We start from the raw sequence: 71505 nt of genomic DNA, 5'->3' as shown, positions 1-71505 counted from the left end.
GGTTCGGCTCACCTCGCGTTCCAGCGCTGGTGTGTTGATTCTGCTGCTGGTGTCCCGAACTTGGGCTCCCACGCTCTCCACGCAGGTCCACTATGAATCACTAGTACCAGAAGAGTTTCCTCTGCTGTTTCTTCTCCTACTCTTCCCTGAACCTGCAGTATCTCCACTTTTATTAAACTGTCTCTTCCTGACTATCAGTGTGCTCCCTTCCTATTCCGCCATCTTGCCGCCACCCCCCCTCCTATGAAAGGTCTTTATTTTACGTTATTCACAATTGAGAGCCTTGCAGGATATAATATTCTGGGCTGGCAGTTTTTCTCTCCTAGTACCTGGGCTATGTCTTGCCATTCCCCCTCCTAGCCTGTAGGGTTTCTGATGAGAAGTCTGTTGTGAGTCTAATGGGAGATCCTCTGAGAGTAATCTGACGTTTCTCTCTTGCACATTTTAGAATCTTTTCTTTATGTTTCGCTGTGGTGAGTTTGATTACAACATGTCGTGGTGAGGACCTCTTTTGGTCATGTTTACTAGGGTTTCTATGAGCTTCCTGTACTAGGATGCCTCTGTCCTTCTCCAAACCCAGGAAGTTCTCTGCTAGTATTTCACTAAAAAGGCCTTCTAATCTATTCTCTCCATGCCTTCAGGAACTCCGAGAACCCGAATGTTGTTTTTTTTTTTAATAGTATCCTGTAGATTCCCAACAATATTTTTTAGATTTCTAATTTCCTCTTCTTTTCTTTGGTTTGACTGTGTGCTTTCCTGTGCTCTGTCTTCTAAGTCTGATATTCTCTCTTCTGTTTCACTGATTGTGTTTTTAAGGTTCTCTAATGTGTTTGTCATTTGATCTATTGAGTTCTACATTTCATTTTGATTCCTCCTTAAGATTTCATTTTCTCGAAGGAGATTTTCTATCCTGTCCAGTAAGGATTTCTGTAGTTCAATAATTTGTTTTTGAAAACTTCTAAATGTTCTTTTCATAAATTTTTTGAAATCCGTATCTTGCATTTCTTCTATCTCATCATCTTTATAATCTTGGCTTGGGGTGTCTTGTTCATTTGGGGGCATCAAAATGTCTTCCTTGTTCTTGTTTCCTTGGTTTCTGTGTTTGTTGTTTGGCATTGTGGAGATATTCTTTGGATTCTTCTTCCCTCGCTGTGGTGTTTTTTCTTGTTATACCATGACTGTATTAAGTGGACTGTGTGCTTTTGATGGAGCCTTAGAGGTTTGAGATGGGTGTGGCCGGAGAGCTCTGTTTGGTTCTTCAGGGTTAAGGGTGTGCCAAATGTGACACACTCAGGTTAGGCATGGTAAATCAATCAATCTCTCTCTCTCTCTCTCTCTCTCTCTCTTATTCAGAGGGGAAGTAATACTGCACAGCTGAGCGGAATTGAAGGTGGTCAGCTTCTAATCTCTGGCTCCTATGGGTATGTCGTTCGTCTGCTCTTTCCCAAGGACCACACAAAGAATCTGTGCTGCCATCAGTGTGGGCGCAAATTCTCTTGCAGTCTCCCACCAGGTTGCCAAGGTTATCAAATTATAGCATCTCTGGAGAGTACTCATGTGAACTCCGTGAGTTCTCTCACCCACCATCTCTTTTTTCACCATCTCAATTCATTAGCTCCACACAGTCACTAGGTCCTAATCTCCTGTTATTTCACCTCCCCCCCAGAGTCAGGTTTTTCTGTTTGACTGAGGACGGGTGCAGCTCTGAGGTTGCGCGCAGCCCTGAGGTCGCGCAGCTATTATGTATGTCCAAAAATGGCGCCTGTTCTTTGTCTTGCTCACCTTTGCGAGGTGGGCAGAGTGAGAAACTCGCCCGTACCAGTCCCCCTTTTTTTTTTCCCTCTCTCCTGTGGATAGCCTGGTGAACTTTCCCCAGCAGGGCTTCAAGCCTCATTCCCTCAGGGCTCTATCTGCCGTTTCCCCGCCAATATCTCGGGTTACTGAGGGTTTGCCTCACCTCCCCTTCCAGCGCAGATGTGTAGACTCCATGGTTGGACTCTGGAGCTGTGGGCATCCTTGCTCTCCCCATAGATCATCCGTGTCACATCCACTAGATCCAGAAGAGTTTCCTCTGCAATTTTTTCCCCGAGCCTTTGCCTCCGAGGCCTTGACAAGACTGCACGTAGAGGTGAGGAAGAGGGTATAGAGGTCCCGGACTGGGCTGAAACGTGGTCGAGGAAGTTTGGTTGGGTCATGGATTTGGTTCAGGAGCGGCAGGCGGTGGCCTTCATTCATCATTTGTAAGGCTGAATGAGTGATGACAAATTCTTTTATTTTCTGTTATGGGAGGCCGTTATTTCAACTTTATTCATAAATGAGAGCTTTGCAGGCTACAGTATTCTGGTTGAAAGTTTTTTCTCTTAAAACTTGAACTATGTCTCTCCATTCTCTCCTACCCTGTAGGATTTCTGATGAGAATCAACTGTGAGTCTAATTGGAGAGCCTCTCAAATTAATCTGGCATTTCTTTCCTGCACATTTTAGAATCTTTTCCTTTTTTTCACTGTTGAAAGCTTGACTACAATGTGTCATGGTGAGGAGCTTTTCTGGTCATGCCTATTAGGAGATCTATGTGCCTCATGTACTTGAATGTTTTCTTTCTCCAAATTGGGGAATTTTTCTGTAATTATTTCACTAAAACGGCCTTCTAATACATTCTCTCTTTTCACACCCTCAGGAGCTCCTATGACCTCTATATTAGGTTGTTTAATAGTATCCCATAAGTCTCCAACACTGTTTTTAATTTTTCTAATTTCTTTTCCCCCTTCCCTTTGATCTGACTGAAAAATTTCCAATGATTTGTCTTCTAGCTTGGATATTCTTTCTTCTGCTTCACCAAGTCTGCTGTTAAGGCTTTCCACTATATTTTTATTTCACATATTGAACTCTTCATTCCTAATATTGCATTGTGATTTCCCTTCAAAATCTGTTTCATGGGAAAATTTTTCATTCATGTCATGTATAGTTTTTTTGATTCATGAATTTGTTTTCATTGCTTCTGAGTAATCCATAATCTTTTGAATTCTGTTTCAGGCATTTCATCAATATCTTCATCTTTACATTCTAATATTTAAGTGTTGTTGTATGTTCCTTTTGGGGGAGTCATGTTGTCTTTCTTATACTTGTTTCTTGAATACTGTGCTTATTTTTAGGCATTTGTGGAGATATTTGTTGGTTTTCTCTTCTGATGCCTTTTATGTTTGAACTATGTCTCTGTGGCTTAGTGGTGTGTCAGCTTTTGCAGTGAATGCCCAGAGTTATGCAGGGTATGGTTAGGGAGCTCTGGTCAGTGCTCCAGGGTAGGGTGAATATATAGGGTAACACCCAAGAGGGTCATGGTGGTTCTCTTCTTTTTAGCAGAAAGAAGGGTATGATTACCTGATTTGGCATAATCACCCCCTCACCTCCTAGCTTTCACAGTGATCAGTGCCCGGGTGTCAGCCTACGTGGGTGCAATACTCATCCGCACTGCTGTATTAACCACAGAAAGGATTTGTGCGGTCCTCAGTGTCAGCATGGGTTTGTTGCAATAACCTACTCCAGGCAGTCAGGGAGCTCTGAATATGTGGAGCTGTTCACACTGATTGCCCAGAGGCTCAGCTACCTGGTGCACAGAGTTCTCACAGAATCAGTACACAAGGCTCCCACAGTCACAACATGCAGAGGATCTGCTCCGCCCCACTATTCTGCCAGTCTACAGAGAGGCAGAGATGTTCCCAGAGCCAGCTGCTGGTGTGTGTTCTGCCTAGATGGTTTGAGCCCTGGAGCCTATTATATGTTGAGAGTCTGGGGAAATCTCACAGTCGAACATGGGTGCCCAGCTCCCTGTCAATCCTCTCAGCCAGACTGTCAGTGCAGAATGGCAATTTTTCTCTCTGGTTAAAAAAACCTGGATCACACACGTGCACAGAGCTGCCTGCCGCAGCCTCTGCTCATTTCACAATGTTGCTTTTCCCTGCCAGTTGTGGGGTGTGCACACCTGAGTTGCTGCCTTGCTATTGTTGACGAGATGGCATCTTGTCCTGGCCAGTTGCTGGGCATGCGCACGAGAGCTTCCACAGATGCTGCTTATGCCCCAAATGGTGCCCACCCTCTCTCACCCAGTTGCCAGGTGCCATTGTGGAGGGGTAGGGAGAGAAAAAGTTACTCCTTTTTTTAGAGGGCCAGTGGGTACCCTTTCCCCCTTGGGGCTCCAGGCCAGACTCATGCCAAGCTCTCCCTCCAGCTATGTCACCAGTGGCACAGGCTGCTGCATTCTGACCCCACCTCACTTTCCAAAGCTGGAACTCTCTCCAGTTCTCTGCTGCTGGGATTGTGTGTTGTGTCCATGCTCATGCTGCACGACCACACCTTCCACTCTGATCCATGGTGTTCCTCCTCTGTCTGTAGAATTTCTGTCACAGTTTTCTCTCTAACTCTCCCCTGAGAATGTACCTTTTTTATTTTTTACTCTTCACCCTTAGCCTAGAGCAGTATACCCTTCCCTACTCGGCCATCTTGGACTTTCCCAAGCATGGCCTCTTTCAGGATGTTTCCCCTCTCTGTGTGTGTTCCTGAGCAGTATTCAGGGGTGGTTCCCATTACATAAACACACACCCTTTGATGGTGAGGGGACCCTGCAGAGCAAAGACTGTGTCTGTTACAGAGCTGGCTGCAGAGGTGAAGCATCTAACATGCTTGTGCAATGAGTAGATGAAAGGATGATGCCAAGCTGATTCTGCTGCAAGAACCCCAGTCTTCAGCCTCCCAAGAACAGGGTCCATCTCTCACCATGTTTGGGAGCACAGGCTTTGGCATTCAAATTCTACTTCCCTCCCTTAAAAACTGACTTGAAGTGGCCGGCGCCGCGGCTCACTAGGCTAATCCTCCGCCTTGCGGCGCCGGCACACTGGGTTCTAGTCCCGGTCGGGGCACCGATCCTGTCCCGGTTGTCCCTCTTCCAGGCCAGCTCTCTGCTGTGGCCAGGGAGTGCAGTGGAGAATGGCCCAAGTGCTTGGGCCCTGCACCCCATGGGAGACCAGGAGAAGCACCTGGCTCCTGCCATCGGATCAGCGTGGTGCGCCGGCCGCAGCACGCTACCACGGCGGCCATTGGAGGGTGAACCAACGGCAAAAAGGAAGACCTTTCTCTCTTTCTCTCACTGTCCATTCTGCCTGTCAAAAAAAAAAACTGACTTGAAGTGTATTAATCTCTTTAAGCTTTATTTGCCACATCTGTGCAATTGGAGTTGGCAGTATCTATCTCACACAGGGGTTATGGCTATTGACTGAATGTGTAGAAAACATGTGCCAGTTGTGGTTGGCCATCCTTACTTGGAAAGGGGCCAAATGGTCAGAAATAGCCTTTTTGTGGAGGGAGTCACTTTATTGGTCATCTTCATCAGTCTGGGCTGCAGTAGCAAAAACCATAGACTGCGTGGCTTAAACAACATTTATTCCCCACAGTTCTGAAGGTTGATTGTGCCTGACATGTAATAAACCCCCAACATCCACAGCCCCTGCCAAATGGTCTGATCTAAGCCATACACATTACAGATGTTTTTTGCTTTATTTCTTGGTATACCTTTAAAATTCTCCCCTGTGGGTGCAAGTTACTAATCTAGCCAGGGGAACATGTATATACCCGCCACTAAGCCCTGCCTCTCGTGGACTTGGATTCTAGATCATCAGAAGCCAAAGTTCACAAGGCTCCTTTTGGGGACTGTAAACTCGATGGATTCCTATATGAAGTGACCACTGAAAGAAGCTGAAAATGCCATAAAGGATTACTGCTTGAGCGTTAAATTCTAAGGCAAACACAAAAAATTCCAATAAAGTTACAAGAATTAATGTTAGCCTCGTGTGTGCCAGTTACTATAGCTCTTTACCTGGGTGCCCTAACTGAACCCTCCCACCATCTCCTGAAGTGATACCATCCCTGTTTTTAGCTGAATATTGAGAGGATACTGCGTCCTGAATGAGGAGTTGCAGAACATCCTCTGTAACTCCACTTGAAAAAGAATTCCTCTGAAACCAGAAACACTTGACTGAAATGTCCTATCTTCACAGAGAAATGTACTTAATATGTGCTAGCAAACTATGAGACCCTTTCCTTGCTGGAACAATTCCGACCTAAAATCACGCACTGGGCAAACGAGGCAGGTGTCTAGCCAAGGCCAAGTTTAATGTGGGGAGTGGACACATGAGTGTGCAGATAACCCCTGAGCTATAACAGCACCCAGAGTGGGCAGCAAGACTGGGCTAGGAAGAGGCAGTAAAGAATGATTTACTCTTATTTCTCTTTTTTTAAAGATTTGTTTTAGTTATTTGAAAGACAGTTAAAGAGAGAGGTGGAGACAGAGAGAGAGAGAAGACTTCCATCCACTGGTTCACTCCCCAAATGGTTGCAATGGTTGGAGCTGGGCTGATCCAAAGTCAGGAGCCAGAAGCTTCTTCCAGTTCTCACACATGGGTGCAGGGGCCCAAGGACTTGGGCCATCTTGTGCTACTTTCCTAGGCACATCAGTAGGGAGCTGGATTGGAAGTGGGGCAACTACGACTTGAACTGGCACCCGTATGGGATGCCGACACTGCAGGCTGTGGCTTTTAACGTGCTGCACCACAGTTCCAGCCCCTCTACTTATTGTAGGATCTGATTTTTTTCTTTATACAGAGAGTATGCAATCATGAATAGCTTGCCTTAAAACTAAAATTAATAAATGAGAAAAGAGAAAGGAGGAATAGAAACCGAGAGGTGCAGGAGCCTGTTTGGGGGATTCACCAATTGTTGCCCCTGTTAGGCTGGGAAGAATGAGTTGGTGCTCCTGTCTGAGGTACAGGCATGCTGATAGAGTGTGTGTGAGTCTCCATGGTGCCTGTGCTGCCTTGTGCAAGGGCCCTGAGGGCTGGAGTTCCCCAGGTAGCTTCTCTAGCATCCACTCCAAATGCTCGAGAGCTTGATGCCCACAGGGGCCATCTGGCTCATCTTGGGACTGTCTGAGTCAAAGATATTCCTAAATAGTTTTAAAAATACCCAAGTTGCTCTCACAGCTCTGCCAGATCTTTGCTGCTACTCATTCTGGTCCAAATGACAAAACAGGATTAAGGGCAAGTGACTGCTCTTGGAGAGGCAGGGGTTTTCTTATCTTAGGAATGCCCTTTCCAAGATCCTCCCCCCAGCCGAATTCCTCACCAGGAGGTCTATGAAGAAAATCTAAAGTAAGGAGTTCTCTGGCTAAGCTGTTACCAGTGTTCCTATTCCAAAAATAGCTACTCTTTTTGAACTCCTATTGAGTGCCAGGTGCACTATCTTATTGAGTCTTCATAACAGCCCTCAAAGGTAGACACTGATGCAGAAAAAGCACTGGAAATGATTCCCAGGGCCACCACTTGTAAGTATTAAAGCTAAGACTTCAAACAAAATTGAGCCTTTTCAGTATGCCCAACTGCCTTTCAGTTATGCTCCAATATGTTGGGATTTTTCTGCTTTTCAAATATGGTTGGCAAAATGCTAGTAGACTTGAAAGAGGGGCCGGTACTGTGCGTAGTTGGTAAAGCTGCTGCCTGTGAAGCCAGCATCCCATATGGGCGCTGGTTCCAGTCCTTGCTACTCCACTTCCATTCCAGCTCCCTGCTAATACACCTGGGAAAGCAGCAGAAGATGGCCCAAGTACTTGGGCCCCTGTACCCACAAGGAACACCCAGAGGAGGCTCCAGGCTCCTGACTTCTGATTGGTCCAGGTCCAGCCATTGTGGCCATTTGGGGAGTGAACGACCATATGGAAGGAAGATCTCTTCGCTCACTCTCACTCTTACTCTCACTCTATCTTTCAAATAAATAAATCTTTTAAAAAATAGAATGTTTCCCATGCTGTGGCAGTATGCAAACATTAACCTTTATTTAACCTACTTTAATTCTCATCTGAACCTAGGACTTCCGTAGAGATAAGGAAATGAAAACCCAGGTGTAGCAGAGTCAGGAACTGTGGTCACTCAGTGGTCAATGAGCAGCCTGGGACCAGAACTCAGGCAGCTTCTCTTGGGACCCCTTCTCTTGATGTTCTGCACCCCTAAACTAAGGAACATCTTTCATGCCTTGTGAAGATTTAGTGAATTAATGCTCATTTTTAAATGCCTGGCACATAGCAGCTCAACAAATATTACTTTCCTTTCTTCTTTCCATGTGGGTTCCAGGGATTTTGTGTGTGACATTACAGGTAAAAATGTAGGTCCCAGAAGCACAGACCAGCACAGCCTCTCATTGGACAAATGGCTGAGAGAGGTGAAATTATGGGTGGAAAGGATGCTTTCCTATTTCTTGGCCTCTCCACCAACATTCCTAGGAAATTCCATGAAGCCGGTGGCCTGCTGGTTATTCATGTGCTCACCATCAGGGCACAATAGGTATTTGGGGAAACTTCATGACAGCTTGCTATCTAGGGGAAACCTAAGTACCTTTGGCTCCTTGCCCCAACTTGATCAGGGCTCAGGGATGACTCACCAGCTCAGTAAGGAGCCCGATCTCCTAGCTGACGTTCTGCAGGAAGACTTCCTAGGACCCCTTGGAAGATTTACCAGCTGGCTTAGACCCCCAGGGCAGTACAGTGGAGAGAGCACAGAGCTGGGAGCCAGCAACCTGGGCCTTGTCCTGTACGGCACTTCCCTTCTCTGGGCTTTAACGCCCTTAGCTCTAAAGGGCGAGGAAGGGATGAGAAGAGCTCCAACCACCAGGCTTTTCAGGGAAGAAACAGAAACAAGGTGGGGTGGGAATCCATGAGCAGTGGAAGTTGCTGTCCAGACTGGGGTCTGTCTGCAACAAGAGCTCAGAACAGCCCGCCAGGAAAGAACTAAGCTCTGCTGAGCAGTGTGCCAGGGAACTGCCTTTATGTCGTCATGTCAGAGCCCCAGAACACTCTTCAGCAATCAGGAACTGCTACTGATGCACGCTTGAATGGACCACAAGGGCACTCTGCTAGGGAGAGCAGGCGAGCTCATGAAGTTACCAACTGCATGACTCCATTAGTGACAAAATCAGAGAGAAGCAGACCAGATTAGGAGTTGCCAGCGGTGAGAGAAAGAGTGTGGGTGTGGGCAGGGCTAGGATGCATCCTGGTTGTCAGGGGAGTAGCTCCCCCTGGTCCACAGACTTGATGCTCAGCATAGAAACAAAGAGAATATTCGGAAATACAGTGCAAGAGCTGAGGTGAGTTTATTTGCAAGAAGCAGCAAAAACACCTCCATGCAGGTGAGGGGCCCCAGAGCTAGGAATCTGGTGTCTCCGCAGGCCTGTTTTTTCTCTCTCTCCTCCCTTATTTGTGATGTACTGGCCCCTCACCTAGTACATGCAGTAGGGGTTGTATTTGGATTGGCTTCCAGGCACAGAAGTGGTTGGTAATTGGATCTCCACTCACCTCTGTGAGAAGGGTCATGGCTGGTTAATATTTTTCCATACCACCTATCCTTGTCTTAGGTGCCATTTTTTAAAAAGATTTTATTTATTTATTTGAGAGGTAGAGTTACAGAGAAGGAGTGAGAGAAAGATCTTCCATCCCCTGGTTCACTCCCCAAATGGCCACAACGGCCAGAGCTGAGCTGATCCGAAGCCAGGAGTTTCTTTTAGGTCTCCCACACTGGTACAAGGGCCCAAGCACTTAGGCCATTTTCTACTGCTTTCCCAGGCCGCAAGCCGAGAGCTAGATTGGAAAAGGAGCAGCCAGGACACGAACCAGCACCCATATGGCATGCTGGCACCGCGAGTGGAGGCTTAGTATTCTACACCATAGTGCTCACCCCTTAGGTGCCACATTGTAGTGGATTTATGAGAGACAATACACCAAGGCCTTTTAATAGGAAGTAGTCATTTATTATTTATGCCAACATAAGGCCCAGATGGAATTTCTTATCCAAGAGCCTGAGCCCAGAACAAAGAGGCATATTTTCTTATATATAGTTTTAGCTTCTTTGTCTCCCTTATATGGCTGCATGCATACATCTGATTGGATATACTAATGCTACATGGCAGCCACAGGAATTGATATAATACTGTGCATGCATACATAGTTACTGATGATGTTTTTTTCCACACACATATTGAGTTGTCTGCTGTCTGGCAAGGGTTAACACCATTGCTCCGTACCAGCAAGCGAAATCTGATGTGATTACATATAAGCAGATAATACCTACAGCTGAAACATTCATATAGGCAAGATAACAACCACATTTCATTCCCAGGACAAATTCCTCCCTTTTTCTTCTTCTGACCTTGGGAAGGCTTTTACCGCAATTTTAATCTTGTCAGTTAGAAATAAGTTTAGTTAAAAGACAAAGGCTTCTACCACAATATCATCCCACTTCCAGCCTTGAGTCTATTCTGAATTATGTTTTTGTACATTTTGTTTTTCCCCAGAAGGGTGGAATTCGCTTGGAATTGGCCCATCATCCACTCTTCTCAAACCCTGCCTTGGGGACCCTCTTTCCCTACAGCTGTACAAAGGTAGCAGGATGGAATTTGTGCATGTGAGCAGTGCTTTATCTTGATTGTGGTGGTCACTCAAATCTATACGTGAGATGAAATTGCACAGAACTGTACCCACACACGAATCACAACGTAGAAAACCGGCCAAATCTGAAACCAACCGTATGTTGCACTGATGGTTTTGCTATTGTACTATAATTATGGAAGATGTTAGTGTTGTGGAACACTGTTCCCATTGAGGTTAGAGGTGGCCTCTCTCTCCAGGTTATACTATTTTTGCACCTTTCTATGTCCATAACTTTTCAAAATTAAAAGTAGGGAAGGAAAGCCTGTGAAATGCTACTCTCCTATTCTACAGATGAAAGACTTGGGGTGCATCAAGATCACACAGCTGTGAATAGGAAATTACGGATTTGATTCCACTTCTCTTAGCCTGAATTTATGAACAGCCCTCCCCATCACAGGGCCTTGAGTGTGGCCGGCCTACACAGTCCCAAACTCCTATCTGCTTCCAGTTTCAAAGACTTCTCTTAAGGGTGGTCTAGTGTCCACTCCAGCCAAGAAAGCACATGGGGAAGGAATATTTCCCTCTGAGGCAGGGGGAGCCTGGCGTAGCTGGCTCAGTTGGTGGGAAAGCCTTTAAGGCATTCCCTGGTATGCTGTTATTTCTCTGCCTCCACCAAGGCTCTTGTGGAGGATAAAGAATGACTCTGTGCACCTGTCATTTGCTCTCAGAGGAGTAAAACACACTTCATCACCTACCCTTTGGCTTGCTCAGCTCCCTCCCATCGCCCTTCAGCATGCTATGTGCTCAGCAAGTTGCTAGAACAGTGTTGGGGTTTGGTGGTAAACCAACAACTTGAGTGAGGCTCCCACACCTTAAACTGGGCTCATCTATGAATGAGCGTAGGAAATCAGTCTCAGCCAGAAACCCCCGCAAGAGCTGCCTGATCCCTTTAGTAATCTGATCCAGCGTCTGGCCCTCCACATTCCCCCTGGTGACGTCTAGTCATCCTGCCCTGTATTCAATAAGAATCCTGCTAGGTCAAGTTAGCCAGAATCCCCCTACCTTTGATGTTTCCTCCCAGTAATTTTCTATCTGCTGACTCCCCACTCTGTTCTTGACTATAAATTTCCCCTTGCTTATGCTGTAATCAGAGCTTAATCTCTCTCCAAATTGCAAAATTGCATTGTAGTGCTCTTATACCTATTAAAATGGTCCCCCCAAAAGCTTGCTTTACCATGTTTTAAAAAGGGTCGTTGACTAATCTTTCTTCAACAAAGCCTACTAAGGCACTAAGACAAGATGCCTGAATTTCACAGAGATTAGGTCCTGTTTGAGGAGAAGGAAGGAAGGAAGGAAGATGGCTTAGGCCATCTTTGCTTTGAGTGTTCACAGTGTGTTAAAGGCTTGGTCTACAGATTCTTATGTTAATGGTATCTGGGGCCTCTGGGAAGTGATTAGATTGGATTAGGTTGCTAGGGTGGGGTCCAGAATCATAGTGGCTTTATAAGGACAGACATAGACATGTGTTCCTTCTTGCCATGTAGTGCTCTGTGTCACCTCAGGACTCTGCCAGCAAGAACTATCTGGTGATGTCAAACCAATGGGGCCACCTACTCTTTTTTTTTTTTTTAAGATTTATTCATTTATTTGAAAGTCAGAGTTACACAGAAAGAAGAGGAGAGGCAGAGAGAAAGAGAGGGATGGAGGGTGTGAGGGAGGGAGGGAGGGGGAGGTCTTCCAGCCTCTGTTCAGTCCCCAATTGGCCGCAAAAGCCGTAGCTGAGCTGATTCGAAGCCAGGAGCCAGGAGCTTCTTCCAGGTCTCCCATGCAGGGGAGGGACCTAAGGACTTCTTCTGCTTTCCCAGGCCATAGCAGAGAGCTGGACCAGAAGTAGAGCAGCTGGGACTCAAACAGGTGCCCATATGGGATGCTGGCACTGCAGGTGGTGGCTTTACCCACTACACTACAGCGCCAGCCTTGCCACCTACTCTTGAACTGTGAAACTCCTACGTTCTGAGCCAAAATAAACTCCCTTCCATTATGAGTGACCTGCCTTAGGTATGTTGTTGTAGTAACAAATAGCTGACGAACACAGAAGGTAGCATGGGGGTTGGAAAAGCAGCCAACAGCTGTAACTGATCCTTACTGTACGTTAAAGGTAACTAAAAGGGGAGTTTTTGTGTACCCATTTAATGACTTCAGCTCGGAAGGACAAAAAGTCCTTTTTTAAGAAAGGTTTACTTATTTATTTGAAAGGCTAATGATAGGGAGAAGAGGGAGAGATGGAAAAGGGAGAGAGAGATGTATTCCATCCACTGGTTCACTCCCCAAATGCCCGCCATAGCCAGGGCTGGCCAGACTTAAGTCAGGAGACAGGAATTTCATCCAGGTCTCCCATAGGGGTGGGAGGGACACAGGTATTTGCTCTAACATCCACTGTATTCCCAGGCATTTAGCAGGAAGCTGGATCGGAAAGAGAATAGCCTAGACTTGAACCATCACTCCAATGCAGGGTGCTGGTATCTCTGTGCCACAAAAACCATTCCCTAAAAATCTTAAGGAGATAGACAAGGAAAGAAAACCCTAGGCCAGAAGAAAGACACTGGGGCCAGCATTGTAGTGTAGCAGTTAAGCCACTGCTTGAGACACCAATATCCCACAGTGGAGCACTGGTTCAAGTCTCAGATGCTCCACTTCCAATCCAGCTCCCTACTGGGAAAGCGAACGAAGATAGCCCAAGTGCCTGAGCCCCTGCACCCAGGTGGGAGATCCATACGGCACCCCTGTCTTTGGCCTGGACCAGCCCTGGCTGTTGTGTCCATTTTCTGAATAAACCAGTAAGTGGAAGATCTTCCTCTCCCTTTCCCTTTTGCTGTCACTCTGCCTGTCAAATCTTGAAAGAGTAAAGAGATTGGCAAGGACATAAGGGCATTGACATGTATGTCATTAGATGCATGGGAGCAGATGTGGTAACACAGTCTGTTACCACAGACCCCTTTGTCCAGTAGAAAAGCTGGAGACCACATGCAACTCCTGAGCAATTTACATGAGGCTACTCTGGAAAGAGATCTGCTGGAAAGAAAAAAAAAAGGTATGCTAAATTTTAGGAACGGTACAATTACAATGTATTTATGTTATTACATTTTTAAATAATATTTTAGAAATATTTTGTTTAAAAATTAACATTAACTCATTTTTTAAAACCTAGCTGCTAGAAAGTTTAAAATCACTTCAGTGTCTCTCATTCTATTCTGTGGACACACTGGCCAGACCATCCTATTATTTCTAACATGTACTCTCTTCTCTTTTTTTGTGATTCTTTTTCCTTAAATGAAGCTTCTAGTATCTCAAGGATTGATACTATTTATAAGGTACTTAGAAAGATGATAAGGAGTCTCCAGGGCCTCACTACTCAACAATGCTTCCTTTGGAACAGACAGTTTTGATATTCAAAGTGAACAAGTGAGATGAACGTTAAACTCTGAGTCTCTTTGCCTCTGAAATTGCCGTAGAACATTTCCTTTCACGTGGAAGTTTCCATGGAAGCTTGGGTTCTGTTGGACTCTGCTTCCCGAGGTAAAGCACAATTCATTTCTGGGGATTTGCAAGTGATTTCAGATAGCACGTTAGTTTCTTTTGTCTTTCCTTCACTTGGGTTTGAGAAAAGACAGTGCCACGTTAGAACTGGCTCTGGGAGAATGGATCTTGGTTCTCCCTTATTTGTGGGCTTGCCTTGCCTCTCTTCCCTGGAGGGGTGTGCCCAGTCTCTGGTGCACCACACAGGGGCATGGTTTCCTCCCTCCTTCCACTCTACTTTCAGGGAGGAAAATGCACAAGGAGGAAGATGTAGAATCTGAATTGGTGCATTTTCAATTTTGTATTTTAACTACTGCAATTCAGTTTAATCAGGAGAGCCCGTGAGCTGTAGGTCCAGGTCAGTGGCCTCCGGCTCAGCTTTTTTGTGGACACACACATACACACGCACACCCTTGAGGCCCACAGGATGTTGAAACACATTATAAAAGTCATCTGTTTCCTAACTGAACACAAACTGTGACTAGGAAAGGCATCACTGTTCTTACCACAATGGCATCAGTATATCCAATCAGTGCACCCAACTGTGTGGTGCGGATAAGGTAGTGTGAGTCAGAACCCTTAAAAATGAAATGAGGGTACTCAGAAATGGTGTAGACAGAACATGGGTATAGAGAGGAGAAACCATCACCAAGCAAAGATACTTAGAAGTTGTTGGAGGCCAGCGCTGTGGCTCAATAGGCTAATCCTCTGCCTTGCGGCATCAGCACACCGGGTTCTAATCCCGGTCGGGGCGCCGGTTCTGTCCCAGTTGCCCCTCTTCCAGGCCAGCTCTCTGCTATGGCCTGGGAAGGCAGTGGAGGATGGCCCAAGTCCTTGGGCCCTGCACCCACATGGGAGACCAGGAGAAGCACCTGGCTCCTGGCTTTGGATCAGTGCAATGCACCAGCCGCAGCGCACTGACCGCGGTGGCCATTGGAGGGTGAACCAATGGCAAAAGGAAGACCTTTCTCTCTGTCTCTCTCTCTCTCTCACTATCCACTCTGTAAAAAAAAAAAAAAAAAAAAAAAAAGTTGTTGGAACATGATTTGACTTCCAAACTCATGCCAGGTCTCAAGAAGTTACAAGATGATAATACTTCTCAGGCAGATCATTAGACATGAGTGACAGGGGAGTGGCCAGGGACCCTCTTTTTTGCTGGAACCCACTCAATACCACACACTTTGCAGTTTAACTTGTCATTAAACTATCCTGACAAAATGGGAACTCAGCCAAACTGGAGAAGTCTAGTTTATAGCCACGTGTGCAGAGCACAGAAGTATGCACCTTCCGGTTGTCAACCACAAATGCCAGTCGTGAGCACCATGGCCACATCACTAGCCAATGGATGAAAGCCCCAAACCAGGAAGAAAGGGTGCCATGTGCCCTCTCAACTGGTCTATTCCTCCCTTGGAAAGTATTTCAATGTGTTTTACTATCCCTACTTTCAGCTTTGAACTACAACTTGTTACTCTGTCAGCTCAAAGGAACCAATGCAAGCTAGCCACTGCTGGTGACAATACTGAGAGAGTGGAAACCTAATCCAAATAGGAGTTTAGCAGGTGAGCCTAGTGGGAAGTACCCTTCTCTGCTTCCTAGCTCAGCATGCAATTCTTTCTCTGCAGGTGTCCCACCACCATGGCCACCCTCAAAAGAGGCCAAACCAACAGAGCAGCCTGATCTTGGACTTGAATCTCCCAAGTAAGCTAAATAAGCATTTTGTCTTTATAAAATTAGTTTCCTTGGGTATTCTGTTGTGGTAATGAAAAGTTAACAGAATATTGGTACCATGAAGCAGGGTCATTGCTAATAACCATGCTTGAGGATGTGGAGGAACCTTTGGAAGAGTTTCCTGGGAGAGTTTGGAGGAACAGGTGAGACAAGGCCTAGAATGCTGTGAGCCAAGTGTTACAGCTGATTCTGGTGCAGGCTTAGAGGAGCAGAATGCTGCTATAAATGTGGACAGTGAAGGGCGCGCTGATGAGGTTTCAGAGGCAAACAAGCCCCCCTTGTTACACAGTGGAAAACAGCCTGACTGCATTGCGTCCTTATCTACATACTTCATCGGGAGACTGGACTCAAAGATGGTAGACTAGTTAGTCGATGGAGGAGACTGCAAGCAGCAAAGCACTCATGCTGCAGCATGAGTATTATTGACAGCTGCTGAGAAGTTTGACAGTGAGAATCTCAAGCAAGAAGGAGCAGAGCAGGGCCAGACATTTGGCACAGCAGCTAAGCTGCCACTTAGGAAGCCCATACTCCATCTCAGACTGTATCCATAGACTTCCAGCCTCTCTGCGTCTGACACTGTGTTCTGTTGGTGTGTACCTGGGAAGCAGTAGATGATGGCTCAAGTACTTGGGAGACCCAGAGTGAGTTCTGGGATCCTGGCTTCAGCTTGGCTGAGTCCTGGCTATGGCAGGGATTTGGGATGGGGGGGGGGGGGGCAGGGATGGTGAATGAATGAATAGAAAATCAGTCTCTCTGTCTCAGTGTCTACCTTCGAAATAAAATTAAATTAACTTTTAAGAGGATCATAGCAGAAAAATTAGGAAAATGTGAAACCTAGCCAAAGAAGGCATGAAGAAAAAAGCGTGCCCAGATAGGAGAGCATTGTTAATCCTTTGCTTAACAGATTTGCAGAGGTAAAAGGGAGCCATGTGCTAATGGACAAGAAAGGGGGAAAAGGTCTGGAGGGCATCTCTGAAGTCCTGGAGCCTGTCCCTCCCATCAGAGCCCCAGAGGCTTGGGAGGGCAGCATTGTTTAATAACCCCCAAGGTGCTCTCAGCAAGCTTCCCCTGACTGCCCCAGGGTTTGTTTCCCTGCATTCAGCCAGCACTCTGTGGCTGCAGCAGAGTTCAAGTAGGCCTGGGAGTGGCTGTGCTGAGGGCAGACTTTGGCAGCATCCATGTGATGCTGGTTTTACACATAGGGTGCCAAGCATCAGGGTTCATGGTCGCTTCCATTAAAATTTCAAAAGAAAGCCTGGAGGGCCAAACAGAGTTGTAGAATGAGGGTGGAGGCCCTACGTGGAGCCTGTTGGGGCAATGTGTAGTCAAACTGTGGGAAGGAAGCCACTGTGGAGCCCTCAGCAAGGTGAAGTGATCAGAACATGCAAGACCTCCTTGGGAAAGCCAGAGACACCTGCATGCAACCCCAGAGAGCAGCCAAGATGGAAGAGACTATAGAGCCATGGAAGCTTAGAGACTTCCACCTGGACTAAAAAGGATGCTCAGACAACCTGGGGACACAGGCAGAGAGTTATCATGGAGTACAACGACTCTAGAGTCCCTGCCAGGGCTATGCTAAGTGGAAAGGTGGGATTGGAGTTGCCACAGATAGTCCCCAATGAGGTGAGGCCTAGTGGAGCAGCAGACAAGAGCATCCAACCCATGGGAACTGAAGCCTAAGCTATGTATGACAGGAAGGATGCAGGGGCCCTTGGGAGCTCATCACCCACCAGTGTGCCCACTGTGCCCTGCATGCCTGACATGGAGATTTGGCATTTGTTTGCCCTGGTGGATTATGGCCTTGCTTTGGTCTGATGAATCATTTCTATTTGCCTATTTTCTCTTTTTGGAATGGCAATGTATAACCAATGCTTGTCCTGTCATTGTATCTTAGGAATACATATTTTTATTTATTTGAAAGGCAGAGTTAGAGAGAGAGAGGGATAGTGATCTTCCACCTGCTGATTCACTCCCCAAATGGCTGCAACAGCCAGAGCTTGGCCAGACTGAAGCTAGCAGCCAGGAGCCAGGAACTTCTTCCTGGTCTCCTATGTGGGTTCAAGGGCCTGAGCTCTTGGGCCATCTTCCACTGCTTTCCTAGGTGCATTAGCAGGGAGCTGGATTAAAAGTAGAGCAGCAAGAATTGAACCAGTACTCACAGGGGATGCTGGTGCTGCAAGTGGCAGCATAACCCACTATGTCACAGTGCCGGTCCTGGATATATGTAAGGGAACTAGTCTTGAGTCTCAAGTGAACTTTGGATTTGGACTTTTGGATTTATGTCAGACTGAGTTAAAACTTGGGGACAGAAGGATTGCATGTTGTACATGAGAAGAACACGAGTTTCAGGGAACTAGGGTTGGGATGCTATGGTTTGACTGTAATGCGGCTTCCGAACTCATGCTCATTATGAATGGTACTAAGAGTACAGAAACAATCCAGTTATAGTGCTTAACAGGTGCTCCTACTGGTAGGTACTTAAGGGGTACACATTGGGGTGTGCCTTTGAAAGGCAGTTCCCATGGGAGGGTCTGTCACAATAGACATGTAGAACACTCGAACACTCTCTGCTCCCCAGCTCATCATGTGCTTCTTCCTCTGCACTCATTCCTCTGCCTGGGACTGTCCAATCTGGAGTTCCACTTCCAATGCTGTGAACCAGATACACTTTTCCTCCCTAAAAATTAGTTTCCTCTGGTATTTTGTTGTGGCAACAAAAAGCTAATGCAAATGTTTCAGAAAGGAACCCAGGTAAGCCCCCAGTCCCTACAATGGGAAGAAGAAATGGAGGCACTGTACTTGGCTACCTTAAACTGGGCAACCTGTGGCAAAGGTGGTGACGAATGATTGGCTCTAACTGGAGGGTTCACTCTAACCTGGCGATCTCAATACTGAGTATTTGATGGTATTCAGGTGGCTCTAATTAATCCATAGTGTCTGTGATTATGTGCTGAGTGCTGGGAGGACAGGGATGAGGAAGGCACCACCCTTCTCAGGGGCCTCCCAGGCTGGTGGGCAGCAGCAAAGGCCATTACAGTGCTGCAGAAGGCCAACCACTAAGCCCCTGTGTAATGGCGAGCACAGAGGGATACTTAAATATGGATAAGGGGAGGGGAGGCTAGAGCTGACTCCTGGGTAGGAAGTGAGAGGGTGTGGAGACTGAGAAGAGCATCTGAACAAACAGGGCTTTAGTGAGTGGCACATGTGGCAGCATCAGGAATGGGAACAAGAGTGGTGGGTGCCAACCTTGAAGAGGTGGACAGGAGGTAGGGCCTCGCAGGGTCCATCCCGCCACTTGTTCATTACCCTGACCACTTGGGATTCAGGATAACTTCCATGGCAGACAGAGTGTTGTCAGGCAGCCCCACGATTCCCCTGATGTTCACGCTCCACAGAATTTCCTGGTGTACACGTGAGTGGGAGCTATGACTTGATTCTTACCAACCCATGGCAATGGTGGAGGCACTGCACAGGTATGTTTAAGTTCCCAAATCAGCAGATATTGAGCTAAGCTTGCTTCCTTGGGTAGAGTCTCCAGGTGAGAAGACAACCTGTCCACATCTCCATTACAGCTTGTGCACTCCTGTGCCTAGACTCCTGACCACAAAACTCCAAGAGAACACACACACAGTGTTTCAAGTTGCTAAGCTTGCAGTAACTTGTTATGGAGCAACAGAAACCTAATACAACATCCAAGGTGGCTGGGGGTGGGTGGGTGGATGAGCTGGAGAAAGGAGACAGTGACAATACTCAGAACTAGCATTTGTGGAGTATTTTCTGTATTTTTGGCACCATGCATGGCTTTGATTTCTTATCCACAACAGTACTGCATTGATTGATCATTGTATAAAGGAGTCCTGTTGAAGGAGGGGGGCAGGTCAACCCATGTTAGCAGCCTTCCTCCCCAAGTTCAGGCAGACAATCCTCAATCAGGAAACTTGTGATTTCTGCTTTAGATATTCTAGAATTGATGGGCCCTCAATCAAAGACTTCCTTCCTTTAGTTATTGCCAGCTGGATTTTAGCAACTACCAAGGAGCCTACTGAATTCTGTGTATCCAGCAGAGATCAATGAGCAACAAGATATTTCAGGACTCATCTCCTGTTATATTTTCCGTGAAATAACAGTCCCTGAATGGAAAGCAAGAAATACTAGAACATTTTTCATTACTCCGTTTTATTCAGGTGAATAAACAGTGCAGAACTAAAACATCACTTCCTTGTTACCAGAAGACACAACAGCCTTGATCTCCAGCCCATTTCTCTTTGCTGGAAAACAGGGTGATTAGAATATAGAGCCTTGAAAAGTGACTTCCACGGAAAGAAAAAATGTAACAACGATAACTCCCAAACTGCAGAGCTTTGAAAAATCTTGGTGTTTTTAAGGATCATTTTGTTAGCACCATAAATTGTCTTCATCTTCCCATCTTTGTGGAACACAATCGAAGATCTTAATTTTTCAAGTCATTCTTCATCTGTTGGCACATTCTCACCAAATGACAAGGCAAGAAAAAATTTTTTTCTTTAAAAGTTTCGAAGAAATTTAGTCATTAAAAAATTTAATTTAGCCCTAGAACACCACTTTACAGAATACCATTAAATTGCAATTATGGTGCTTTTTAAAAAAAAAGCCAACTTGTTAGAGAGGAGCTCATTGTTCTGGTTTTTAGAACTCTGTTGCACTGTGGAATTCTACAAGGATTTCTCTCCTTTGATAGGCAGGGGAGAGCACTCGAGGCATGAGAAACTTTTCTGAGAAACTTTTCTAACTTTGAGACACCTAAAGAATAAGCAGTGATCAAACCACATGCTTTGGTGACCAAATATTTTGCAGCTAAAAAGAGAACCCCAAAACAAAACACATTTCATGAAAGCATCCAGGACAATCAGAAATTGACATCTATTATGACACAGTATTACCTCTGTACATCTTTTTTAAAGGTTTTATTTTATTTGTGAAAAATAGGGCCAGAATGCCAAGGACTGCCCAAGAGGAGGCATTTCACCTCCAATGCCCTCAGGCCCAGCCTTAGTTACAGGTAATTGCACATCTCAATCAACATCCCCTTTAAAAAGAGGTTCTTTCTGGGGAATTAAGAAATCAGAACCTTTAAAACTTCAATTTCCCTAATCACCGAGCAACGCTGAACTTGAAAGCGGTCACAACTCACTCTACAATGAGAATCTGAGCAGCTACTACCTAACTGGAAAACCATTCATCGGCAGAAATGCTCTTCTCTCTACCAGGAGGTTAAATGAGCCAACCCCTCTCCTACGGAGGAGCATGTGCCCTTCAAAACAGAACCACTGGTACCAACAGACCAGGACTTGTCTTAGACGTTTATTCACTCACTCAACAAAATTTATAGGATGCCTGTTACGTGTCAGTCACGGCTTTAGGAGCTGGGCATTGGAGCAGTGGATGAGAACTCCCACCCTTGGAGGTCTCCTATTGACAACCTGGATTGACAATAAGCAAAAGAAACTAAACATGAACATATTTTTTTTAAAAAGTGGGGCGGGGGCAGCACTGTGGTATAGTGGTTCTGCAGGGCCACTATATCTGTATCCCACATGGGCACCAGTTTGTGTCCCGGCTGCTGCTCTTTGGATCCAGCTCTCTGCTAATGGCCTGGGAAAGCAGTGGAAGATGGCCCAGGTTTTTGGGTCCCTGCACCCACGTGGGAGAACCGGAAGAAGCTCCTGGCTTTAGATCAGCTCAGTTCCAGCTATTGTGGCCATTTAGGGAGTGAACCAGTGGATGGATGACTTTTCTCTACCTCTGCCTCTCGCTCTCTTAAAAAAACTGATGTATTTATTTGAAAGGCAGTTAGAGAGAAGGAGAGATGAGAGATCTTCCGTCCACCGGTTTACTCCCCAGATGGCTGCAATGTTTAGGACTGGATCAGGCCAAAGCCAGGAGCTTCTTCCAGGTCTCCCACATGCATGGCATGGGCCCAAGCATTTGGGCCATCTGCTGCTGCTTTACCAGGTGCATTAGCAGGGAGCTGGATTGGAAGTGGAGCAGCAGGAACATGAATCAGTGCCCATGAGGGATGCCAGCATCATAGGGGCGACTTTACCTGCCAAGACACAATGCTGGCCCCTAAACACAAAGAACACATTTTAAAAGGTGTGCCAGTTCTCACAGGTACACAGCTAAACTGGCCCTGACATTCCCCTCTGAGTTCAGTCCTGGATAGGGAGACATTATGCAGTGAACAGGTAGTATCCACACTACACATTAACATGCAAACCAGACATCTGTGTGGCTTGAAGTTTCTAGCTTTCTCACAGTACCACAGGGCAGGAACTTGCATTTTATCAGAGGTATGTTCATCCTTTGCACATTGCAAAGAAGGGGAAGATGACAATCATCTGAGTCTGGAAGGAGATAATGCCTTGTGGCCAGGGAGAAAATAGCGATCAAGGTCAGCTTCCTGGTCATTTTGGGCCCTATTTACCCTTGACCTTGTTCAGTCTGACTCTAGAAAGTAAACACAGCTATCGAAAAGATGCAGCTCATTCAGAAGAATGCAAGCAGTTAATTAAATGAATGTAAAGCCAGAGTCTTTTTGCTGGAAGAAATAACTTTCCCAAGGGCAAAGGGAGCTGTGTTCTCTGCCCTGGGGCTTGCTCTTCGGCCCTTAGAGCTCAGCTCCTTGACCTCAGAGCCACAGAGCGTAGGCATCTCTGAGCAGAGGGTCACAGCTTTAAACATATTTGCTAGGGAGTTTGGAAGCCCTGGAAGATTAAAAACCTTTCCACAAGAGGTCTCCTGTCTCTTGGTGAAATTAAGGCATGCTAGAAGCCTGCGTTCATTTGGATCACATCATTTAGACCTGCTCATCTCCTTTTATAAAGCAGCGGGTGTTTTATGCGAGCATTTCTACTCACCCTCAGGACCCTGGCTTCTACACAGCAGTCTACTCAGCCGGCCCCTCCCATTGGATGGATGAGTTAGCTTTCCTAATGCTTCCAAGGTGAAGTGTCTCATCAGGCATTCATACAAGCTTGTGGAGACACAACTGTTGTTCTCTTGACCCTCAGCAAGGAAGGGTCTGAAAACCTGCAGCCCTTACTGCTCAAAATCACTAAGTGTTGTGCAACTTACAGGACGGGGCCTACAGAAACTCATGAGAGTCATCAGCCTCTGGGAAAAGTCATAACTAGACTCTCAAACACCATGAGTGATGAAAACTCTGGGAGAGACAAAAACCAGCATGGCGCCTCCCAAGAACAGAGAGGATCTGCTCCTTTGCTGGCAGGGCCTTCACGGGGGCTGCTCTTCCTCCTCCTAGCACCTGCCTCTGTCCCTGCTGCCTCTCGCGAGACTCGGAGCCCCTCGGGACAGGGCCTGCCTATTCACAGCTGCACAGCTAGTGCCATGCGCAATGCCTGGGGGGGCACAGACTCCACTGGAGCTCAGAGTGGAAACGGAAAGATGAATTCAAACAGAGGCCAAGGACCCAATTATACCACTATGAGAGATACGACTACATGTGCTAGGGCATGGAGAGTTCCCGGTCTCAAAGCACCCATGTTTATCATTTCAATCCAAATACAAATTTGGGGTAAGGGAAACTTTCAAAAAACCATATCATAGAAAAATATAATTAAACAAACTTCAAATTTTCAAAAGAAACCAGAGCAGAGATCACGATGGACTGTGTCAGACACAGTGATATAAAAATGTAGCATCAGTTACTTGTTCCTGCCATTTCTAAGCCACACTATAATTCACAGTATTAAATATCACATAATGCATAACAAAGCATTGACTGCATCCTTGACACACTGATCAGTAGACATACAAGTGAAATCTGCCTCTCTGAACACTCCGAAAGGCAGACAGTACCTTCCGCACCTTCTGTTCCTCACAAGACAGTCGCTGCATTGGGTAAGCACCACTGCCCAGAGCCAGATGCAAACTTCGAGGCCCCACTCGCCTAAACAAGGTGTTAATGCTGTAAGAATATTTTCTAAGAGCTATTTACATGGTCAGAACGTGGAAAAGTTTTTGTCATATGCCAAGTCAAATTTAACTAATTTTTTTTAAGATTCTATTTCTTCATTTGAGAGGCAAAGTTACAGAGAGGGAAAGACAGAAAATTCTTCCATCTGCTGGTTCACTCCCCAAATGGCTGCAACAGCTGGACCTGAGCTGATCTGAAGCCAGGAGCTTCATCTGGTCTCCCATGCAGGTACAGGGGCCCAAAGATTTGGGCCATCTTCTACTGCTTTCCCAGGCCATAGCAGAGAGCTGGATCAGAAGAGGAGCAGCCAGGACTCGATCTGGCATCTATATGGGATACTGGCACTGTGGGCAGAGGCTTAGCCCACTATACTACAGCATCAGCCCCAGCTCTAACTCTTAATGAAAGAAGCTGTGCTATCTGACCCGCCCATTTGTAACACTGATTCTGTCACGCTCCATCGCTGCTAGGATGGTCTTCCCACGTGGCCTCGATTCTGACACTGTATAAACATGATAACCTTCTTATCTGTCATCTCCAAGGGCACCATGTGGCAGATGCCACTCCTGGGCTTTGATTGTGTTAGGCAGCGTTGCTTGTGCTCAATGTTCCTGCGTTCTATGACAGTATATAAATCATCTTTCAAATGCCTTTGATAACAGAACCACCTTGTAGCTAACCCCTTTGAAAATTGACGGAATTGAGGTTTCTCCACTGGGCTTACGTGTTCCTTCTTGAGTTGAAGCCAGCGAGGTAGGACTCCTGGAGCTTTCACCCTTGACCAAGTTTCTGGTGAAGCAGTCCTTGGGCTGCTGCCCTTCGGGGCAGAGTGCAACCACCAGTGGTCAGAGGAGTGTAATGAGCCAGGATCGACACGTACCCATGTGCACGAGGACCACAGCACCAGACACACACCGATTAAGGACCTGCCCAGTGCAGGTCGACCGAGGGGTCCACGAGGAATACTCTTCTTGTCCCTCAGTCACGAAGGGGACATAAGAGACTCATACTAAGTTGTATTCTGGCACGTTTATTATTATCTCATAAAACTACAAGTCCCCTAAAGTTCTCGCTGTCCAGTGACTGCACGGGAGCAGAGAGGTGCTTACCCTGGTAAGAGGGCTCCTACTCCTGACGACTCTTACCACTCTTTCCATTTTTCTAGCAGGACTCACACACGCAGACTTGATGATGCACTGCTTCTTGGAAGGAGTTCATAAGCCATCTTCTGCAACACCGTGTTGACCGCTGTGTTCATTAGGGACTCAGTAAGACACACTCAATATCTCTACCAAGAACAATTTGCTGCAAACCATCCACTATGAACCAAATAGGGGTGCCTGAGACCAGATGAATCCCATGTCACAGAAGTCACGGATTTGATGTTCAAGAAAAATAGCATCAGCAAGAAGAATTCAGAAGTCTCTGCCGAGCGTGCTTATCTCCGTTAGTTGCTTTAGCTCCACTCTGTTCAGCGAAATCTGTCAAAACTGAAAACAAATATTTATGACCAACCTGTAGCTGGGACCATCCATGCTATCAGCTCTTTGGCTGCTAAAGAGCCTAATTTCAAGGCACAGGGAAGGTGGAACATGGCAACAAATCAATCAACGAGCATTGAATCCCTTTTCAAAGCCAGTGAGATCAGACAAAAATAAGCAAGCTAGACAATCAGGAACAATGCTGGAGCGACAGAGAAGGAAGAGAGAGCCACCAGATAGAGTCAGTGCTAGGGTAAGAGCAGCCGTAGTTCTTCCCTCCCCAGCTCCCCCGCCTCAGGGGCTTCACCTAAGACCACAGCAGGAAAATGGTTTTTAAAGGATGGGGGCAGGGCTCAGAAGGCTGCCCCGAAGGCCGCGTGGGCACTCTCGCTAGGGCCCTACCTGTGAGCTCCGCCAGCTGGCTCCCGGGCTCCTCTCCCGTCATCTCCGCAGGCCTGGGAGTTTTGCCGTCCATCACGTCCATCTTGATCATGCCGAGGTTGGTGAGTAGCAGCATGGGGTCAATGCCCTCGCTGCTGCTTTTAATGTTCTCCAGCACCCTGAGGCACTTGTAGGACTTGAGCTCACTCACGTTCTCCTCCAAGAAGAGGTTGTAGAGGCTCAGGTCGTTGTACCCTTCCGACTGGAACTGCAGGACATCAAAGGTAGGCAGGATCTCGTAGACCTTAAGGACATCCGTCTTCTGCCGGCACGGGACGAAGAGCGTGTAGACCAGCACGGGCGCCAGCAGCACGTACACCAGCAGGTTCATGAGGCTGAGCAGCTGGAAGACGCCCACGGCGATGAGCTTGCACTGGAACTGGTCGGGCACGCTGCTGTCGTTGCGCAGGATCCCCGACTTGACGCTGCACACAAACTCGTCCGAGAGCGAGGAGAGGCTGAAGTAATAGCCCAGGTAGACGCAGGCCACCAGGACGATGGCTAGCGTCAGCAGCCGGCAGCCCACGTACTCCGCGATTAACCGGTGCGAGTTCTTCTTCGTCTTCAGGTACTGCTCCACGATGGGGTACTTGAAGTGACTTTCAGATATCTCCCATAAACTGCGAAGGAAAGGACATAAAACGAATACAGACCTTGAGACAGTCGGACCGCACAGACTCTCTCATGGCCGTCCCACGGGGAACCTCAGCCAGCCTGGCTGAGGCAGAGGACCGGAACTGAAAGCCAGTTTTCCAAAAGGAAGGAGAGAGATCTAGCACGAGAGTTAATATCCAGACATTCTGACAGCAATGCCTGGCACCTGGAACGTGAGAAATGTTTGTGAATAAGGAACTGTTAATAGCTTTTTTTTTTAAAATTATTTTCTACTAAAACGTGCAGGATAAAGAATCTTTTAGCCCAACTCATCCGGGGAGGGTGGAGTAAGCTCAGTGGATGTGGGTGAGGCTGTAGGGCCAGGCTCTCCTACTTACAGCTACGGGATGGTGTTTGTATCTAGAAAAAAAAAGTATGCACTTGGGGATAAATAAATACACTGACAACGTCTTGAATTCAACACGGTGCCTAGGATATAGTAAAGGTTCCAGAAATGCTAGCTCTTTAATATTAACTTGACTGCTGTCAGTGACAAGAACCAGAAGGGGAAAGGCAAGGCACTACCTGCTCTTCCCCATCTCTCTCACACCCTCTCTCTGCACTCTGCTGCCCCCAGGGTCCTCTATGTTTTTCCAGGAAGGAGTAGGCCACACCAAGCAAGCTACATGTGGGCTGTTAGCCTGTAACCCGATGGGGATACGTCATTCAACCAGGGACGGATCTCGAGAGCAGGACAGGTGCTGAAACAGACAGGTGGGTATTCCTGGCTCCCAGCGACCGTCCACAGGGGGATGGCCCCCCTCCCATCCACTAGCAATGGGAGGTCTGAGCCCAGCTGGGCAGGAGGAAAGACAGCGAACTTGCACTACAAACCCCGACAGTCTGCCTGCTGGGGTGAAGTTACTACCTCTGTCCTACGTTCTCCTTAACTCCTGGAAAGCCCGGACCTGGGCAGACACCGTCTGTGAGGTCGAGGTTACGTGCGCTCTTTGCAGCCTTGATTGCACGGTTGTAAACTTTGTCCAGTTCCTCCATGATAAATTTCAAGTCTGAGCACAGGTGAGGAGCAGCTGCGAAACGCCAGAACAGGTGCGGCAGGTACAGGAGGATGGCGAACAGCAACAGGATGTAGGGGAAAAACTGAAAGACAAGAGAGCAAGGCCCAGGTTAGCAGACCCTGCCCCCACCCAGGCTGCTTTCACTGCGGGACAGTGTGCAGGCCCCTGTCACCTGTGGACTAACCATACTAACCACTTCATATGGCTACCTTCACCTGCCCAGCTAATCTTCCCACACTGGAAACCGCCTTTTAAAAAACCCAACAGACACTCATTTGAAGTAACTGGCAACTGCATGGTATCTCCTTGCTAATCAAGGAAAGAAAAGAAAAAAATTATTCCCATGTCCCTTCCAGTAGCTCCTGAACAAAATGCCCACTGCAAAACAGGTGAGTGTCGCTATTTTTGTCCCCACTGTTAAGATTTTAAAAGCCGAGGCCTAGGCTGTTTTTTTCCCCACTCTCTGGGATTTGGGAAAATGCCACAGAAGACACAGCTTCAGAGATACAGTCATTAGCCCAGTAGAACAGCTGAAACCTGTAGCTGATGTTCACTGGACACGGAGCAGACTTTTTTACAGTGGACACTCTGAGTTCAGAGATGCCAATCACAGTGGGCGGCAGGACCCAGGGGCACAGGCAAGGTGGAGAGGATTTGCAAGTCAGGGAAAGGGGCCAGCAGAGGCTTAAGTGCTGCCTGAAACACTGGCATCTCATATGGGCACTGGTTTGAGTCCCGACTGCTACACTTCCAGTCCAGTTCCCAGTGAATGTGTCTGGGAAAGCAATGGAAGATGGCCCAAGTGCTTGGGTCCCTGTACCCACATGGGAGACCCAGATAGAGTTCCTGGCTCCACCCTGGCCATTGCGGCCACTTGGAAGATCTCTTTATCTAACTCTGCCGCTCAACTAAACAAGTAAATGCTAAAACAAAGCAAAGCTATCAAGTATTTTCCTATTTTCACAGGCCTCTCAAAACGACTACGGACCTGCATTAGGGATCTCTGTCCCAGAGGAAGAGATAAACAAGCACCAATGGCCCTGGGACTTTGTGAAGCCTCCTTACCTTGGAGGTTCCAGGAGGAGATGTGAATGAGTCAGCTTCCTGTTACTATAACATAGGACCAGAAACAAGGTAAGCAAAAGAGAAGCTGACTTTGGCTCATGGTTTTGGAGGGTTGGCCTCCAATGGCCTAGTGTATGCTCTGACTCTGGCGAGTGTCCCCTGGTGGATGGAAGAGGGAGGATCACATAGGGAGCCACAAGTGGCTTGGCATAAACTAAGGCTTTCACAAGAGCCCCCTCCAGGGCACACCCACAAGGACTGAAAGAGCGCCACCCTGTGGAGCAAGCCTTTAAATACAATACTTTAGGGGATCTTTCACATCTAAACCATAGCAATGGGGTTTCTCAAAATGATTAACCCAATTTGCAACACAAGAACACACCCAGCAGGCTATGATCAGCTACATTTGGCTGCATAATTCAAAACTGGCTGTAGGGAAAGCAATGTTCAATCTTTGCTCACTCTAGAGGGTGCCCATTAACATAAAACCATAATTGCATGATACAGAGTTTGTCCTGCTTCTATATCCAAGAGAACATGACATTTTCTCCAGGAACTACGGAAGGGAAAGTATTTGTAGCTTGGGCTTGTGAAGTATTTTTGTCACTTTTGTTTCAAAGCTGTTTGAATCATATTCAAATTGTTCTCCTCAATTAAAAAGTGATTGTGGTCCATGGCAGTCTTTCTAACATACCTACATGGTGCAATAATTAGAACTAATGAATAGTGCCTTACAGTTCCTTGTAATTGGGAAAACAAAAGTTTAAGGGTATAACTTACTGATTATTTGCCTTTCTGCTAAAATATCTTTGTACCCTGATTACCTATGTAACTATATAACTCAATTTGCCCTTTCTTGGGTTCCTCCAAAGTAAAACACTTTTCCCTATTTAAAAATAAACAAACAAACAAATAAAGACTATTTTCAGTGAGTCTGTAATAAGGTAGTAAAATCAATTCCACTGATCTAAGAATCTAAAAAGCATTAAATTAAAATCTTTAAGACCTGTTTTTCCAAATGAGGGACATATTCACACTGGAGTTCTCTGAGAGTCCCCTGTTGGACAGGGCTGGTGTTGTTCCTGAGCTCTGCCTGCCCCACTCTGGCCTGAGGTGCTCCACAGCCCTAGAAGCTGTAACTGTTCTGTATGACGTCCACGTCAGTGCTGAGCTCTGCAAGGACAGGGAAACTCCTCCATTCAAGGGCGGCCGACCAGTTCCAACCACAAATTTCAGTCTCTGTGCCCTTATAATCTGTGCTGTTTCTAGAAGAGTCAGGACAACAAAACCTCCCAATGGAAGGAAGCCTGAAGGTTACGTACACAACCTCTGTCCACAGTCAAGTTGCCTCCACCTCATCAAAGAACTGAACAAGTCCTCTCTTGATGTAGGCGTGACCTACCTTGGGATGTTAGATGCATATAGGTAAAGCGACTCAACAACATCTCCACTAAATGCAGAGTCTTCCCCAAGACCACGTAGGCCAAACATAAAAGCATTGGTCACGGCCTATGTAAATGCTAAGGGGATGGGGGAGCCTCATCCAAGATCCAAGAGGTCACACCTGCTATGTCTTCCTGTCCCAGAGCACTGGAAGACAACGTGAAGCCATATTATGTGAAGATTCTGCTCGAATTCTGCCTCTTCTACAGCCATTCAGGCATTCTCTTCCCTCTACCTGGGCCACCCTAAGCCCTTCGGAGCACCAAAGCACACCAACAGGCTCAGAGATGAGGAAGAAGAAACTGCTGAGGCTGGAAGGTACCTTGGGCTGAACACCATCCCTCCCCAATTCACGTCTACCGCAAACCTCAGAATGGGATATTGTTTGGAAACAAGGTTTTGACAGAGTCATTAAAATGAAGTTGTGCCAAATTAGGAGCTGCCCGACTCTAGTGGGCTCTGTCCTTCTAAAAGGCCACTGGAAGCAACACAGGGAGAAGCCGTGTACAGGCAGAGACTGGCGTGATGCATCTCCTATCCAAGGTACACCAGCGACAGGCAGCAAACCACTGGGAAGGAGGAGAGGGGCAAGGAACAGATTTCCCCACCCGACAGAAGGAACCAACCCTGCCAACACCTTGACTTTATTTCTCTTCTGGAGACGAGACGTCCAGATTGTGGTCAGTTAGTTATGGCAGCTCTGGAGCACGCACACAAAGGGCGGGCAGACACTGAGTTATGAAGACCCCCAAAGCGCCACACTCTGAATCAGGAAGCCCCCGGTGCAGGGCATGAGCACTCATTCCAGAAAACCACAGCAGCAGGCTGGTGAGTGGAGAGAAGGCGGGCGCTCACTGCGGCCAAGCAGGAGGCGGGGACGGAGGGAAGGCGAGACGGGTCTGGGAGCTCCAGGCAGAGGGGGCAAATGTGTCAGCGTCTGCTCAGAAGTGAGGGCCAGAAACGGCCAGGACTGAGGTTGGTGCTGCTTTCCAGCTTACGTGAGGGTCTGGGTGGCGGCATGGAGCAGACGGCGCCAAGGTCCTGCGCCTCGTGTCGGGCGACATCCCGGCAGGAAGGGCCCTGCATGGGGGAGACCTGGGGAAGGGCAGGTGATGAGCACACGTTTGGAGCACGGAAGGAAAAGACTCAGGAGAGAATGAGAAGCAGCCTGCAAGGAAACAAGCCAGAGCCTGCCCCTGGAGCTGCATGCAAGCAGAACGGTGCGCCCTGAGGCCAGGGCTCCCGGCAGTGGAGCAGGTGATCCTCCATGGGGCTTCCGTGCCGTGCATCACAGGCCTGGCTGTGAGCCACACGGTCCCTGCAGCAATCACCCTACCCTCCCTTCACAGGGTGCAGACAGTGTCCCAGTAAAACTTCCTTTACTAAACAAGTGTCAGGCTGGATTCAGAGGGAGCCTGGGTCCCAATTCTTCTCAAACAGGGTGTGACCCACAGACCAGCATGGCCAGCATCACCCAGGCCCCACCAGTCTATGGTCTAGCCAGATGGTGACCTGCAAGCACAGAGAATTTCAGAAACACTGCTGCACACTGCCGGTGCCCACCCAGGGCCCCACGCCAGGCCACCAACCGGCATCACAGTCTCCTGGGAAGCCCATCAAAGCCACATTCCTGGCCTCAACCCCAGAGGCTTGGAAGGGGCTCAGGATCCTGTATTTTAACAGGGTCCCCAAGGTAATGCTAAGGTTTGGAAATCTCTGGTCCTACAACTCTGTCAGAGGACCCCTCCAACCACGCTTCTGTGAATCTATTTCAGACGATGTAAGATTTGCCCACTCCGTTAAGTTGTTTTTAGTAAAAAGCCAACTTTTCCGTTTTGGAGAGAAATCTTGCAGAACAGTTGCCCACATTCTAAACCTGAACATGCAGAAAGTCCAGTTATCAAGCAGTTCTAGAGCGCCACCTGCTGGCCTCCCAGATGCACCCACATCTCCAGCAAAGACACTCCTGAGCACAAACTGGGAGCCATCAACAGTCAATGAGCAGGAAAGGGAGGAGGGAAAGAAAAGTCGTTGAAGAAGCAAACGGGAGAAAGCACACCGCAGATCATATCCACACCACGCAATCTGCACTGATATTCACTTGAACATTGCACCAAATAACTTCCTTGGTGACATTTGACTCCCCACGTTTTAACTTCAGCATCAGAATTAAAGAAATGTTCAGGAACACCCTGAGTCTCTCATTCCCCACCATCACCGTGCTCTTGCAGAACTAAGCCTGGTTCTGTAGAGAGACACATAAGCCATCTTACTTCTCTCCTCCCTGCAGTTAAGGCTACTTCAAAGAGTTTGTGGGTGACAGAAAGAAAAGTTTATTTTGGTGTAAAAAGCTGTGAAAATGTACATGACAAAAAACAACTATCTTTTAATCCCATCTCCAACAAACTTCCTGAAGTGCTCCCGTATGTTCTGAGTGCCCCAGGAGATATAGTGTCCCAGGGCGCGGGGATGAAAGACCCAAGCATGGCCTCTGTCTGTGTGGAACTCACACCCTTAGAACTCAAGAACGAGCTAGAACTAAGGTGAGTATCACTATACCCAAAGGTAACTCCAAGAGACGTGGCAGCTGCTGGAGGGATGCACAGCCAGAGTGAGAGAGCAGACATTTTATTTCCATGGAACACAAAATAGTTCTGCTCAGAAGACAAATATTTCACCTGTCCCAGAGTACAGCTTGATATGCATGCATACCAGCCGGTTCATGAACCTGGGATGCAGTGCAGGGGTAGGAGAGGATCACTGCAGAGAAACACACCGAACCAGCTAAACATCTGAGGAAACAGCCATCCTGAAATCCTCCATCTAATTCTTTCTTGTGACTTGCTCCAAATTGCTCTTTATATTTTATTAATAATTCCCTCTGAAAAGAAAAAGTGCAGCCACGAATCTTTCTCCATGTCCCCGCAAGAGCACAAAATGTTCTCCATCAAACCCACCTACTTCCAGGAAAAAAACGTTCAACCAGAGCAATCAATCCATTGCCTAAGACTTCGCCCTCTCCGGCTATGCCGCGGGATCAAATTCTCGGCATTCTCTGCAAAGTCCCCAGCATCACAGCCAGCAGCGCCCCACTGCAGGTATCAGCACAAGCTTTTAGGTGGGAAAGGCCCTTCAGCTGAGCCCAGAGCAATGCAGCAGGAATTAGCCAGGGCGGCTCCTGGGCAGCAGGCGAGGCTCAGGAGTGGATGAGATGGCCAGGAGAAGGGCTGCCTAGCATGGAGCCCCCAGGTCCCCCGCTTCTAAACAAAGGCCTCAGCAAAGGAGGCCGGGTGTGCGGCAAGGGCTCACCCTCACGAGGAGAGGGGCCAGGGACCAGGGATGTAAGCCCTGGGGAGTCGCAGGGAGGTTGTGGGTGGTCTGGGTGGGGCGGGGTCTGAGGGTGTGGCCAGACGCTCCTGGGCTGTGGTGAGGGGAGGTGAGACAGTGCAGGCTCTGGTACTTTGCGGGGCAGAGGATGATGGAGACACCAAAGGACAGAGCAGGCCCCCCTGTCTTCCCCTGTGAGGGGAGACACATGGTTCAAATGTTAATGGGGAACAAGATCACAGGAGAATGGTTGACAACAGAGGAGAGAAACAGGGAAGGAGGGCAGGGGGTGTGGCCCAGACCCCAACGGGACACGAAGTGGACCCAGCCCTTGGGGAGGGGAAAGGTTGGTGCTGCAGGGGGGCAGGGGCAGGTCTGAGGGTCTCCTGTGGAGCTGTCACTAACTCCATGAGTGACCAGGGAGGGCGAGGTGGGAACCTGACTTGGCTCAAGGCAACCAGTTCAGAGTGAGGGCCATGGAGATGCAGGCATGAAGGGGAGGTCAACTTCCTTGGAGAGGAGACAGGTGATGGCGCCAGGAGGGCTGTCCAGGCAGTGAAGAATGCAAGTCCTATCATGGATGAACAGGGGTGACGCAGAGGGGGAGGGTGGGGCCAGCGGCAAGAGCGTCTAGGAACCTAAGAGCTGGGTTTGCGCGGGAAGGCAGAGCAGCGAGGCTGAGGACGTCTCCAGTGGCCTCTGGACCCAAGCACATCCCGGGCCAACAGTGGGCTCCTCTGCCAGCAGGTTCCTTCCTGGATGCACTCAAGATCACCAGCCGGTAACTTCCACCAAGGAGACAGGACAGCCCCCTGAAGGCACACCACCGCCACCTGTGGCTTTCCATAACACGTGGAAACATCTGGAATCTGAAGGGGGCTGTGGGGCCTCAGGCAAGGCATCCACAGCTCGGGCCCTCGGAGTCGCCGCTGAGAAGTGAAGAGCCTGGAGATGTCCCGGCGCTGTGACTGCCCCTAGTCCGCTCAGCATGGAGCAGCCAAAGAAGCCAACAGCAAAGCCTTCCTAAGTTCCACTTCAGGGCAGCCAAGGGAACCGGAAGCAGAGACTGGAACAGACGTTCACGGCGGCCTTAGGCACAAAGGCCAAGGGCTGTCTGTGAACAGAACAGATCTACAACATGTGCTCTGTTCAGGCTTAGAAGGGAATGAACTTGACACAGGCTACAAGGAGGAGGACCTTAAAAACACGGTGCTAAATGAAGTAAGTCTGATGCAGAAGGACAAATACTGTGACGTGTCTACAACAGACAGGTGTTTGCCAGGGGCTGGGAGGCAGAGGCAAGGGGGAGTCACTGCTGATGCATGGGAAGATGAAGATATTCTGGACATAGACAGTGGTGACAGATGCACAATGCCAAGCTCCTTAATGTCATAGAACCGTATGCCTAAAAGTGGTTCAGAAGGCAAATGCTATGTACTTAAAAATGGAAAAGCTCAAAAAAGATATCAGCCATGGAAATAAAGGAGCTGAGATGCCAGAGTCCGTCCGGGCTGAGAAGGGCATGCTGACGTTCACGTCTGGCTTGGCTGCTCTGAACCTGGTTCTCTCTGCCCCCACAATGGACAGCTTCACACACCACAAAGTTTGTGTCTCAGTTCTGGCTGTCGGAAGTCCAAAGTCAAGGTGTCAGCAGGACCACACTCCCACTGCAACCTCTCAGTGCGGGGATCCCTCCTTTTCCTAGAAGGCCCAGGCACCATGGCTCCAGTACGAGCCTCCATGGTCCCATGGCTGTCCTCCCCCTCCAGGGGTCTTCATACTGTTGTGTCCCAATTGATCCTCTTCCTAGGAAGGCATCAGTCACATCAGAGCAGGCGCCCACCCTACTCAGGTACGACTCCACCTTAACTAGTTACACTGGCCATGACTACATGCCCAGAGTCACATGCTTGGGGCCTGGGGGTTAAGACTTCAACATACTTTTTAGGGGACATAACCCAACCCCAGCCACCACTCAAACATTGAGTTAACTGTATCTCTGGTTACCAGGAAGAGAAAATTTCTGAATAGAAAAAAAATAGGTCTAGAGAAACCATCTGTTCCCATCTTGTCCCCCTCCCATCGACTCCTCGCCCACGGCCAGCTGGCCCCTCTGTATTCACGAAATCCCTCCTGCCGGGATCGCTGAGGATCTCATGAACCACGGCAAGCTCCGTCTCGCCCGCTCCGCTCACGCTCTTCCTGGGCGTCTGGGATAACCATCTCCTTTTCCCACCCAGCTTTCTCATGATGTCTTTTCCGAGTTCTCCCACACGGTTTTCCCTCCACTCAACAGTGGGCTGCCCCAGGCGGGGCCTGGGGCATTGGCGGCTCCGGATGCACAGCTTGTGTCCCAGCCTTCGGCCCTCTATCAGCGTCAGCTACGATCCACCCTCTCGTCCCAGCTCCATAATTTCCATTTCACTCCTTGACATAGTTCCCACTTCTGCAATTCTACTGCAATTCTTTGAACATACTCCTGGTGATTATTTTAAATGTGTGGCTTGTCAATCACCCAGGAATCTGATTTCTCTTGGTTTTCTTGCACACCTGATTATTTCTGAGTGAGTGCTGAACACCGTATGTGAAAAACCACAGTGAGAATTTCAGGCTCTGAATGGAAGGATTTGTTTTTGCTTCTGGTAAGTGGGTGTCCTAGGGACACTGCTGACTCCAGACCTCCACTCACACCAGGTGGCCTAAGCTGTGCCTACCACTACTGCTAGCAGATTCCCCCTTCCTCAGTCAGGGGCGGCAGGGTAGAACTCCAGCACTGGGACCCTTGGCCTGAACCCTCCAGGCTCCCTTACCCAGGAAACGCCACCTGGACGCAAACCTCTGCATTTCTTCCTGCTATAAAAGTTTCACAATCACTAACGTCCCTGCCAAGGCTTACGCCAGACAATCCCAGACTGGTATGTTCCTCTTCTGCGAATCTACCAATGTCCAGCCAAGAGACTGATTAGAGCGCTCTGTTCTCCTAAGCTACTAAGACACATGGACTTAAGCTGCAACAGCATGGGTTTCCACTTACAAACAAAGTTGTTCAAGTTCAAGAACAGTGCCCATTCATACAGCAGATCCTTATTGTTCATTCCCCGGCTACCAAGTTTCGCAAAGCCAACATAGGAGCCACCTGATACTCAGGCTGGACGTCAAAGTGACAGGCCTGACCCGAATGAAGGAAGGAGTCACTATCGGGCATCACTAGGCCACATGGCCTGCAGTGAACACGGGGGATACAGGCTGAGTCATAGCACATGGAAACGGCTCTTCTGAGAAAGAAAGATGCTAACTGCGAGTTCAGGAGCAGGTCAAGGCAGAGAGAATCAACAAAGGTCAGCCTCTGGCTTTTTAGAAGTGAAAGTGGTGTTTTCTCAGCAGGTGACAATAGCAGAAGATACACCCACTTCTATTTTGCTTCCATGACAGATAAAAGAAACAGTGATTGAAACAAAGTCATTTTCATAAGCACAGAGAAGACCTAACGGAGTCTCCGAGTCTCATCGTTATCTAAGGGTTTTCTTCTGTACAAACTCACCAGCTGCAGCCCAAGTCCCTCAGTGCCCAGCCTCAGTGCATCCCCCACCTACACCCCTCCCCTTGCACGCGTGCACATGTACATACACACACCCCATTCCCGTCCACAGAGCTCCTGACCCCTGCTCCTTCTCCCTTCCCTGCAGTATGTGGATCCAACAGAGAGCAAAAGAATTTACTCCAAAAGCCGTGCTGCAGCCAGCACTCCCCGGAGTCCTCACTGGGCTCCTCAGTGCTCCAGCGGCCCACTGGCTCAGCACCACTCAGTCCCTGCTTTGTCCAAGACTCTATGTGTGTCAGCGAAGACACCAGCCAAGAAGCCACGCTGGAGTCCTAGCTCTGCCACTCCCATGCTCAGAATGTACTGAGACCCCAAGAAGGGCCACACAGCCTGCTGGACTTCAAGGGGGAGGTACCTGCCATCAGAGAGCTAAGCTCCCAAGAACACCTCCATTTCCCCAACTGCTATACAAAAGGGCCAGACTAACCAACCTGTTAGGCTGCCCCTGACTTCAGCCTGCTGTGGTTTTCTGGCCTGAGATGCACCCCTGGCCAGCAGTCTCTGGGCCTCAGTTTCCCCAGCTGCAAAGTGAACCGGCTGGATGTGCGAGCGCTTCCTACCTTATGCAGCCACAGGGGCAGGTTCCCAGAATCGCTCCGCAGGGACTCCTTCTGCTGGACGGCAGCCCAGCAGTAAGAATCCACGAAGGCGGCCTGACGCCAGGAGAAGGAGCTCGGGGAGAAGCAGCTTATCTGTGTACCTGAGAAGCAAACAGATCATTCGGATGAATGAAGGCGCAGTTACCCACAGCCCTCCCATCCCGCCAAACTGCCTCGTGGCTTTGTTTCTAACAAATGTCCTCCAGCTCACACGGCACGAGGACAGGAAGTGGGGGCATTAGCGAGGACAGAATACAGGCACACACACAGAGTTCACATTAAAACTGAACTGGTTTTCTGGCCCACACCGGTCATGTCCAGAGCTGGGGCTCAGTTGGGGAAAACTTGTGAAAAGTGGGGGTGGTGTTCTGGTACAGCAGGTTAAGTGGCCGCCAGCATCCCATATGGGTACCAGTTCAAGTCCTGGCTGGTCCGCTTCCCAGCCAGCTCCCAGCTTATGCACCTGGGAAGGCAGTGGGAGATGGTCCCAGTGCTTGGGTCCCTGCCACCCATGTTGGAGATCAGATGGAGTCCCAGGCTCCTGGCTTTGACCTTGCCCAGACCCAACTGTTGTAGCCATTTGGCGAGTGGACAAGCAGCTGACAATCTCTATCTCTCCTCCTCTGTTGCTCTGCCTTTCAGATAAATACATCTTAAAAAATCATCACCAAAAGAAAAAGGGTGCAGTGCAAGACCCCAAGCATCACAGCACGTGAGGTGAACGTGGGCAGTGATGGTTCAGGCTGGCGTAAGGACTGGGGCAGGGGCAGAATAGGGGAGGGGAAGTTGTCCCACTGTTGGGCAGGGGGTCTGAGGAAGAAAGGCAATGCAGGAAGCCGGCCTAGAAAGGAGTCTATAGAACAGAGAAGCAAGGAATGTTCAGTCTAGGAGAGAAGGCAGAAGAAAGATTTGGTTACAGATCACTGGCAGCAAACCAGCATTTTCCAGTCTCTAGGAATCAAGATGACAGAGGCCAAACTGCAGCCCAGATGATTACACCTGGAAGGCGGATGCTCAAGACATGGATGGTCCCAGGGGACGCTGGGGGCTCTGGTCTCCCTCGGAGCTCTGCCATGAACCTAGCTTTCTGGAAAGGGACCTGTGACTTGCTTTCCTCTGCAGCACTCTGCAAATACTGCTGTGATGTTGGTCAAAATGATACCTGCAAGACTCTCTGTGCTCCTGATGCACAAGAGCCATGGCAGTGACCAGACCATCAGGACCGTGAGGCCCAGGCCAGAGCCATGCCCTCCCTTCTCACACACACAGGCAGTGGGGCTAGCACCGAGCCTCCCCCAACCCAACCCTGCTCCCCTGAACCCACTGAGATCCCATGGGATGTGTGTGCCACAAGTCCAGGGACCCACTACAGGCACACTCCCTCCCACTTCCTATGCTTCATGGAGAGTGCCAGGTCCCTAGGCTCTGCCACTCAGAGCTGGGTGACTCACAGCTGGCAAGTCACTTCCCTTACAAAGCCGAGGCACTCCAGAAATGGAGATGACATTAACAACCACATTACAGATTTGTTATGGTGACAAAATAAACACACATATATAGTCACTGCAGCACTCCTACAGCGCCGGGTTCCCACCAGTTGCTCGGTAAGTGTTACATCTTTTTGGATGACATAATGCGCAGTTTCGGGTATTGCTGTAAAGATGGGAGTGGCAGACATGCCCACCACCTACCCCCTAACCCCCACCCTGTGAGAAGGGACAGTAAGAAGCCATCCAGTTGAACTGCCCTAGGCTCTGGCACAAAATGAGGAGGAGGTGATCTTTAACACCTGTGGAAGGAGAGGGACGTGGGGGAGGGGCTTGTCAGAACAGATTCCTGTGATGGGAGGGGTGCCTGGGCAAGACCCTGGGCACACCTTCCTCAGCAGGTGCCTTGACCCTCACAGCCATCGATCAAGAAAGTTCTTCTGGGGCTGGCGTGGTACAGTGGGTTTAGCTGCCACATGGGGCATCTGCATCCCATACTCGAACACTTGGTTTGAGTCCCAGCAACTCCATTTCCAATTCTGCTTCCTACTAATGTGCCCGGGAGGCAGCAGATGATAACCGGAGTACTCGGGTTCCTGCTACCTGCGTGGGAGACCTGGAGGGAGTCCCTGGCTCCTGGCTGGCCCAGCCCTGGCTGTTGCAGGTACTGGGGAATTGAACCAGTAGATGGGAGATGTCTGTCTGTCCTACTCTATCACTCTTTCCTTCAAGTTAATAAACCTTTCAAAAAAAGAGGCCGGCGCTGCGGCTCAATAGGCTAATCCTCCGCCTTGTGGCGCCGGCCCACAGGGTTCTAGTCCCGGTCAGGGCACCGATCCTGTCCCGGTTGCCCCTCTTCCAGGCCAGCTCTCTGCTGTGGCCCGGGAGTGCAGTGGAGGATGGCCCAAATGCTTGGGCCCTGCACCCCATGGGAGACCAAGAGAAGCACCTGGCTCCTGCCATTGGATCAGCGCGGTGCGCCGGCAGCAGCGCGCATACCGCGGCGGCCATTGGAGGGTGAACCAACGGCAAAAAGGAAGACCTTTCTCTCTCTCTCTCTCACTGTCCACTCTGTCAAAAAAAAAAAAAAAAAAAAACCACCAAGCTCTGAAAATGCATGATTATTTAAAATGAAAAGATATCTCAAGGGGAGCCCGTGAGGGAGGGCATAACAAAAACTCTCCAAACACCATAAAATGTACAATGACATTGGTAGTTCTTGCCATCCTGCAAGAGCTGAAGCGAGAGCAGGGGTTGAGTAAGACATTTCAAGATCTTTTCGGATCTTAACTTGACTTCTTGCATTTTTGTAAGAAATAGAGGAGTGGACATTAAGCTGGCAGTTAAATGATGCTTGCAGTACACATCAGACCCACATAGGCTTGATACCCCGCTCTGGCTCCTGACTCCAGCTTCCTGCCAAGGTAGGCCCTGGAAGCCAGCAGTGACAGCTCAACTATTTGGGTTCCTGCCACTCATATGGAAGGCTAGATTGGGTTCTAGTGCTCAGCTTCAGTCTTGGCTCAACTCGGGCATCTGGAAGGGAACCCATGGATGGTAGCTCTGTCTATCCCTCTGCCTCTCAAGCAAACAAACAGGGTGTTTGGGATGGCCCAGGATCTCGGGGATACCCTCACCCTGTGCTTGCATCACTGTGGCTCTGTTCAATGTTTCCCATGTCATTCACCTGCCAAGGCTCATGAGAGCAGCAGCAGACACACAAGAAAGGCAGGCAGTCCCCGGGTTATACACAGAGAGCTTCTGATAAGTTCATCGTTAAACTGCTTGCTTGGAAACGCCTATCAGTCATAAAAATGAACACTGCCAAGATTTCACCTGCCTGGCCCAGAATGTTCCTAAGGTTAAGTCCTCACGGTGCATGTATTCAGCAACTACTGACATTTTTCTATAGGAAAAGATGCTTCAAATTCTGGCTTGGGATCTCAGGAACTGTCCGCAAGGCAGTGGTAGAAGCTCCTGGCACAGAAGTAATAGACATTTCCTGCTTTTACAAAGAATGAGAGAAGTAACTGAGTCAAGAGATACTGAGACTGAGGGCCAGCTGAGTTCACAGGGAAAGAAATGTCAGAAGGCAAGACGGGGGCAGCCAGTACTCACGGGACACCAACTACTCCTCCAACCATGAGCTCACTGAGATCTCACAACCTTCCTGTTGTCTTTTCTCTGGGAGGAAACCAAAGCGCAAAACGTCTCAGGAATCCCTACCCAAGCTAGTGAATGGCAGCACCAGAATTTGTAGCCACTCATGGTCTCCTTGCACACTCCTCTCTGGGCCAGTCTCTCCAGCAAGTGGAGGGGTCCAGGGAATGGGGTTTTGACAACATGGGACGGGGTGGGGAGGGGCACGGTGGTCTGAGCAGGTGGTTTCTCCAAGGAGCTAGGAGGGCGACAGACAGCAGCCCAGGAAGGGTCAAGAACAAGCCAGGCAAAGAAACAGATCAAACACAGGTAATTGATCTAGGTACCCCCAGGCCAGAAACAGCACACAAAATCCAGGAAGTCAAGAGGCAGGCAGGGGAAGGAGCCGCCACAGGGGTGGGAGAAGGCACAGCAGGAGGGTGCAGGGACTGCAGCCCTACACGGCCCTCCAGGGTGACAGCACAGCCTGGCTCCAGGGCACTGCATCGGGGCGGTCAGCTGCAGCGTGGGGCTGGGCAGCTCCTGACTCACATGCCCAACACTACTTCCCCACCACCGACCTCATTTACTCCTCAAAATCAAATCAGGAGGCACACATACCTCCCAGTGAGGCATTTCCTGCCTCTCCTACCCCACCTGCCTAGCCCGTGGATAGATCATTCATCCTGCAGCTCCACTCTGACACGGACACTCCCCCGGCTTGCCGTCTTTCACTGGTCCTCCAGTGCCCAGGGTACAAACCCAAACCAATGCTCCAATCCAACACACGACTGCTGTGGCTTGTTCAGGCCTACACATTCCCAAATCTGTGCCTTTCCTCACCCTATTCCCTCTGCTCAGAAGGCGGTCTCTCCAATATTTGCTAATCCGATGCCCCATCCACACCACATACCTCAACGGCCCATCTTTCAAAACCCAGCTGAGAGGTCACCTTGGGCACGTGGTTTCCTCTCCACTGACCTCCCCTAACAGCCATAAGGGCCACACAGAAATCACCTTAAACCACACCCAGAACTACCCACGCATGCCTTAGCTCCTCTAGGAATATCAAGTCTTTGCAAAATCAGACGCCATCCTCTATCAAGTCACCAATATTTGCAGGTGCTGCCATGTTTTAAATTAAATCATAAACACCCTCTCAATCAGTGCTCAGATACCCCTGTAAGCACGTACTGCACAATCCCCTGGTTGACAAAACAGAGCCTACGACAGCCTCCAGCCAGCTCCTCATGCCACACTGTGACGGCTGAACAAGTACAAGATCATTTCTAGGGAATGGCTTTCATGAGACAGGCACTGCCCGTCACAGCATGCAGAAAGCAAGGAATGCCTGCGCGCTTTGCACCAGAACGACAAAGAGCAATACCTGCAGCTGGCCGCAGTGCAGAGACAGTGTCCGACCAAATATGACGGAAGACCACGAGGCAGAAACTCTGCTTGCCGCCCGGGGAAGCACTGCGGCAAGGATCGCACCGCAGCCGTCTCCCTGCCCACCCTCCCGGGGCCTGGGTGCCATCACTCCTTCCTGAGGGGCAGCCCAGGCTGCCCTGCTGCTGCCTAGAGCCGTACCCATGACTGCACAGGAGAAGCAGGACGGGGCAGCCAGGGAGAGCGAGGAGCAGCCAAGGGTTTCACACTGGCACTGAGGTCACATGGGGTCAGCACTCTCTTCCTGCCTGAGCTCACCCAGAGGGGACTCTGGCTCCCCTTCGCTCCTGACTGTGTTCCTCTCCCCACAGGCCCAGCCCACAGGCCGGCAGTAGGTCTCCAGCACTGCTCCTGCACCGAGGTGCTCCCCAGAGCTGTGGGCTAACAAGGGAATCAGGCCCCATGGGGAGTTAACAGAACCCATCCAACCCACACCATAAACGCAGCCACCAGCCAGCTGGGAGAAGTAGAGAGGCTTCCCAGTGAGGCAATTCTAAGCTGCAGTAACTGCCACCAGGAAGAGGCTGCAGGGGGCAGCACCCCATGCTGTGCACTTTGCCCTCCTCTTAAAGATGAGGAAAGAGAAGCCCTGAGATGGCATGGCTCATGGGCAGCAGAGCCGGGCTCCTCAACCAGGCCCCCACGTCCACCTTCCGTACCCAACAGAGAGGAAGCAAAAGGCACAGGTCACTGAACAAAACTGGATGAGAGACAGGGCAAGGAAAAGCTAGAAGCCAGGAGAAGTTTTTGTTGTTGTTGTTGTTGTTTTTTAGAGGAACAGTAAATCCTGGCATTGTTGTACTGGGAGGCACAAAAAGAAAACCAAGAGTATAATAACGAACATACCAACTATAATCATTAGAATCTAATTAGAAAAACAGTCCTACTTCACCTCAACGTAAACTATATACACACAGCCTCTCTCACACAAACAGGACCTAGACAGATCATAACACAACCTATAAACTTCAAAGTTCTAAATGTTTTTAATCTGAGAGGCAGAGAGACAAACAGCGAGTGACAGAGCAAGCGAGAACGCATAAGAGCACCATCCTACCTGCCTGTCAACACCTACGACAGCCAGCACTGGGCCAGACGAAGGACATGGGGATCCAAAAACACAATCCATGTCTCCCCCATGGGTGGCAGGAATCCAACCTGAGCTGTCACCACTGCTCCCCGGGTGGGCAGGAGTAGGAAGCTGGAATCAGGAGCCAGGCCTGGACTGAGCCCAGGCACTCCAACGTGACACACAGGTGTTCCAACAAGCAGCTTAACTACTGGGTCCCACCGTGCCCACCTCATGGCTGTATACCAAGGTTGACAAAAAATGTGAAAACTATGAAAATCCCAAGTTCGATGAGAATATTCATACAAAGAAGACCTGCAATGCATGGGATAGACATGAAGAGATGGGTAAGGGTCAGCTCTTAAAAATAAACATGGGCCAGATTTGTGGTAGATTGTGACACCGGCGTCCCATATGAGCACCAGTTCAAGTTCCAGCTGCTCCACTTCCAATCCAGCTCCTTGCTAACACAGCTGGGAAAACAGTGAAGATGGTCCATGTACTTGGGCTCCTGCCATCCACGTGGGAGACCTGTATGGAGTTCCATGCTCCTGGCTTCAGCCTGGCCCCAACTCTAGCCATTGTGGCCATTTGGGGAATGAATCAGCGAATGAAATATACCGTGTGTGTGTGTGTGTGTGTGTGTCCCCTTCTCTCTGTAACTCTGTCATTCAAATAAAAGAATCCTTAAATCTTTAAAACACGCACACAGAACAAGCACTCACAAGGATGAAACAGGTCTGAATGTACTTAAAGTAGCTGTGATCCCCACACAACAAAACTAAATGAAGTATTGGGAGACACCTGCATTCCAGTTTACTGCAGCACTGTTCACAATAGCCAAGATATGGAATCAACCGAAACGTCCAACAGATGACTAGACAGAGAAAATGTACTACATAAACACAATGGACACTACCCAGCCATAGAAAGATGGAATCCTGTCATCCGCAGCCACATGGATGGAGCTGGAAGATATTGAGTGAAGGTAGCAGGAACACAAACATGGCAAGTCTCCATTCATTTGTGAAGGCTAACAAAGCTGACTCACCAGCTAAGTCTGACTTTTTAAGAGCACACATCACGGCTAACACCTGTGCCTTCGCCGAGATGGGCGTAAGCAACTGTGACTTCTGTTGACGTCCCAAGGAGTCTCAGCTGCTTCACTACCCATCCCCTGTTGTACACAGCAACAAACACAGCTCAGCATGCTGGGATGAGTGGTCTTAGGTCCCCTCATACAGCAATCCTCTCACCGTATGGAGACAGTTAACATGTGTACCCATCTCATGGATGGGCCAGGATATGTGATTGGGGGCCCTGAAGCCAAAGGGAACAGCCAGCCAAGCCGGTGAGCCTCAGAGGGCACCTGTGGGGCTGACTCAATTCAGTGAACAATGGTGTCAACCAAACAGCCTGCAAAGCACAAGAACAGGAGTGAAAAGGAAGCTGGACCGAGAGACAGTCACAAGGAGGTCTGGGGCCAGGCTTACACCCCGAACAGACGAGGGAACCCAGCGGCACCGTGAAGAGTTCCTCTCCTGTGTGTTAAGCCCAGTCCTTACCACACCATCCGGAACGTCTACACCACACGAAAGAGGAACTTGCAAAAATCTAATGTAAAACCTGACAGCTGTTTTCCATGACCAGGGGAAGGAAAGGCCTAAGAACTCAGTGGTCTATTAAAGACACAAGTATTGAATGTATTTATTCTTAAAATGCTTGTCACCTGAGAGTAATTAAATCTGACCTCAGAGGGCTTTGTGGCACAGAGGGTTAAGCCTGTGCGTGGGATGTCAGCATCCCATATCACACTGCTTCGTTTGAGTCCCTGCCACTCTACCCTTTTGATCCAAGTTCCTGCTACTGAACACAAGAGGTAGCAGATGATGGCCCAGGTACTTGGGTGCCTGCCACCCACATGCGAGATCCAGATAGAATCCCATGCTCCCACCCAGTGCAGCTTAGTGTGGCCATTGGGGGAGTGAACCAGCAGATGGAAGACCTCTCTCTCTCTCTCTCTCTCTCTCTCTCTCTCTCTCTCTCTCTCCCCGCCCCCCCTTCTCTCTGCATTTCAAATAAATCTTTAACAAACTTAACTCAAACATGCAGGAAATTATAGAGAATAGGACAGACTCATAGGAGTTTAACACAATATTGACATTGTGCTGTACTGACCTCATTTTTGAACATTAAATATTTCATTTGGAAAATGTTTTCGACCTACGGAAAAGTTATGAGAGAATTACAATGACCTCCCACATACTTGGCAGTCAGAGTCAGCCACTGCCAACACTAGCACACACCCTCGCTCCATATATACAACATTCTTTGTTTTCTGAGCCCCTTGAGAGTGGAGAGCTCATGACCCTTTACTCTCAGGAGTGTGTATCTTGTAAGAATAAGGACATTCGCTTAAGCCAGTGCAATTACCACGTATACACACACTCTGACGCAATCTGTCACGTCTATTTAGATTTCTGACACTATCCTCAGAGTCACTTTCTTTTTCCAGCCAGGAGCCAATCCACCACCACATGCTGCATTTAGCTGCCACCTCGCCCTAATCCCTTCTGTCTTTCTCTGTCACTCATATTCCTAATGTATGGAGAGCACAGGCTCTCAATTCTGTGCAACGCCCTCAACTTGGCATTTGTCTGATGATTCTCCACGCCCTGATCCAAGGGCCGCACTGTGGCAGGAACCCCAAGGTGGGGCTCCCCGGGAGACACCAGGTGACAGAGTCCACCATGACTGGCGATGTCACCTGTGGCAGTCATTTGGTTCAAGTGCTGTCTGCCAGGTCTCTCTGCTATAAAAGTGCCTCTTTCCTTTTGAAGTAAATCTCTGGGGAAACGCCTGAAGACTGCACAATGAAGGTGCCATGCTCTTATCTGGTGGCACAAATCATTCTCATGCTGGAAATAACAGCCACACATGAACCAACACTGATCACCGTGAGCTCTATACCAATACAGAACCACCTCTTCAAAGGAGAGGAGTATTTACTAAACACAATGATGAGCCAGGAATCTGATGCTCTCATTCAATCCAACAAAAGAAATCTGAGAAGTAGCATCATCGTTCCCATTTTACAGATGAGGAGATAGAGGTTAGGTGATACAGCTAATTCTGGGTCAAGTTAAGATTCAACCCTGAGCGTCTGGCCATGCACTGCCCAACACTGTGACACCCTGGGAATCAGTGACTCAGGTAGAATCAGAGCATGCAGCCAGGTGGAGTGCAGACGATTAGGCACTGCAGATGGTCAGGCCAGCCAACACCCAAGCGGCAGCAGGAAAGGGCCAGCATCAATCTCCCCAGCATTTTGTACCTCAGCTCTAAGCCCAAGTTCATCAAAAGTGTCACTAAAACCTAGAGAGCCTACATGACCTGCAGCTGATGGCTGGTGTATGTGGATTTTACCCAAAGCACTTCATGCTCCTTCAGGGGGCATTAGAACAACTGATGACAGGGAGGAGGGGACAGAGGGGGACCTATGCCAGGGAAGAGTCAGAGTCAACTAACAACATCAGCAAAAATGTCACAACAGGATCATGACGTGTGCAGCAACCCTAGATGGGCCACGCTTCCACCATAGCCAATGCATCTGGTCTCCGTGTTTGCACTGGAAGTGGGTTGTGGAAGAAAGCAGGCATGATCCCAAGAAGGTGTGAAAAACAAAGATGCTACAGGAAAAAAGGTGGTGGGAAGGTTAACGGAATGATTTAAGGCCAAGGGGCAACTGGATGGATGCCTTTAGGTAGAAGAGTTAAAGCAAAATTACTGCTACGAGGGTCTTCACTGACACGGAGACCTAGTGGATCAAATAATATGGGTGTCCACGTAGATATGCAGGAGAGGCTTCAGCCTAAGGGAGGAAAGTTGGGTAAATCTTCATTAAATAGGGGTCCTGGGACCTTTTATTCTTGAATATTGCTTTTAAAAATATCCCATTATATTCAACAGGCAAGAAGTGTTCCCGTTTCCTAGCAAGATGATTAAGCTCTTTGGACTTAACTCTCTTCATTTGTTAAAACCTCACAGAATTCCTACGAAGATTATGGGAACTGTCTGCCACCATGCCAGCACGTAGTAGGAACTCAGTAAATGGTGGCAATGATTTTTAGTTCTACGAGTCAGGGACCATGGTAAGCACTGCAGACACAAGGACATAGGATGCCACTATCACAGTGCATGTACAATTAAGTGGCTTAGGAGCCAGTGTTGTGTCGTAGCGTGTAAAGCCACCATCTGCAGTGCCAACATCCCATATGGGCGCCGGTTCGCGTCCTGGCTGCTCCATTTCCCATCCACTTCTCTGCTATGGCCTGGGAAAGCAGTAGAAGATGGTGCAAATCCTTGAGCCCCTGCACCCACATGGGAGACCCAGAGGAAGCTCCTGGCTCCTGGCTTCAGATCGGCACAGCTCCGGCTATTGCAGTCAATTGGAAGGTGAGCCAGTGGATGGAAGACCTCTCTCTGTGTAACTCTGACTTTCAAATAAATAAATAAATCTTTAAAAACAAATTAAGTGGCTTGTCTGTCTGCGCTCCTACAATTCTGGGCCCCAAGCACCATGGAAGTGGGCCTTGGGTAACTTGGAACTGAAAGAGGCCACAGTGTGAAACTAGATCCAACTTTGCTAAGTCCTTTAATACCACCTCTCCTTCAAAGAAGCCTTTTAAAAGCTAGCTTTTGTAGCTCCTGCAACAAAGAGACCCTTTTGTGTAAGAGTTGGCCTTGAGGACCTATATTCAGTTCCGAATCAGACTAGTGACTTGGACAAAAGGACAAGAACTTAGGAGGACTGTTACTGCTAACTGGTCATGAGACTCCTTTGCAAATACAAGGCCTTTCTAAACAGGCCATCATGTCGTTCATGTGACAGACGCAGAAGCTAAAGTGGCAAGTGCTTTCTTTTCAAGGAACCTTGAAAAAGAAAAGGAACTTCCAAGATTTCCATCAGAGTAGGGTGCTTGAGGGCACGTGGCCCTTGTGCCAGCAGAGACAGCCAAGGACTCTCACAACCCCAAGGGCTCCATTCTTGCCACTTCTACATGAGGCATGAGAGCCCATCATCCCCACGCAGCACAGAGCTCCGCAATGCTGAGCTCAACCCAAAAGGTACTCACTGGGCCTCTATCACGTACATGGTACCCTATGCAATGCAGCGGGGGAGGGCATGGCCCCTGCCCTGCGATGCTTACAGTCCAGTGGAGGCGACCAGCAATAGAAACCACTAATGATAGTTGATGGGAACGCTGCACCGGGGTAACGGCTGAACCATGGAAAATGTTCGTATTCAGAGAGAGAAGTGCAGGGAATCTGGGCTGAGGAAACAACACAAGCAAACTCCCTGTGTCTTTAAAGTTGATAGCCAGGGGCTGGCGCGGTGGTGTAGCAGGTAAAGCCGCAGCCTGCAGTGCTGGCACCCCATATCCGCCAGTTCAAGTCCCGGCTGCTCTACTTCCAATCTAGCTCTCTGCTATGACTTGGGAAAGCAGAAGATGGCCCAAGTCCTTGGGCCCCTGCACCCACATGGGAGACCCACAGGAAGCTCCTGGCTCCTGACTTTGGATTGGCTCAGCTCTAGCCATTGCGGCCAGTTGGGGAATGAACCAGCAGGTGGAAGACCTCTCTCTCTGCCTCTGCCTCTCCTCTCTCTCCGTGTAACTCTTTCAAATAAATAAATAAAATCTTTAAAAAAAAAAAAAGAAAAAAGGAAGTTGACAGCCCACTTAGGGCAACGATCAGGTCAAGGTTATTCTGGGATCACACGCCAGCAGTCCAGACTTGATTCTGTGGCAAAGGCAAGGAGACTCAGCAGGGCGGAGTGGGGTGTGTCCTCAGTGCTGTATGTAGTCTGTGTACCTGTTCCTGATGACCTGCAGCACTGACTCGGGGAGAGCATGACCGTGACTCCAACAGAGCAGGCGCTGGCCTAGCAGGAATCCAAGAAGCTGGGGAAGGGTGATCCCACTGCAGCAGACTAGCTGCCTCTCGCTGGGGTGCAAGCTTACTCTACGCTGCTGTCCTCGGGGCACATAACAGGAAAAGGGCAGAGGGTGCACAGCCTGAGAACCCAGGCTTTGGAATGCAGCTGCACTCCAATCCAGCTCTGTGCACCCCTGGCACACACTGCATGGCCCCTGAGGGCCCCAGTTCCTCACCTGTCAAGGGGCCCACCACCACGATCAAGGGCGTGTTCGGCTGCTCACCTGCACTGAGTGCTATCCATGCTCCAGGACCTACTCCAGGGCCCCTCACATGAGAACTCCACCCAGTTCCCACTACCCTGGGACTCCATTTCCTGATGAGAAAGCTGAGGCACACAGAAATCCTGCCACTTGTCTGAGTTCTCACAGTGAATGGGTGACAGGCTGCATCAGGGAGTCTGGCTCCCAAATTCCTGTCTTCCCCACTGTTTCACTGACTAAGCGTACAGGTGCACGTGAGTACTTCCCCAGGGGACACCTACCTTTGGCTGCTCCCCTGCAGGGCCCTCCCAGCATGCAAGCTTCTTATAGGCCCTCAGCAGACACAGCTTGCTGCTGGGCCAGGTAACAAGGGCCAACTGCTGGGGCCCACCCAGCAAGACCCCACACCCAGACCTGGCCCCCTAAACTGACAGGCAGAGCCTTATCCCTCACCCATTCCCTGTGCCAGGCCTGGCTTCCAAAGCTACCAGGGCGCCCCCAGGGCAAACCTGCCCTGGCTCTTCCCCATCAGTGCCAGCTTCCCCAGGAAAAGAGGGAGGTGCTGGGCGTGCCTGTGCAGCTCCCAGCAACAGTTCCTGATCCAGGTTTACAAAACGCCGGCCCCAGCCAAAGTGCCGCGGCAGATCCCAAGGCAGTCCTGGCGGAGCAGACCTCAGAGCACACACAGCAAGAAAGCCTGAACTTACAGCAGCAGCCCTGAGCTAGTCTCCTCCTCTCCCCATCAAGTATTTGGGAGAGAGTTCAAATGCCCTCAGCTAAGAGCCCTACGACTTCTCCCTGGATGAGCTCTCAAGTGCGAACCCTCCAGGGTCCTCCATGACCAGATCTCTGCCCCTTCTCCGATCTCTCTACACCGCTCCACTTCCGGTGCCCGACAGATTCTTCTTTCCGTTTCTCTGACAAGACCTGCCTGTCTTTCCCTAAGAGACGCAGCAATGGGTCACTTGGTTAAGGTGGCATTTCCTAAGCCATCCTCATTACCTCCGACCAGGAGAGGCTCCCTGGAGGGGGCACTTCTTCCAAAGCACTTAGCACAGCTACAGTCCAGAAACCCTGCTGTGGGCTCCCAGCACCATGTCTGCCTTTTAACTGAGTGATCCCTGGTGTACCACATACTCCGTCCAATGAATGAGAACATGAAGGAATGGAGATAAGAGATAAAAAAAAAAAAGACTAATTACTGTGCGGCGGGTGTGAACCGCACTGTCACAGCCAGAGTGCATCTGATAACTCATTTTAGCCCAGTGCCCCGTACGGGTGAGACGAATCCCCAGGCTGCATGCCTCCAGTTTCATCTGCACCCTGTGGTTGTTCCCTGCTGTCAAGCAGTGAGTATCAAGGGAGCGTTCCTTCATTCTTAAAAGGGTACCCTTTTCTGTTCCAGAATTCCCTTCAATGTGTGCAGCAGAGTAAACTAGCTGAGAGCAGAAAGGCTCAGAGTGTTCATGGAAAAGGAATGAAGCCTTATTAAGAAGAAGAATGTCATGACCATCAGCCCCTGGGCCCTCCTCCCTCCAAGGACACTGGAGGAAGGAAGGGCAGCAAGCCACAGTCACCACTGTCACTCACTCTGCCAGTGGAGCCCGCAGAGCTGCTACACGGCTCTGAAGAGAGAAGCGTGAGCGGCCCTCTCAGCTCTGCAGGCTGCTTACAATCCTGCAAGTATGCTCAGGTTGCAGACGCTCAGCTGACACTCGCTGAGGGCCAACCATCTACTGAGGGCCTACTCAGTGTCAGGCCTCTTTCCACATATCACCTCATTTAACAGGTTCTGCAAAGAACAACCAAAGACACAAGAGTAAGAAGTTTTCTCAGGGCCGGTGCTGTGGTGGATCAGGTAAAGCCACTGCCTGCAGTGCCTGCATCCCATATGGGCGCCAGTTCAAGTCCTGGCTGCTCCACTTTCGATCTAGCTCTCTGCTATGGCCTGAAAAAGCAGTAGAAGATGGCCCAAGTCCTTGGGGCCCTGCACATGCATGGGAGACCCAGAAGAAGCTCCTGGCTTTGGATGGGCACAACTCTGGCCATTGTGGCCATTTGGGGAGGGACCCAGCAGACGGAAGACATCTCTCTCTCTCTCTCTCTCTCTCTCTCTCTCTCTCTGTGTGTGTGTGTGTGTGTGTGTCTCTCTGTAACTCTGCCTTTCAAATAAATAAATAAATATAATGGTTGAAATTGCTTGCTAAATTTTCATTTGATATTGTTATTGTCAGTAAGTGATCTGGGAAGCCTGACTGGCTCCCTTACTTCTCTATTCTCTTCAAGATGGGAAACTGACTCTATACTGAAGGACTCTCCAAGATGCACAGTTTGATTTTTGGATCTTATAAAAGGGATAGTTAACATTTTTTTGTAATAATACCATAGCCAAAATGAGAGCTTAAATTACTATTTCACAGCTAGATTTACTTAACTTTGGGCACAGTAAACAAGCAAAACCTCCCTTTCAGACCAAAGGGAGAGAACGTTTTAAAGTGAGGACCTAGCTTTCCTCATGGACATTGTCTACCTCACAGAAAAACCACTATCAGAACATGCCTGTGACTATAGACTTCTAGTTTAGGCCACCAAAGATTACAGATGGGACTTGAGCACCCTCTTGACTTGCACCCTCTGATTTGATTTAACAAAAATCAGGAGGAAAAGAAAGGCAGGCATCAGAAGCATTGTAAAGATAGGTGGCAGGCCTATTAAGGCTGCTATGTACAGTGATCTGCCATCAAGGAGACCCAACAGGCCAGTCCACTGCAGTGGCTTTCAATGTAGTAAGCCCAGGCTTCAGCAGTAGTCAGCTTATGATGAGCTCTGGCAGCTCTGCAAGCCAAGAGTTGGATCACTGGAAATGGAACTACCCTGGAGTCAAAGAACTTCAGGCCAGAGCCACAGACTCGGTTGACTCTAAGCTGAAAAGCCCTTCACTCAGCCCAACTTCCAAAGTGACCACTGCAGCTGAGGGGATGGCCAGTAGGGTCAGCAACATTGCAGGCAGAACTGTAAATTTCCTGTTAGAGATGCCACCTGCCTTTACCTGGCCAGCTCTCCTCCGAGGCCTGCTCCGTAATGGAAGTCAACAGAGTGCCTTCCCCAAGGAGGTTCACACCTCCCCTATGATGTGCCCATGTGAAGAGATAGATAGGTCTGGGCCTCATAAATGACAAGGCCTTAAAGCCCATCTGATTATTATCAGGGCCCTCTGTCAGGTTCTATTTGCCTCTCAATCAGAAAACTTATTCATGTTTACACAGCACCTTTCTTAGATCCTCTAATAATGACTGTTGTTTGTTCTACACCCTGTCTAGCCCACTTAGGGCCTCATTCCTTTGTAATCATAGCCTCTACTCTAACATCAATGGCTCTGCTCCTGACCTGTGTGTATTGATGGTCCTCTCCCCTACTTAATGTTGTATGGTTGTTCAGAATTTTCTCTACAGACAAACCCCTCCACCCACAAAGGATGAGTGGCTTTTCTCCCTGTCTTGGTTGGGGTCAGCTTCAAACCATGTCCATCAAACAGTCTTCACAAGGGTCCAGAGACCACCCCCTCCTCATTTCCTCTTCTCTCTGAAATCCTCTCATTACTTGGTTAATACTACTTTTAGGATCATTGGTTGCTATTCTCACCCTGTCTTTTATACTACCGTGTCTGTTTAAGTGTTTACAGGAGTTGATAACGGAAGGAACCAAAGCCTTCAGCAACCAGGCGGTCGCAATGCTGCTACAGGGAAATATTTGGCTCCCACCCAGGAGACAGCGGCTTGAGACATGGCCCCATGCCAGTGAAGAGAACCTCGTCGCCCCATGTCAGCAGGAAGTAGCTCTGAAGACAGATCATCGTCCCTCTACCCCTCCTGGACTTTTGGGGCTGATGTAATCCCATACAACTCTTGTTTTATAAAAAAAAAAAAAAAAAAAAAGAGGGGGAGAATGTTAGTAAAATGGTGCAGTCTTATCTATGGCGCCATTTATACCCCAGATATCATCCTGGGCTCTAGCCCCCAGCCGCCATTGCTGGAAGCCAGGTGAACACATTGCCCAGCCACAGGTGTCAGCTCCACTCCCCCTCTAATGGGATTCGCTGCACGACCCCTGGCAAAGGTTTAACAGGAGCTATTCTGTTCCCAAACACATGCTCTCTTTTTCTCTTATGCTCTCCTACTCTCTTGCTCTCTCTCTCGCCCTCTCCCCCTGGCCCATTGGGCTTCCCCCACTCGACAATAAACATTTCCTCTAAAAAAAAATAATAAATAAATAAATTAATAAAATAAAAAGAACTTTTCTCTCTGAAAAGCAACCTTTCCATGGGAAACACACTGTGCTTTTCAAAAAGTTTAAAAACTCTTATACTAAGTCTTCAAATGTGGAAATGATGTAAGCATTTAAAAGAAACTTAAGGGGCTGGCATTCTGGTATAGCAGGTTAAGCTGCCTGCAAGACCAGCATCCCATATTTGTACCAGTTCTGAGTCCTGGCTGCTCCACTTCTGATACAGCTCCCTGCTAATGCACCTAGGAAAGCAGCAGAGGATGGCCCAAGTGCTTGGGACCCTGAACTCATGTGGGAGACTCAAATGAAGCTCCTAGCTTCAGCCTGGCCCAGGCCAGGCCCTTGTAGCCATTTGGAGGGTGAACCAGTGGATGGAGCATCTCTCTATATAACTTTGTCTTTCAAATCAAAACAAAAGAAAGAAAACATTTAAAATGACATTTTCACACTTCCTAATATATGGCATTTGCTAGTTTTATAAGTGGGCTAAATTTAAAAACAAAACAGAAGGCTCAGAAGTCAAATAACTGGCTTTTAACCTTTTAGCTTAAAAAAATAGGTTCAAGGAAAAAGTTAAGATGGATTTCAGAAGAGAAGGGACAAGATATCAGAAGCCAAGGGCAATAAACTGGCACTGTCAGTTTCTCTAGGACCAAACGGCCCAGGCTAAATTGTAACACAGGCAGCCAGGAGAGGAGAGGCAGGCTCCAGACTCTGCTGCGTGACTGACAGCAAGGGCCCAGAATAGGTCCTGGGAAGTCCCAGTATAGCAGGGAGCCAGAAGCCAAGACGATGAGATACCACCTCAGCTGCAAGAATGGCACACTTGGAGTGGGCACTGTGGTGCAGCTGGTTAAGCCGCCACTCAGGACACCCACATCCCACATCAGAGTCCCAGCTCCTCCACCTCAGATCCAGCTCCCTGCTAACTGCCTAGGATGCAGCGGATGATGGCCCAAGTACCAGGGTACTAGGGGTCCTTCACCCATGTAGGAGACCCACATGGAATTCTGGGCTCCTGAATTTGGCCTAAGCTGCTGTGGGCATTTGAGGAGTGAACAAGTGGCTAGAAATCTGTCTCTCCCTCTCTCATTCTGCCTTCCAAATAAATAAATCCTAAAAAAATAAAAATAGAAAAGAATGGAAACTCAAAACTCTGAGAATGTTAAGTATCCATAGAGAGGTGGGGAAAGCAGCATTCCCCTACATTAACAGTGACCAGCAGGGGTTGGCGCAGTGGCACGGTGGGTAAAGCTGCTGCCTGCAGTGCTAGCACCTCATGTGGGCGCCAGTTCAAGTCCCGGCTGCTCTACTGCCTGTCCAGCTAATGTGCCTGGGAAAACAGCAGAGAATGGTTCAAGGCCTTTGGCCCCTGAACCCATGTGGGAGCCTGGAAGAAGTTCCTGGCTCCTGGCTTTGGATCAACCCAGCTCCAGCCATTTAGGGAATAGGCCAAGGGCTGGAAGATCTGTGTGTGTCTCCCTCTCTCTGTAACTTCGCCTTTTAAATAAATAAATAACTCTTAAAAAAAAAGAGAGTGACCAGTAGAGATGGCACAGTGAAGTGGATTAAGCTGCCAACTAGGAAACCTACACTCCAGAGAGTTCCAGTTTGAGCCCCAGCTGCTCCACTTCCCAGCTAATGCACCTGGGAAAGCAGCCATTGTGGCCATCTGGGAGTGAACCAGCATATGGATGATCTGTGTATGTGTGTGTGTGTGTGTGTATCCCTCTAACTCTTCCTTTCAAATAAATAAATAATCTTTACAAAGGGGGGGGAGTCACAGATGAAGATCTTTTTTTAGTGTTTCTATGCCAATCTGCCTTCAAATAAAGTAAATTCTGAAAGAGTATAAATTCTGAAGGGCCATTAGAAGCACCTTGTAAATATAAAAGGTGACCTGACCCTGTGAGTTCCCTTTTTTAAAAAGATTTAATTATTTATTTTGAAAATCATTTATAAAGAGAGGGGGAGAGACAGAGACAGAGAAAGTGAGATCTTCCATATGCTGGTTCACTCCCCAGATGGCTGCAACAGCCAGCACTGGGTCAGGCCAAAGCTAGGAGCTACATCCAGGTCTCCTATGTGGATAGCAGAGGCCCAAACACATTGAGCCATCAACCGCTGCTCTTCCCAGGCCATTAGCAGGAAGCTGGATTGGAAGCAGAGCAGCTGGGACACAGACCGGCAGTCATAACGGATGCAGGAAACATGGGCGGTGGCCCAACCCACTACACCAGCTCTGACCCTGTGACTTCCAACCCATTCAGGAATGACTCTAGAGCACCAATTCTCAGCAGGTAGCCTAGCCACTGTGGAACCAGAGATCTTTTGCAGGAGGAGATTCTTGATGTGGAACCTGTTTCCACAATAGCTTCACACTGGGATTTGCCTCTTTATTCTTATTCTCTTACAATTGTACAGTAAGGGCCGGCACCATGGCTCACTAGGCTAATCCTCTGCCTGCAGTGCTGGCACCCCGGGTTCTAGACCCGGTTGGGGCACCGGATTCTGTCCCAGTTGCAGCTCTTCCAGGCCAGCTCTCTGCTGTGGCCCGAGAAGGCAGTGGAGGATGGCCCAAGTGCTTGGGCCCTGCACCAGCATGGGAGACCAGGAGGAAGCACCTGGTTCCTGGCTTCGGATCGGCATAGCTCCAGCCGTTGCAGCCATTTGGGGGGTGAACCAACAGAAGGAAGACCTTTCTGTCTCTCTCTAACTCTGCGTGTCAAAAAAAAAAAAAAAAGTGTACAGTGAGTTTCCAAAGGCTACTGACAAGGGATATCACAACATAAAGACAAAAAGTAGGGGCATGCAATGTTGTGCAGCAGGTCAGTCACCACAGGGGATGCCCACTTCCTACACTGGAGTGGCTGATTCAACTCCTGGCTGCTCTGTATCCAATGCAGATTCCTGCCAATGCACCTGCAAGGCAGCAGATGGAGGTCCTCAGGCGTGGCTTTGGCCTGGCCTAACCCTGGCTGTTGTGCACATTTGAGAAGTGAAGCAGAAGATGAAAGACATTCTCTCTCCCTTTCCTTTTCCCTTTCCCTCTTCTTCTCACCCTCCCCCCCTCCCTCCCTCTCAAATAAATACATAGATCTTTAGGGGGAAAATTAGGGAAAGAAAAATGAAGTCAGAAGGAACCAAATCATGACTATAAGGTGGAAGCCTAATGACTTCCCTTCAAAATTCTCACAAATTTGCCCTTATTTGCTCTCAAGGAATGAACTGGAGCATTGGAGGACTCTCAGTGAACCCTTCCCAGGCATTTTTCTGCTAAAGCTTTGGCTAGCTTTCTCAAAACACTTAAAAAAAAAAAAGATTTATTTATTTGAAAGTCAGAGTTACCCAGAGAGAGAAGGAGAGGCAGAGAGAGAGACAGAGGTCTTCCATCTGATGGTTCACTCCCCAATTGGCCTCAACAGCTGGAGCTGAGCCGATCCAAAGACAGGAAACATGAGCTTCTTCTGGGTCTCCCACGCAGGTGCCAGGGCCCAAGGACTTGGGCCATCTTCTACTGCCTTCCAGGCCATAGCAGAGAGCTGGATCGGAAGTGGAGCAGCTGGGACTCGAACCAGTGCCCACATGGGATGCAGGCACTGCAGGTGGTGGGTTTTACCTGCTATGCCACAGCCCTTGAAAACACTCTTAACAATCAGTATCATTCTTCGGCCCTGCAGAAAGTCAACAAGCAAAACGCCTCAAGCATCCCAAAAAACTGTCGCCATGATCTTTGCTCCAGACCAGCAGGCTTTGCTATGACTGGACCACGTCTGCCTCTGAGTAACCATGGCTCTGAATGTGCTTTGTCTTCAGGATCACACTGAGTAAAGCCATGTTTCATCTCCCGTTCCAGTTCTTGGAAGAAATGCTCCAGGATCTTGGTCCCACTTGTTCAAAATGCCCTTTGGAAGCTCTGCTCTCGTCATCATTCTAGCACCCATTAAGCACTAAGTTTGTTCCACCTTAATTTTTCAGAGTTGTATCAGCTGAGCCAGTTGGCTCTTGTGTCTTCTATTGTCAGTCTTCTTTAATTACAGCATGAACACCATTAATTTTTTCCTTTATACTGATGTGCACGGTCTGCTTGTTCAGGCTTCTTCTTTAACACTGCCAGTCTTCTATTAAAGAAGTGATCCATGAGGCCAGTGCTGTGGCGTAGCAGGTAAAGCCACTGCCTAGTGCCAGCTGCTCTACTTCCAATCCAGCTCTCTGCTATGGCCTGGGAAAGCAGTAGAAGATGGCCCAAGTCCTTGGTCCCCTGCACCTGCATGGAAGATGCAGAAGAGGCTCCTGGCTCCCAGCTTCAGATTGGAATAGCTCGGCCGTTGGTGGCCATCTGAGGAATGAACCAGCAGATGGAAAACCTCTCTCTCTCTCTCTGCCTCTCTGTAACTCTGCTTCCAAATAAATAAATAAATCTTTAAAAAGAAAAAAAGAAGTGACCCATTTGTAAACCGCTGTTCCTTTGTGCCACAAACATTTGTAAAGCGTCAAGGATTTCACCATTCTTCACCCAAGTTTTAGCACAACGGGGTGGATGCTCTTGTTTCAGTTTCACAGAATTCATGCTGCTGATAGGGGCCCTTTTCAAACTGATACCTCACTCTTCTCCAGGTTTCAGTTTAATCCCTATTCATATTCTAACAAGTCAGTACAAGCTCATTTTGGTGCCAAAAAACAAAAAGGTTAAAATGCATGCAGTTTGTTTTTTTTAACATAAAATGCAGTTTCCACTGATTTAAAAAAATTATTTATTTGAAAGGTAGAGTTTCAGAGAGAGAGGAAGAGACAGAGATACAAAAAGAAAAAAACAGAGAGAGATACCTTCCATCCACTAGTTAACTCCCCAAATAGCCGTAACAGCCGGGGCTGGTCCAGGCCAAAGCCAGGAGCCCAGAATTCCATCCCGGTCTCCTACATGGGTGCCAGGGACCCAGGCAGTTGGGCCATCTTCCGCTGCCCTCCCAGGTGTATTAGCAGGGAGCTGGATCAGAAGTAGAGCACCTCTGACTTGAGCCAGGGCTCTTATGGGATGCTTGTGTCACAGGCAGTGGCTTAACCAGCTGCACCACAATGCCTGCCTCCCCATGAACTTTTCTGAAGACCCTTAGTATAGTGTACATAAGAAAGCCTGGGGGAAAATGCACCAAGACGGACTGGCAGTTATCTCTGGTAGTGGAATTACTGCTATGTTCTTGTCTATATTTTCCATATTTTTTTTACAGAAAGCCTTAACTTTATAATCAGGTATATATATTTAAATACTTAGAGAAAAAGGAGCACAAGCTTTAGAGAGAGAGTTAAAAAATGAGAAAGAGAAGAATGCCCTCTCCACTCCGCCCCACAGGACCAGGTGTGGTGGGCACCAGATTATCTGTTGGGCCCCTTTCCCACAGAAAATTAATGGGGCCCTGCTGTCCTCAGCAACCCAGTGGCTCACAGCCAGGCCCACCTGGCCCAGCGCTGCCTAACTCAACCAGGGCACAAGGGTCCCAAACAGCTCCTCCGGCCCCTTTCTGAACGAAACCCTCACTGCCTCAGTAAGGGTGACAAGGGAGCAATCTGCTATGGAAGCACAGTGTCTAATGTGTGGCTCTTAAAAACGACGCTGCTGGTCCAAATCAAGATTCTGAGACAGCCCAAGATCTTGGTGGGTTTTGCTAGAAGTGGAGGTTTCATTAACTTCAAAGAAGGGGTTTTTGTTTGTTTTCCCACAGTGGTAGCCTCATTTTTTTCTTGTTTTTTGGCATGCAAAGACAAAGAAAAGGGTAGTAAATAATTAAATATTTAATAACTTGCCCACTGGGTATTTTAAAATCAAAAAACAGTGTGCAAGGAAGGGAAACACAGGATGTTAAGAGGGAATGAATGCTATCCCGGTAAGTTCCAGGGTATTTTAACTGACCTCAGCATTACAAAAGCTTTGTTTTTTATCTGTAACTCACATTTCTTGCTCTATTACTATTACTCTAGCCAGCTCCAGTCCACACTGCATGGTTTTCAAATATCCTTACGACCGTATTTGTGTGTGTATTTTCGTTTTTGGAAGACATTTTTATTTAACCCTGTATAGGAAAGAGAGAGGAAACAAGCAAAGCCAGGGAGGAGAGGAGTGGACAAGAGCTGGAGCCAGCAACCGATTCGGCATGAGAATCAGGTAACGGAGACTTCGGGGCTCAGCAGCACCCACACGGCAAGGGAGAGGAAGATCCACACAGAACAGGTGGCCCCAACTTTTAACTGCTTTAACTGAGGACTCACCAACCTCCTCTGGTCATTTGTCTTTCTGTTTAAATAAATGCCCACAGCAGTATCTGCAGCCTTTTTTCACTCCTGAACTCACAAATCCTCCTGTCTTTGGATAGATAACCTCCTGTGATAGTGAAATAGAGGAGGGGCCAGGATATTCACACTGGAGACCAAGGCATTAATAAAAGAGGTAGGCACATGGACAATTTAGGTGCAGTTAAATGGCAAGCCATCCAAAGAAACAGACCTCTTCCCAGTGCTCCTTGGCAAGGATTAGGTGGGGGAGCTGATGCTGTGGGAACCAGCAGGGAGAAGGCTGGAACAGCTGGGATTCAGAGTTTGGCTTGCAACGTAACAGCTCTATGTCCTTGTGAAAGTGAAGTTTTCAGATGCTACTTCTGCTTATCTATCAGTGAGAGAGGCTGTCACCTACTCTGTTTTCTGTCTCCACGGGACGGTTCTGAGGGTTGAATGAGATTCTGGGTCTAGGACCCAGAGCCACATGAATTTGGACCTCTGATTCTCCAAAGCTTTGTCTGCCGTTTCACATTCCCTTCAACTTTTCTCTGTTTTATGTATATTAGATTGTTTCTAACTAAATTTTACACTCATGTGAGTAGAGATGTCTTTTGCGTTTTACTTTCCAATCTTCTGAAACTACTGAACATTACACAGTCATTGCAAGTCTGCCAAAGAAGACAGATCCAACTACATGAGAGGTTTCACCCACTGGACATAGTAATCACAGTCCACACATAAAAACCTGCAGAAAGGACACATGAGTTATGACACATCTAAATGTCATTTAGCGGCAAAAATAAAGTTGGTATAAAGTATTATGAGCTACACAGGCATAAATATTTTTTTTTAGAAAAAAAAAAAGAGGGCTGGAAATGTGGCATGGAGGGTTAAGCTGCCATGGGCGAGGCTGGCATCCCATACGGCTGCTCTACCTCTGATCCAGCTTCCTGCTAATGCACTCGGGAAGGAAGCAGAGGACAGCCCAAGTGCGAGGGCCCCTGTCACCCACCTGGGCGATACAGATGTACTTCTGGGCTCCTGGCTTCAGCCAGCCCCAGCCCCAGATTTTTCTCTAACTTTGCCTTTCAAATCAATAAATCTTAAAAAAGAAAATAGAATTGAACAGCGGCCAGTGTTGTGGTGCAGTGGGTTAAGCTTCTCTCTGCAAGGCCCAGCTCCCTGCTAGTGTGCCTGGAAAAGCAGTGAAAAATGGCTCAAGTATGGGTGTCTCTGCCACCGAAGTTGGAGACCTGGATGGAGTTTCTGGTTCCTGGCTTGGGCCTGGCCCAGACCCCGCCACTGTGGCCATTTGGGGACTGAATCAGCAGACTGAAGATGAATTCATCTCCACCCCAACCCCCACCCTTCTCTCTGTAACTCTGCCTTTCAAATATATAAATATGTCTTTAAAATTTTTTGAAAAAATTTTAATGCCTCTAATTCCACTTGTCTGTGGCAGGTATGAAAGACCAAAACTTCAGAACATCATCTGTATCAGACAAGCAGGCTATTTCAAACACTGGAGCAATCCTGCGGCTCCCACCCAGAGGGCTAAAACACTGACCTTACTACAAGCTAGGATTCATGCCACAGGTGGTGCTTACATCACCTTTCCCCAGCTCTCTGCATCAGAACGCACTAGATTCACTTTGGAAACTCTCAGTAACAGAGCTCTGCGGGGCTGGTGCTGTGGCATAGCAGATAAAGCCAGCATATGGGCACCAGCTCGAGTCCTAGCTGCCATACTTCCGATCCAGTTCCCTGCTAATGTGCCTGGAAAAGCAGTGGGAGATGGCCCAAGCGCCTGGGCCCCTGCACCCACACAGAGGACTCAGATGAAGCTCCTAGCCCAGCCCTGGCTATTGCAGCCATCTGGGGGAGTGAACCAGTGGATGGGAGATATCTATCTTTCCTTCTCTAACTCTGCCTTCCAAATAAATACATCTAAAAAGAAAGAACTCTGCTGCTGGTCTCCCCAAATTCCCAAGGAATATCCTGTACATAGCACTCTTACTGCCCCACATCCCTAGCACAGAGGTTTTTCCCTAACAAAGTATCTGTCTGAGCCGGCGCCGTGGCTCAACAGGCTAATCCTCCGCCTTGCGGCGCCGGCACACCGGGTTCTAGTCCCGGTCGGGGCACCGATCCTGTCCCGGTTGCCCCTCTTCCAGGCCAGCTCTCTGCTGTGGCCAGGGAGTGCAGTGGAGGATGGCCCAAGTTCTTGGGCCCTGCACCCCATGGGAGACCAGGAGAAGCACCTGGCTCCTGCCATCGGAAAAGCGCGGTGCGCCGGCCGCAGCGCGCTACCGCGGCGGCCATTGGAGGGTGAACCAACGGCAAAAGGAAGACCTTTCTCTCTGTCTCTCTCTCTCACTGTCCACTCTGCCTGTCAAAAATAAAAAAAAAAAAAGTATCTGTCTGAACACCAGTCCTGCTCCTTCCCTTCCAAAAATCTCTCCTCCTTCAGGCATCAGCAGCCTGCCCTGACCAACCTGCCTGCACAACCAAGCATGAAGTAACTCCACCCTCTAACGCCCCCAAGGCTGCTCAGCTATATTTTACATTGAATCTTTCAAGATATAAGATCTCATTTTAGAGACAATATAATAACCAACACTCAAGAGTGCTAAACTCATACTCACATCCCTGTTCATTCTGTTCGATTACACACACTTTACTGAATTTTTTTAAAGATTTATTTTATTTATTTGAGAGGCAGAGTTACAGACAGTGAGAGGGAGAGATAGAGAGAGAGGTCGTTCCTCCGTCAGTTCACTCCCCAAATGGCTGCAACAGCCAGAGCTGCGCCAAATCGAAGCCAGGAGCCAGGTGCCTTCTCCCAGTCTCCCACGCAGGTGCAGGGGCCCAGGGACCTGGGCCATCCTCCACTGCTTTCCCAGGCCACAGCAGAAGCTGGTTCAGAAGAGGAACAGTTGAGACTAGAGCCGGTGCCCACAGGGGATGCTGGCACCTCAGGTAGAGGATTAACATACTGTGCCACAGCACCAGCTCCACAAATAAATAAATCTTTAAAAAACACAGAACAAAGGTCCCTGCCCTTGATGAACTTACAGTATGGTGGGGAGATGGTAATCATCAAATAATTATACAAGCAGTTACCCAACTGCAACGAGTGATGTTAGGAAAGATACATTTTGTATGTTATGAGAACATGTATCAGCAATCCCAAATTAAAGTTGCATTTTTACCCAGGAAAACAGGTCCTCTCTTTCTTAAAACCCAGAGCATACAGGACACCTGTCAACCTGATAAGAGTCACATTCAGAGGGAAGTAGAGTAGCACAGTGCATAAAGCAGTGTTTTTTCTACTTATCTGAAATAGGAACTCAAGAATGCAAAACTATCCTGGACAGTGATTCACTCGTCTGGAAACCCATATTGTTTCCTTCTCCTTTCCTCTCAGTGTTGGAAGGAGGGGAGCATTTGTGCAAGAGTAGAAATTGTGAAAGAATACAAATTCCCAGCACTAAGAGATTGCTGTGTGAATTTTGCTGAGAATATCCTATGCTACAGAGTATTGTCCTGCCTGTTAAAAAACAGTGAGGCGACACGTATGTACTCACATGGAAAACCCTCCAAAACTACTGAGTGGGAGAAAGCAAGTTCATGGAAGATGGAGCTAAAAACTAAGCTCTTAAACTAAAGATGTTTCTTTAAAGTAAAAACCAGTTACAACCCAAATACTATTTTACAGAATACTGACTAATAGAAATTTTAGTTTTCAGAAATTACTAAAAAATTTCCATTTTCTGCTCAAGGATCTTATAACACAATTAATTGGTGAATTTTTATAATACATGTTTCTTAAGACAAGTGGAAAAGAGATATAGTAGCCAGTGCTGTATTATTATAACAAAATATCTGAGGCAGGCTAACTTTCTAAAGGAAAGAGGTTTATTTTGGGTCACATATCTGGAGGTTCAAGATCGAAGGGCATCGCCCAGAGATGGCCACAGTGCTGGCAGGGTCCCAAGGCAACACAGAGCATCACACTTTAAGAAAGACAGGCAACCTGTGTGTCTGTCTGTCCCTGTCTGTGTGGTCTCACTCCAGCTCCTAACAAAGTCACCAGGGCTCCATGTCAACGACCACAACCTAATCTAATCACTTTCCAAAGGCCCTACCTCAAACACCGATGGTCAACTGGAAGATAGGATTCTGGATGTGTTCGACATAAAGAAAAGTTAAATGTTGGAAGAGAAAAAGACATTTTTCCTGATTCGACATTATACAATATCATATGGTACTCCATAAACACTACACCGGGGCCAGCACTGTGGCACAGATTAAACTGTGACCTATATCTGAGTGTCAGTACAAGGTCTAGCTGCTCCACTTCCAAACCAGCTTCCTGCTAATGAGCCTGGGAAAGCAGAGGAGGATAGCCCAAGTGCTTGGGGCCCTGCCACCCATGTGGGAAACCCAGATAGAATTCCTGGCCCAGTCCAGGCTGTTGTAGCCATTTAAGAAGTAAACTAGCTGATGGAAGATTTTGTCTCTCCTTCTCTGTCACTCTGTCTTGCAAATAAAAAAATTAAAAAAAAAAACACCACAGTCAGATAAAATTTTAAAATTTCCACCTTATTATTCTCACTAACATAAGACTACAGGGATTAAATGCCTGATGAGCACTGGGGGTGGATCAGATTCAAATCATAGCAGAAGGACATGTGACAGCTGTGACTAGTATAAGCATTAACAGTGATCTTCTCATTTCAAATTTTACACACACACACACACACACCCCAAGCAAATGAGAAAACAATAAGAACTGCTGCATTCCCTTCCATACGGGCCATCCATAGTCTCCGCGCTCTCACCTCTCAAGGAGATGGTGCCCTGAGGCTCCAGTGACCACACTCGCTCCCACATCTCCCTACTTCAAGTCAATTGCGTGCTCCAGGGACTCCCGCCTTGGGGCTCAATGCAACACTTTTTCCTGTCCTGAACTCCTACGTTGTTCTGAGTCAGAAGCAACCTCTCCATCTGCTTCCCGCTAGCCCAGGCCTTGGAACACACCTCCAACACCACCCAGACTCTGTGACTCCTGTATCCAGACAGTTATTTGTCAACTTCTCTGCTGGCTGTGCTTCCGAGAGCCAGAGCCCGCAGCTCACACGTGTCTGACGCTCCGCTGCCAAGAACAGCACCACATACACCTGGCTCAATAAGAGGCGATGATGCCAGAGCTATCACCTTCCACTGACTCAGCAGATGTTTACACAGGGTTCTCTGCATGCCACGCGATGCACCAGCTTCTAGGGATCCGTACATTAAGTATCTTGCAGGTGAGGCAGCCCCACAGGCAGGCTGCAGTGCAGTGTGTAAAGTAATGAAAGAGTAATGAATGCAGGCATCCATGAGGCCAGGTTTGACGTTCGCAAGCCCTCTCACGTGCCTTCTGGGCCTGGGCTCTTAGACCAATGTGGTAGGCAAAGTGACTGCTCCACGTACATCAAGTGCTGCATGACACACTCCTCCCGTGCCAGTCTCCCTCGTCTCTAACGCTCTGCTTCTGGGCTTACTTAGATGCATACTCAGGCTGATAGGTCCTCCCCGGTCCTGATGGCCTCATGCTGCACACCTGTCCCCAGGCCCAGACCCCATGGGAGTCTGCTCCACAGCTCTTCCCCTAAATGCCTGCCAAACTTCCCTCGCCTGGTGCTCAGAGTGCCACAGCCGTCTATCACTGACGCAGAATGGTGCTAGCACATCTGTTCTGGTGCCCAGTTGCATGGTAAGTTCTCACAGGGCAGGGAGAGGACCTTGTCTCAAAATCCTGTCTGATCCCCCTCAACGTACAGCAGTGCTACACGCTTAAGGAGCTAAGACCCTTGCTGGGTATACCCACTTATGATCCCCAAGAATGCCTCTCAGACAACCCATCAATTTGGATGTATTTAAGGCATTACTAGGGAAGGGGACTTACGAGTCCTCTGGTACATGGACTTAAGGTGTAGCTTGGTCACACAGAGTGACTAATTCCTCCCCTCCGGCTCTCTGTCCCCACCAAATGCCCAAGACTTGTTCCTCCAGAACAGGGACCATGCCTCATGTATTCTTGTGGCCCTGGTGCCTGGCACTGGGATCAGCACGAGCTACAGTACTAAGGGGCAACCACTGAAAGAAGAGATTATCTCCCGGACCCGTGCTACTTGTGGTTTTCCTTTTAGCTGGAAGATTCAATCTCCTGCCATCTGGAAAGCAAAAGGGAAACCCTGCTGACTACGCCTGCCCAAAGTTCAGCAGAACTGAAACTTTATTTTCCACACTGAATTTGGCCACCTCCTGCCCAAAGGAACAACAGTACTGCAGACCATAAGGTCAAATCCAACATCACCCTTTTCTAACCAATGCTTCCTTCAATGCCACTATTTCCATCAACACAATCATCAACCTCCAATCAATCAAGCCTACAACTTTCACAACAAGTTTAACCAGTTTCTGCCTATGATGGGCCCATTAAAATCCAGGCAGCCTGGGCAGGCGGTTAAGACACTGCTTGGGACGCCCACATCCTATACTTAAACCGCATCCTGCTGTAAGTCCTGCCTCTGCTTTTGATTCAACTTCCGGGTAAAGCATACCCTGAGAAGCAGTGGATTTGGCTCAAGTACTTGGGTTCCTGCCATGCACATGGGAGACTTGGACTCAGTTCTGGGTTCCTGGCTTTGGCCTGGACCAGCCCCAGCTATTGCGGGCATTTTGGGGAATGAACCGGCAGGTGGAAGATCTCTTTCTCCCTGTCTCCCTGCCTTTCAAATAAATGGCAAAAATAAAAACTCAGGTACCCAAGTGCTTCTTATTGTTCCTTGATCTGTCAGAAACCGCCATCCCTTCCCATCACTCTTTGCACCACCATGTACAAGACCTCAGTGGATTCCCACCCCATGGCCTCCAGGTCCCCTCGCTCCATCCTCTCCGCTCCTTCTCATGCAGACCCTGCTTGCCACAACCAGGCTGTTGACTACTGACTGCTGCTTTCTACCAGTCTGTCTGTTCAAATCACTTCACCTGCCTGAGTCCGTCAGGGCGCGCTCTTCTGTCCTAACTAACCCAGGAACCTTTACTAACCTTCCTGCCTTGGCTAGGACAGCCACTGTGTCTCCCCTTACAGGAACGCGAATGCCCTCAGCTGTCTCAAAATCTCGGCCAAGGTTTCACCTGTGCTCCTGCAACTCCCGCCCACCCTCTGACAGAAGCCCTCCCCAAGGTCCAGGGCCCCTGGTCTCCCCCACTACAGAACTGACTTCAGCACTTTCCTGTTGAGTCATTAACACTCTCTCCTGTGCCCAAAGTCTCAACAGCTGTTGAGGAACAGGAGCCACTTAGCGACGTGACCCTTCCCAAACCACCAGGGTTGCCAATCTGGTACTAAGATGCACAATCTAAACGTACATGAGGGGGACTTGCTCATCTCACATTCATAATCCTGCTGTCCAAAGGCAGGCGCTTTCTGTCACTCCACAGTTCAAGTCTCAGGGAGTACCAATGAAATGTAAGGGAGTGAGGGAGGCCATGAGTTTCATGGAGCACCTGTCGTCACAACCTCTGCCTTCAGCTACCCAGTAACTTCTCTGGCACAAAATTTTAGGTGCCTTTACAAACACGGGGGCTGGGGTGGGGAGGTAAAAACGTGGGGCGGGGGGGGGGGAGACGCTGGTTCTTGGCAAATCTGGTGGTAAATCCGTCAAGCAGACGGAACACGAACTATTAAGCCACAGTCTGATCATTCAGGCGCAGGGAACAAAGGAACTGAGGAGTGAGGGATGTGAGCATGGTTGACAAGGGTTCAAACCGCTTCGGACCCCAAATCTGGGCGAGTCCCAGACCTGAGTCCCCGGAAAATCCCACCCCCTCGGAGCCCACAGCTCGCAATAAGGCTGGCCCAGCCCCTCCGGCCCCCAGATCTTACCGATGGAGATCTCCTGGGCGAAGGCCAGAGAAATGAGCAATAGTGGCAGCCCCACGGCGATGCAGGTGACCATCTTGTCCACGGCCAGCTCGAGCCGCAGCCCCTTGAACTTGGGCTCAGCGGGCTCCTTCAGCAAGAAGTCCGAGAACACGTATTCCGTGGCCAGGTGGGCGATGGCCATGGCTGCGGGGCGCGGGGCTCAGCCGGGCAGGACCGGGTGCCGCCGGCGTCGGGAGGGCGGCGCGGCGCCTTCACTCTGTCACCGGCCGGGCGCGCGGGTTTCGCTTTCCCTTCGCCGTGCGCCCCGCAGCTGCTCCCTCATCCTTGCCGCCTTTTGCGTCTAGGGCCGTCGGGCCCCCAGCGGCCTCCACTCGGCTCCCAACGCGCGGGCGCACGAGCTCTCCAGCTCCTGCCTGGACCGCCGGCCAAGCTCGACCCAGGCGCTTGGGGCCCAGCGGCTCCGCCCCGCGCGCTCAGCCCCGGCAGATCCCCCGGGGGCGCCCCAAGCCCGGGCTCCACGCCTCCGCTGCGAGCCCGTAGGCGCCAGTAACAACCAGGAACAAAGCGCTTCGCTGTGCCCAGTCCCCTGCGCGCGCCCCCGGCCGCTGCACGCCGTCCCAGCCCTCCGCGCTCTTCCGGAACCACCGGGGAAACCGAGTAGCAAGGGGCGTGGAGTTTCCGGAAGCGGCGCTGACGCGGGGCGGGGTGCGCCCGCGCCCCTCGTGCCCGCCCAAGGAAAGAGCTTCCCAGCCAGGGGCATCTCTGGGAAGCTGCAGGGCCGTTGCATCCTCGTCCTCCCCCCCAGGGCCCGGGATTTTTAAAACCGTCTCTGTAAACGACCTTTCCCTTGTGGACTCTTCTTGCGGCCCACTCACAACGTGTCTACACCGAGAGATCGGGTTAACAGGAGCTAAGAAGTTTCAAAGAACGGGTGCCGCGCAAGGCGGTTCGGGCGGCGCAGACTTTTCCCGGAGCTCCGCGGAGAGCGCTGCGCGTGCTGGGGTCTTGGGCCTCCATTAGCGCTGCGGGTCCCCTAGCCCCTTTCCCCTGCCTCTCCAGTCAGCCTTGCTCTGGAGCTGGTCGCGCGGTGCCGACTGCGGGGGAGCCGCAGAGGAAAGCCCCTACACCTCTCCTAGGAAGCGGAGGATGAGGAAGGATGAGGAAATGCTCCCAACAGCAACCTCTGGAGCCGTGAGGACCTTCAAACGTGAGGGCTGCTTGGGGCCGGGCCTGGCTGCCGTCTGTTCTTTGCAAGCCCGAGGCCGTGAGGAAGCCTCAGCTCATGGCCCCGGATCATCCTCTACACAGACACCCAGGGGCCTGCGTAACTCTTCACTCAGCTGGAGCGTCCTATGGGACTCCAAACTCCCAATGGCCAAGGTGTCACTCCTCGTCTTCCCCTTCAACTTGAACTCCCCATCTTACTGAAGGCACCACAACCCCCACTCCCCAACCCCTGCCCAGGCGCTCAAGCTCTAGGACTCTTCCTAGAGCTGTGGTTAACATTTCCACCTCTCCCAGCTGCCAGACCTGTGTCCACATTCTCCTGCTTCTCAGTCCAACAGCCAGCAAATCTGACAGCACTGCCAACACTCGCATTCAGCTCCCCGTCCTGTCCCCTAAGCCCACTCAGGAAAGTCCTCCCAGGACCCCGGAAGCTGCTCTGTCCCACGGCTACGGGGAGAGAGTTTTTAAAAGCTCCAGTCTAGTCATCATACTCCGCACTTAAAGTGTACATCGCTTTTAGACTAAAACCCATATTTCTTAACATGGCCACTGCTGACCTCGACACCATCCCTGCTAACCCCCTTCAGTTCCTCAGATCAGCCAGGCCCTTTCCCCTGCCCAGAACACCCCACAGTGGCCTGTGCCTGACCAACTCTCATTCGCTCTCCCGGCCTCAGCTCTATGTCACTCTGCCAGGGTAACCTCTGAGTAGACAAACTCGGTTAGGTCCCTTTGTTAAATGTGCTCATGATATTGTCACCACCCTGTTACTGGCTGGGGCTCTTGGGGAAGTTACTTGGTCCTCCTTTGCCTCAGTTTTCTCACCTGCGACATGGAACTACTACTTAGGGTGTGGTAAGGGTCACATGAGTTAGCTTACTTGTGGAGTGCCTAGGATAGCACCTGGAAACCGATGAACACTATACAAAATCATCTGCTATGCTTGATAGTTTTCCATCTCCACAAAAATCACAATTACAACAATCACCAGATGATCCAGTCCTGAGCTCAATGGATGGAGAAGCAAAAATGAAATGAATGCATTCCATTTCCTCAAAAGACCTTCTGGCTTAGTAAGAAAAATAAGGTATAGACAGTTAATTTTCACACAAGTTAGATAGGGTGAATGAGTGTTGTGAAGGGGGGGGGGGGTTGCCAAGAAAGGTGCAGATGAGAAGTAGGGCTTGGAGGAGGATTTGATTTGGGGCAGACAGAGCTGAGATAGGGGCTCTCTGGGAGTGAGGACATATGGATGCTTTCTCCTCTCCATGTCAAAATCTACTCAGCCCATGGGCTCCCTCAGCCCTTCTTTAGGATGCTCTCCTGGATAATCACTCCCTCCCTTGGTGCTCACCTCCTCTAGGCTAGCATTTAGTTCACTCTGCTTATGTGATGGTGGATGACATATCTGCTTTTTCATTACACACAAGATGCTCTGAGGATCTGGACTGAACCTCAGCAGTTATGTAAATTTCCCTGGGACTTGCCAGGCTGCTTTGTTTTATTTGTGGGTTTTTGTTGTTGTTGTTGTTATGTTTTGTTTTGTTTTACGTTAAGAAGTACTGTTGAATTTAGAATAGACAAGAAAGAGAGCTTGTTAAGAAATGAGAAGTAGAAACACCCCCATAGCTGTAGGAAAGATGAGGGAACAGTCAAAGATGACTTTTCACTTGGGGTCAGTGAAGGTAGTGTTGGCTTTTTCCAGGAAGGCATAGGGAATTTTTGGAAGGGAGTAATAGAAAAGGAGCTGTACTTTCAATTGACTAATCCACCAGACACGTTATAATGGGCTGGAAGGAAGAGGGTGGAGCTGGGGAGGACAGGGAAGAGATTGCCAAGATTTTGCCCGTGCACAGACTGTTGCTGTGGCTTTGAGGACAGAGACAAGTGGCACAGAGGGCATGGTAGATAAGGGAGCCTTTTTCCTACGACAGAAATCAAATCAAACAATCTTGCACAAGCCAGCGTTCTTCGGGAGGAAATGAGATGGCAAAAGGCTTGGTTCAACTCCTGGATTTACTGCTTACTTGCTGTGTAATCAAGGATATATCTCTGGATACCTCCAAGGCTCCAT

At 49.0% G+C, this 71505-nt stretch overlaps 1 protein-coding gene across 1 annotated transcript; it reads right to left on the bottom strand.

Moving 5' to 3' along the window:
- Positions 1–19937: 19937 nt before the first annotated feature.
- Positions 19938–68431, bottom strand: PANX1 (pannexin 1). The gene is made up of 5 exons (XM_062196885.1): positions 68205–68431; positions 37329–37468; positions 27182–27414; positions 25621–26279; positions 19938–25227 (listed from the first exon to the last, which is right to left on the bottom strand). Exons 1-5 carry the CDS (start codon positions 68383–68385, stop codon positions 25139–25141), a joined length of 1302 nt encoding a protein of 433 aa, XP_062052869.1. The 5' UTR covers positions 68386–68431; the 3' UTR covers positions 19938–25138.
- Positions 68432–71505: the final 3074 nt, after the last annotated feature.

The sequence above is a fragment of the Lepus europaeus genome, chromosome 7 (assembly GCF_033115175.1).
Source record: "Lepus europaeus isolate LE1 chromosome 7, mLepTim1.pri, whole genome shotgun sequence".
Classification (NCBI taxonomy): Eukaryota; Metazoa; Chordata; class Mammalia; order Lagomorpha; family Leporidae; genus Lepus; species Lepus europaeus.
This window is presented reverse-complemented; position numbering and strand designations above follow the sequence as displayed.

Bases quoted from the DNA above. Each gene is read 5' to 3' on its own strand.
- PANX1 (XM_062196885.1), bottom strand. From the start codon at position 68,385: ATGGCCATCGCCCACCTGGCCACGGAATACGTGTTCTCGGACTTCTTG. The intron at 37,469-68,204 runs GTAAGATCTGGG...TTTGCTTCTCAG, and splicing joins CGCCCAGGAGATCTCCATCG to GTACACAGATAAGCTGCTTC. The intron at 26,280-27,181 runs GTAGTAACTTCA...TTTCCTTCGCAG, and splicing joins AAGGAGAACGTAGGACAGAG to TTTATGGGAGATATCTGAAA.